The sequence below is a fragment of the Loxodonta africana genome, chromosome 20 (genome assembly GCF_030014295.1).
Source record: "Loxodonta africana isolate mLoxAfr1 chromosome 20, mLoxAfr1.hap2, whole genome shotgun sequence".
NCBI lineage: Eukaryota > Metazoa > Chordata > Mammalia > Proboscidea > Elephantidae > Loxodonta > Loxodonta africana.
The window spans coordinates 68570633-68642721 of NC_087361.1; the positions used below are offsets into that span (position 1 = coordinate 68570633).

At 42.3% G+C, this 72089-nt stretch overlaps 1 protein-coding gene across 1 annotated transcript; it reads left to right on the top strand.

Annotated features, from left to right (window-relative positions):
• The first annotated feature begins 2490 nt into the window (after positions 1-2490).
• Positions 2491-32890, top strand: NUCKS1 (nuclear casein kinase and cyclin dependent kinase substrate 1). The gene is made up of 7 exons (XM_064273299.1): positions 2491-2594; positions 21320-21369; positions 23749-23854; positions 26688-26743; positions 29059-29211; positions 30253-30402; positions 31764-32890. Exons 1-7 carry the CDS (start codon positions 2578-2580, stop codon positions 31961-31963), a joined length of 732 nt encoding a protein of 243 aa, XP_064129369.1. The 5' UTR covers positions 2491-2577; the 3' UTR covers positions 31964-32890.
• The last annotated feature ends 39199 nt before the right edge of the window (positions 32891-72089 follow it).

Sequence of the window (72089 nt, forward strand, 5' to 3'; positions counted from 1 at the left end):
AAAACGTTCCTCATTCCACTTCGGTGAGTGGCATCTGGAGTCTTAAAAGCTAGCAAGCTGCCATCTAAGATGCATCAATTGGTCCCAACTCACCTGGAGCAAAGAAGAATGAAGACCACCAAAGACACCAGGAAAATATGAGCCCAAGAGACAGAAAGGGCCACATAAACCAGAGACTCCATCAGCCTGGCACTGGAAGAAGTAGATGGTGCCTGGCTACCAGCTATGACTGTCCCGACAGGGCACACAACAGAGAGCAGAAGAAAAGTGGGGTGCAGAACTCAAATTCTAGTAAAAAGACCAGACTTGTCTGACTGGGACTGGAGGGATCCCAGAGAACATGGTCCCCAGACTCTCTGTTAGCTCAAAACTAAAACCATTCCGGAGGCCAACTCTTCAGACAAAGATTAGACTGGACTATAAGACATAAAATGATACTGGAGAGGAGTGTGCTTCTTAGTTTAAGTAGACACATGAGACTAAGTGGGCAGCGCCTGTCCAGAGGTGAGATGAGAAGGCAGAGGGGGACAGGAGTTGGTTGAATGGACATGGGAAAGACAGGGTGGAGAGGAGTGTGCTGTCACATTATAGGGAGAGCAACTGGGGCCACATAACAATGTGTCTTTAAGTTTTTGTATGAGAAATTAACTTGAATTGTAAGCTTTCACTTAAAGCACAATTAAAAAAAAAATTCCTCTGCCTTGTCACAGAATACCAAATAATGGTATTTGCTAAACTAATAGCAATTTGTCCTAATAATACAGCCTCCAACAAAAGCCGGTCCTTGCACCACCCTCTGCACTGGCATTCTGACAGTAATTTGGATGGTAATACGCTTAGTCAAAACATACTTGGGGAGAGGTGGAGTGACATGGAAGGGGCAAAAAATAATGCTTCACTAGTGGCATGTGCCCTTCTCTTCCCTTAGGGAAGGTGGATTTTACATGGGGAGACTTTCAGGAGACAGTTGGTTTTTTGTTCTTGTTTCGAGAGTATACCTTCCGGGGCAGGGATTGAAGTCTATTTACAAAGGTGGCTGTCCCCATACCCCTTGCAGTGGAGATGATTCTGACTCCCAGTGTCCCTACAGGACAGAGTAGAACTGCCCCATAGTGTCCCTACAGGACAGAGTAGAACTACCTCATAGGACTTCCAAGGTTGTAATGTTTACGGAAGGAGACTGCCACATCTTTCTCCCCAGGAGAGCAGCTGGTGGGTTCCAACCACAGACCTTTTGTTTAGCAGCCGAGTGCTTAACCAGTGTGCCACCAGGGCTCCATAAACTGATCCCATAGGGATCCAGAACTCTGCCTCTGAGAGATTAAGGCATCCAGCAAATGTTCATGGATTTAAATTGAAATATCTGAGTTATCCTCAGACTTGAAAGAGTCTGGAGCCAGGCCTCCCCCCCGCCCCCGCCAACAAAAGGATCATTTTTTAAAAATTGAATTTAACAAACATTTACATAGCCCTTACTGTAGGCCAGAGGCTATCCTAAAGGCCCTTCCTATATCAACTCATCTAATCCTAATAACCCTATTAAAAAAATATAAGGTAGGTACAATTACTTCCCATTTTACAGATGAGAAAATTGAGGCATAGAGAGGTACCTGGGATTGGAACTGAGACATCTTGTGGCCCCAGAGCTCACGCTCCTAAGCACTAGGCTCATGCCTCTCTTTCTTTGAAATAATAATGTCCAGTACTGGGACTTTAATGCCCCAGAAGTGAGTCTCAAGGTATAGAATGGAAAAGAACTGTGGAAATGGGGGATTAAATTATTATTTGATTATGAGCCTGCCTCTTGACTCCAGCAGCGTGGTTCGGCCCCTGAGGGGTAGCATAGAAGCCAGGCGGAGGGCTTGTAGCGTTAAGGTCAAATTTTTTGAACCTATGGAATTTCCCTCCAATTCAGAAGCAGCCCCTTAGTGACGAATCTGCTGTGTATATAACTGGTTCCGTTCTTAATGGAGTTTATAGATGATCAAGGCGGGCGAAATGAAACATAACTAAACTAATACTCGGCGATGCTGAACCCTATATAAATCTTCTTTTCTAGTTGTCCCAAGATGCGACGTAAGACGAATCTGCAACTCTGGAGTGGAAGCCAGGGGGCGGGCTGAGCAGCGACCATTTTTGTTTTGCGGCCGTGCGCTCTCAAAGCATCTTGACTTACAGGACCCCCACGGAGGAGGCGGAGCTGCCCGGGAAGGGGCGTGGCCAGAGAGACGTGATGATTCAAATTGACTAACGAGCTGGGCGCATCTGGCAGGAACCGCCAATGAGCGGGAGGGTTGGGGCGGAGCGCACAAGCCCTACTGGGTTTGGTTGCACGGTGGCTTTGGCGCATTTTCGGCTGGTTTGATTCATCCATTTTGAAGAGACGGGGGAGCGGGGGGCTCGTCTGATCAAGGGGCCCTGAAAGAAAGAGCGGCGGAGTTTGAGAAACCAGCAGCTCGGGGTTCAACGGCAGCCGTCTCATCGGCCGAAGTTCCGGGGGGGTGGGGCGCCGAGCGCGCGGGGTGGGGGGGGTCCTGGTCTTTGGCTTCTCGACTCGGTCCTGTTTCGACAGCGAACATGTCTCGGCCTGTCAGGTCAGTGCGGAGTCCGAGGCCTGGAGAGGGTGGGAGGGGGTTGGGGGCGAGAGGTGAAGGAGTAGAGGACAGAAGCCTAGAGTAGGCCCTCTTCGGTGCCACGCGCGGCCTCCACCCTTTCGGGGCCCGCGCGCGCCCTTGAGCGTGGGGGGCCTTGCGGGCGCGCGGGGCTGCGCGGGGGTGGCGGCCGCGCGCCCATGCGCGCTACCCCCGCCCTGCCGCAGGGCTCCGGGCTGCTCTGCTGCCTCCCCCACCCGCCGCACTGGGGCGGGCGGGGGTGTTCCCGAACTGCCAGCGGCCGGCGGGGGAGGGGTGTGAAGTCAGCGCCCCCAACCAGGCCCCACCTCCTCGGGGCCGGCCCCTTGGAGCCCGCGGCGGAGACTGTTGGACTGGTGCTCAGCGCCCAGCCCAAGTGGGGAAGGGCAGAGGCGTCCATCCTGCCGCTTCTCCCCTCGCCTTGCGTGGGGGTGGGGGGCACTCGGTCTCGGCGCTCGGGCGGACAGGGGTGTTCCACGTGAAGGGGGGGCGGCGCGGCCACACGCCCGCTGTCGTCCTCCTGGGTCGACGTAGGGCCCCGCCTTTCGGATAGGGCCGGCCGTGGGCGGGACGCGTTCTTTTCCCCGCGGGCAAAAGTAGGAGTTCGGGACTGGGCCCGGGAGGACAGTGGGCCGCTGCCTCTCCCCCAGCTCGTAGTTTTGAGAGATGTAACTCCAAAGTTCGCCCATTCCCTCCGACTCGAAATACCCTTCTTCGGGGACATGTCATTACCCTGGGAGGTGCGGGTTAACAAACCCAAACAGCGCGACCCAAATCCCGTGGGGTTCTCCTTCCCGTTACCCCTCTCCTCTCACCGGCCTACACGTGTCGGGATGTATCGTAGCCATCTCTTTCCCTCGAATAACTTTAATAAGAGAGGGTCTAGGGTCAGTTACCCTCAGACTTGATTCACGGAACGTTGACAAGTTTACCGTTCCACAGCGGAAGGTGGAATCGCCCTTTGCCATCCTCCTGGCCATTGTATGGAATGTGCCATTTATGGAGGGGTGTCGTTGAGTCCAATCTGTCGGAGCCTGTAAAACGGAGAGCTGTTGCAAATACATAGTAGTTCCTTGACCCTTTAAATATAAGAAAGTGGCCACTTTCCGTACTGTTTTCTAGGTGATTAGGTAGAGAGAGAGGTTTAAAACGTTTTAACAGTTGTAGCTTCCCCTTCTTCCTTCCCAGCTTGGTGGGAAACGGAAGTATCTTGACTTAGAGCTCTAGACCGAGGTTGGGGACCTGGAAGGGGTTTTGGTGCACCGGATTCTGTCCCATGACTAGATCATCGTCTCCAGCTGGTGGTGGTGTGTCGCTGCGTACTCCTGCTCTCGGGGTGGGGGCGGGAGCGGGAGCGGGAGCTGACTACCTGACTGCCTTTCTGCCTTCCATGTCAACCTCCATTTCTTTGGTAACACCACTGGCACCCTGAAAGTTGTGCTGGCTTTTGACAAGGGGTCTGAAAAGCCATTTTCATATTACAGTATGCGTACTTTTTTTTGCATATAAATTGATCAGTGTATGCCATTAACTCATGTAAAATATTTTCTTTAAGATCAGGTCAAATAGACAATTATTATAATAAAGGTCTGTCTCCTTGTGAGTACTGTGTGGTGAAATCGGGTGAATATTTTTCTGTACCTCTTAAACTTCAGTTCACTAAGTTTTGATGACTGCCTGTTTTATTGTAGTGAAGATCTTGTATTCATCTGCCTGGATTTGTGTTCCCACATTTAGATGTTGGAACTTTTTTTTTTTACTAAAAACAATTTTTTTACTCAAAAACTTGAATTTTAACATGGGGGTAAATATATTAAACACATTCTAACAGTTTTGGGGGGGGCATTGAGATTTCTGCAAAACTTTTTTGCTTAATATGTTTGTTCTAAGTAATTTTAACCTTGTTTGTCTCTGAGGAGTGAAATTAATATATGGACTTTTTTGATCACTTTCAAATTAATATTTTTCAAAACAACTTCTGATTATCCATATTTTAGTGATAAAATCTCTTGATGTAACTTTCTTGAAGAAATCTTTAATATATTCATGAGCCATAATAAACAAAGCAGAAATTAAACTTGAGTTCGGTGGTTTGTTAAATTTTAAATAAAATGTTGTCTTAGGGAAATGTTTGTCAGAGTGTAATTGAAGAATCTGAGTACCCTAGAGCATTTAACAAAAAATTAATGATGACATTGATCTGATTCCAGAATGATCAGCCTTACTTAAAAAAAAAAAGCACACAGAAAATATCTGTCCTTAAAACTCACGGCCAGGTTGATTCCCACTCCTAGTGCCCCTGTAGGTGAGAGTAGAACTGTCCCACAGGGTTTCTAAGGAGCTGCTGGTGGATTCAAACTTCTGACCTTTCAGTTAACAGCCTGAGCCCTTAATCACGGGGCCACCAGGGGTCCATTTCTGTCCTATATAATAATTTTGTGATTTTTCTGGTTTACATTTTTACTGTATTATATGTTAACCTAAGCATTTAAAGAGCAATTAGAAATGTAATAATGGTGCCTTGACACCAGTTTACCAATGAAGCCAGTGATGGATTGGTCAGCTATAGCCCATTTTTCTAAGACACAGGTCTAGCTCATTGTATTTAAGTAGCTTTGCTCTTGTAAGATTGCTACTTATTGTTTATAATGAGAGTTCAGATATTTTAGGCCTTGGATTCAGATTATAATATAAAATCTCACAGTCTTGAAGCTAGAATGAAATTTATGCCAACTCATTTTACCAGGGACCTAACTGGGACTGGAGAGGTGAAGTGCCCTGCATCACATGCTAGTGGAACCTAGATTTCTTAATTCCCAGTCCAGCTGGGTCCCCTCCCCCCATCCCTGTAATAATCACTATCTTCTGCCTGAAGAATGTTGATGCTGGTTAAAGAATATAGCTTGTGGCACTTTTAACTTTTTCATGACTTATCCTTGAGAGGAAGGATGGAAAATGCTGTTACTTCCTTGTAAATGATGAGAAAGAGAGCTCAGAGATTTACTGACTTGCCCAGACTAGAAACCAGTTTTCTTGAAATTCAGCTTAAAATACACATATTCTCCTTCCTTATTGAAAGTGATCCAAGTCACTGTTTGCCCCTGTCTTTGTCAGTTTACTCGATTTCTTCTTTTGCTTAATGCTTAAGGTTGTAAGGGGCTTTAACATGGGTGTGAAAGCATAGGCTCTTACAGGTTTATATCATTTTTTTACTTTTATTTTGTCATGTTTATAAATTACATTGAAAATGAACAGCTTTCCTAAAATTCCAGATTGCTTTCTTTTCAAAGGGAATTTTGTTTGGGATGTGTCTGGGTTCTAAAAATTAATACTCTTTCTTACCAGAAAATTAGTTTCATGAAGCCCTTATTTAAAAGGGAAACCTGAAAATGCAAGGTGAACCAAAAAGACCTAAACATGTTGCAGTCCAGTCTATTCCAACTCCTAGTGACCCTATAGGACACAGTAGAACTGCCCCCACAGAGTTTTTGAGGAGCAGCTGGTAGATTTGAACTGCCAACCTTTTGGTTAGCAGCCAGACTCTTAAGCACTGTGCCACGAGGGTTTGAAAATACAGGGTAGCTTGGAATTTATGATACCAAGTATGCACAGAAAGACAGTCAAGGTTTTAGCCCCCAGATTTAACATAGTATGGATTCTTAGAGGCTGACGGAAAGAGTCACATTTTAGCATCCTAGTAAATGCAGGTGAGCCTGGTTCCTTATAGCTCTTACTCTTCACTGCTTTCCCAGGTGTGTGTGTCAGAGGGAGAGAAGAAAAGTATGCTTTTATTAACCTTGAATCTGTACATTTTATTATTGCATGTCACCTTCCTCCAAAAAACATAATTCCTGCTGTAGACTTTACCTTCAAAGACATATCAGTGTCTACAAGAACACTAATTCAGTATTTTCCAACATTTGTGTATTTAATTAAACTGAAAATTATGATAATATTTAAAATGCCTAATTTCTGTGCTGGTTTTTAGAGTGTTTATTGAGAAAAAATGCATAGTCGGGCACTCTGCCAGAGGCTTTCACTTTACCTTGTTTTAGCCTCGCTACAACCTCGATGTATGTATTTCATTTTTTAGCCCCGTGTAACAGATGACAAAAAGGTTAAAGAATACACTCCTCAGAGTCATAATGGCAGAGACAAGATGGGAACCCAAATCTTCTGAATACAAAGCTAACATTCTTTCCATGATACCACTCTTTCCTTCCTAATATTTGGCATGAAGTTGGTCACATGTTTTTTATTTAATCTTTTTTTTTTTTTTCCCAGTGGTGAGTACATAGGTTTTTGGCTCTATATAGAAAATACTTCAGGGAAAGCATCGCCAAAATGTTTTAAATATAAGCAGTTGTGTTCAACTCGGTATTTAATGTAATTTTCAGAGGTTTTTTTTTTAAATAAAATTATTGAAGAGCTAGAAAGAACTTCAGAGATTTATTTAATTCCTCCAATTCACAGTGATGATTTTGAAGCCCAGTGAATTGAAGTGTGGAGGTAGTAATAGCAAAGCGAATTTAGACTTTCAAGAGTTTTGTTCATTCTTTCTAATAGATTTACATTTATTGTATTGATGCTACGCAGAATGTGTTAGGCCCATAATCCCTAGTCTGAAACCCTGGGGCCTATCTGTGTTTGGAAATTCAGAATTTTTCAGAAAAATTTAAGAGGATTTGGGGTACATACACTTAACATACCATCACAAGTAAATTTAGAGGAACACTAGAATCAAACTGTAGTGAACTCACAAATGATCACAATAAATAAAGGTTGTAATAAGCCTCACATGGTTCAGGTAAGTCAGGTTTTACTACAGTATCAGTTATGAAAAAGTTTTTGGTTTTCAGGACTTTTTGGATTCCTAAATTCGGATCAGGGATTGTGAACCTTTAACAGTAAATACTCCTTTCTCAGCCTTCAGGTTTAGAAATCACTCCAAACTTGTTAGAGCTATTACTGAGCAGGTCTCACGTGCCAGATATTCTGCCAGATACTTTATACATATTACTTCAAAAACTTGCAGCAAGTCTTCAAGCAAAGTTTGTATTACCGTTTGACGGGTGAGGCAGCTGAGGCTTAAATTAAGTAACTGGCCCAAGTTTACCTAACTGTTCCAGAGTCTGGCCAACCCAAAGCCTGCGTGATCTTTTTTGTGTGACTTACAGCTGCAGGGTGTTACTCTTGGGGTGATAGCACACTTTGTCTTTGGAAGGGGTTACAGTTCGTAATAGGACTTTTGTGAAGATTATTTCAAAAGTAAAGTGAACTTCAGGGAGGAAGGTGGAGAACTGAATAATTTTTTGGAAGAAATAGAATATGGGAATGAAGGGATTAAAGGAGGATATACCTGAATGGAGAGGAAAAAACAGTGAAGGTGGTTACTATGAGGTTTTTGGGGAAAGGTAATATGGATGTTAGGTATATTGTTTTAACTTTATAAAATCTGTAATGCAAGGGCATTGTCCCCTGACTAAAATGAATGAATGGATATCCAAAGCCTCCTAAAGGACAATACAAGAGAATTACAGGCTCATTTCACATAAAATTATGGTTGGCACAGTGCCAAACAGGATGTTAGGTAGCTGAACCCAGTGTGTATTAAAAATATGTCGTGATCAAGTAGGGTTTATCCCAGGAACAAAAAAAAAAAACCTATCACTGTAATTCATATTAAAAGATTAAAAGAGAAAATCATGGCATTTAAAAAAGTTCAACTATTATTAAACTCATTAAATAGTACATTAGGATTAGAAGGAAATTAAAATTGATTTCACTTGACAAAGGTTATGAACTAAGTGTTTGAATTTTTGGTGTGGTATCATTAGCAATAACAAAACTCCTGGGAGGTGGTAGCATGGCACAGCAAAAACCCTGAGAACCAAAACTTAGGTTCCTGCCTAACAATTGGAGATGTTGAACTGTTAGAATAATAGCACCTTGTGTTTATAAATCACAGGTTTCTCCCAGCTCTAATAATAGTACTGTTTATTATGAAGGAGAAAACCACTTTCAAATAAAGTTTAGTGCTTTGTTTTTGATCACTTTTCCCAAAAAATGTAAAATAGGCCAGAATACGGTGCAATTCCATGACACCATCTGCATTATAGACTCTAAATGGTTTCCCTCTGGAGTTGTGCAATTTACAGTTTGCATGGCCAGGTGGGTTGTTTTGGAAACTTTGGCTGCTTAAATTAAATACCATAAAGTTAGTGTACTGTGAATAGGTACTTCTATTTGCATGTAAAAAAAATTCTTAGCTGTAAAGATGGAAATAAATGTGACATGTTATTACTCCAGGTTCAGAAGTAGCTTCTTGGCATCTTGAGTTGTTGAGACTAGAGACAGCACCTAGGAGATGCCCATGTTGTGCACAATAGGAACAAATCTTTAAGTGTAGGACCACTTTGGTCAAACTGAGGCATCCCTTTGTTTTGTTCTGAATAGTGTATTACTATCTAGGTCTCCAGGTGGCACAAAAAGTTTGCTCTCCGCTACTAACCAAAAGGTTGGCAATTCAAATCTACCCAGTGATATCACAGAAGAAAGGCCTGGCAACCTACTTCCATAAGATTAACCTGATGCTGTCGAGTCGATGCCGACTCATAGCGACCCCATAGGGCAGAGTAGAACTGCCCCATAGAGTTTCCAAGGAGCACCTGGTGGATTTGAACTGCTGACCTTTTGCTAAACAGCTGTAGCACTTAACCACTGTACCACCAGGGTTTCCTCCAAAAGATAACCAAAAAAAACCAAACCCACTGCCATCAAGTTGATTCCGACTCATAGTGACCCCATAAGGCAGAGTACAACAGCCCCATAGAGTTTCCAAGGAGCACCTGGCGGATTTGAACTGCCAACCTCTTGGTTAGCAGCCTTAGCACTTAACCACTATGCCACCAGGGTTTGCTCCATAAGATCACAGCCGCTGAAAACCCTATGGAGTGTACTTGCACTCTGAAACACTTGGGGCACCCCTGAGTGGGAATCCACTTGGTAGCAACAGGTTTGTTTTGGTTTATCTAGATCTAGTGAGTGGAACCTATTGTTAACAGAATTGTATTGCCGTATTTTAAAATAAAACCCAAAATGCCAAGCCTGGTTCCCTCGAGTCGATTCCGACTTGTGGTGACCTCCTGTGTTACAGAGCAGAACCGCTCCATAGGGTTGTCTTGGCTGTAAACTGTGGAAGCAGATCGTTAGGCCTTTATTTCCTGGCAGGCAGCGTGGGCTCAAACCGCCAACCTTTAGGTTAGTATTGAAGCGCACACCATTGGCGCCACCTAGGGGCCTTATTTTTAAATAACTGCTATTGAAATAGCCATGGGAAACCCTGGTGGCGTAGTGGTTAAGTGCTACGGCTGCTAACCAAGAGGTCCGCAGTAAAAATCCACTAGGCGCTCTTTGGAAACTCTATGGGGCAGTTCTGCTTTGTCCTACAGGATTGCTATGAGTCAGAATCGACTGGACGGCAGTAGGTTTTGGTAAATAGCCACGTGACTCAGTGTCTTGAGTCTAAAATGTTACCATATTCCTGTTTTGAAATTGTCAGTCTTTGAAATACTTTACGTGAAGGAACCGCAGGCTGTCCAAGAGTGTTTCATCTGGATGTTGGGTATTTTTAATTGGATGTGATAACCTGAAACAGATCTGCCTGTTCAGCAAGGTCATCTTCAAAGCGTTTTCCTTCCCGTTGCCTTTGGTTGAAGTGCAGTATCCTTCATCTGTCAAGACCAGATTGCCCAGAAGACGAACTTATTGAGAAAGTAAAAGTCTGCCCTGCTATGCTTTAGGAATGAATAACAGGCACAGATAAAGACAGCTATCTTTATTTCAAGGACGGGCTGCATCTGTAGAGAGCCATAACAACCAAACACCCTTTGAGTGACTACTGATTTCTTACTGCTTCTCTAAAATCAGAGACTGTCATAAACATTGCTGTTTGAAATTATATCAGTAAAAATGAAATGTTGGACTTTTTTCGGGAAGATCTAACTCGTTTTGACACATAACTAGCCTTAATTTACCATTCAGGTGCAAAGCCTCAGATTAGAGGTTGCTGGGCCCAACGTTTCACACCAAACTTAACTCTTTTCCGTAGAACCGTAAGTCTGTTTCACAGTCCAGGCCTGATGCTGATGCCTTTTACATACAATCCTACTTTGCTTTGAGCCTATCAAGACATGACTTCATTTGATTTTCACTTAAACCATACCCTTCCCAAAACCTGCAGTCTCGTTTATTATGTATAACTTGTCAGTGAGCCTGTCAGACTGGAGGTTATCCTTAGTGATTGGGTTAAGACAATTTGGAAGCTTTGCAATGAGGTTTCTGAGACCCCCTTTGGAAACCGTGGTGGCATGGTGGTTAAGAGCTATGGCTGCTAACCAAAAGGCCGGCAGGTCAAATCCACCAGGCACTACTTGGAAACTCTATGGGGCAGTTCTACTCTGTCCTGTAGGGTTTGCTGTGAGTCGGAATCAACTCAACAGCAGTGTGTTTGGTTTGATTTTTGGTTTAGTCTCACCCACTTGAGGCCTCTCCCCATTTGCATATGTTGTGAAGAATCTAACCTAGCACACTTGGTATCTTAGTATACTCACTAAAATTTGTATTAAATTTTAAATATTTGAAAGGAAGTATTTTCTTATCTGGAGAGAATGTGGTGAAACTGAATATAACATTTGTAAATTGTAAAATAGTGAGTCGGGAATAAGCAGTACCATATGAGAGTTAAAATTTATTCATTTGGACATAACATTAGCAAGTTAATATTTAGTAAGGGATTGTAACAGCTGTCTAGTAAACAGATTTCCCTGGCTCATTCAGAAATCCTTTACCCTTCCCTTTTCTGCAAATAGAAACTTATTTTTTCTTTTTTACATTTTTGTTTCTTGTGACCTTGTTTTCTAATTCATACTTTAAATGTAAATAATAGAATGATATAAAATATATTCAAGGCAGTACCTATCTTAGGTACAAGGAACTTGAAGCTCAAGATAACTGAAGCAATTGTAAGAAATTACGTACCCTGAATTTAGTTTAGGGTATGTGGTTGGGAGGGCTTGGGTTGGAAAATTGGCTTTACCACTTAATGGCTTGTGACCTCCGGTTCTTGGGACTTCAGAGGGTCGCTATGAGTTGAAACAGAATCAGTGGCAACAAGTTTAGGTGTTTTTTTGTTTGTTTTGTTTTTTTATCCTAGCCTTGATGAACTAACATTCTTACATCCAGACAAAATTTGGCACATGAGATTTCATAACGGTAATCTTTGAGGAATAGAAGAGTGAGGAGAGGTAAATGTCCCAAATTTTTAAAGAGGAGGAACTAGCTGTATACAGAAATGGCATCAGTTCTGTAGAAAGGTTGGATTTGTGAATACTTAGGAAGGTTTGAGAGGTGGCATCAATAGTAACGTGTGGAGGTATATGGTAGGGTGGGCTTGGGTTGGAAAGTCAGTTTTGCCACTTAATGGCAGTAGTAGAAAGTTATTTAACCTTTCTGAGCATTAGTTACCTTATAAAATTAAAATGTTAATTAGCTCACTTTATGAAATTATTGTGAGAATTAAATGAGAATTTAGGTAAAGTATCTGGCATGTGGAAGCTGCTGTTATAATTATTATTTTTTTTTAAGTTGCCATCAAGTCAATTCTGACTCATAGCAACCCTATGGGAAAGAGTAGAACTGCTCCATACGGCTTCCAAGGAGCGTCTGATGGATTCGAACTGCTGACCTTTTGGTTATCAGCCATAGCTCTTAACCACTATGTCACCAGATTTCTGTAATTATCATAAACATTAACAAAAGGATGTGTTCACAAAAAACCTGTTGTGTAGGTCAGTAGTCTTCATAATGTTGGCATTAAAATATATCTCAGACATTGGATTCAAATTTAATCTTTATAGGTAATTTTAGAAATCAAAGTTAGGCAGGTGTCTTTAGTACAGAATTTTCAACGTTTTTAACATTGATATTCTTCATGAATGTTTAAACCACTAGTTGTCATTGAGTCCACTGCAATTCATGACAACCACATGTGTGTCAGTAGAAGTGTGCTTCATGGTGTTTCCGGTGGCTCTTCTTTCTTCTGAGGTGTTTCTGGATGGACTCAAACTGCCAGCCTTTCGGTTAGCAAGAAATGATAATATCCAGACTTATCTGATCAGGAAACCCATAGAAAATTTATTTGGATAGAACACAGAAAATTCTGTAGTGATGAATATTTTAAAAATTAGAAGTCATAAAACAAATTTATCCTCTTAAAAGTTCTGCATTTACTCTTACTTACCTGATTTATTTTGTAGTTCTTGGGAAGATTTTGTTTGCACAAAAAGGGCTTATTGCTAAAAAGTTTTAACAATCACTAATTTAATGAATTCATTTCCTTTTTAAAAAAACATATTGGGCAGAATACTGTAAAAATACTCGTTTCTTATTTTAACAAGGATTTCAACAAAGCTTCACATAAGGTGTCCTCGTGGGTCAAACCAAAAACCATTGCCGTTGAGTCAATTCCGACTCATAGCGACCCTATAGGACAGAGTAGAACTGCCCCATACGGTTTCCAAGGAGCACCTGGTGGATTTGAACTGCTGACCTTTTGGTTAGCAGCCGTAGCTCTTAATCACTATGCTACCAGGGTTTCCTCCTTGTGGATAAGATGGAGAAATGCAGGCAGAATGATAGTTCAGTGTGATGGATGTGTGCCTTAATACCCAGAGAGGACTGATTAATAGATTGTTGTCAACCTAGAAGAATATTTCCAGTGGTGCCTTAAAGGGCTTTGTTCTTGGCCTATCTTTTTATTAATGAATTAGATGAAGTCATTGATGGCATGGTGATTAAATTTGCAGATAATATGAAGTTGGGAAAGGTAAGTAATATGAAATGACTGTGTCAGGATAAAAAAAGGGTCTTAGATTTTAGAAAAGGAGGTTTTAGTTACTGGAATTGCAATATCAAGTCTACTAACAGCCCAAAAGGCAAACAGGATCTTGGATTGCATTAGTAAAAGTATAGAACAGTCAGAGGAAGGTCATAATCCTGATGTGCCCCCTCCTCCTTTTAACCATATTGTTAATGTTTTGTTCCAACACTACTTGATTTTAAAAACATTGCTGTCAAGTTAATTCCGATTATGGCAACTTCACGTTTCAGCAAGTCTGCTCTGGGTGGATTCGAACCTCCATCCTTATGATTAATAGCCAGGTGAAGGTTTGCACTACCCCAGGACCTGGCGACCTTTACAGAATTGGGTGTGGTATGGAGGAAAACATCTAAATTGAGAGGATGCTTGAAACATGTATTTACCAAAAAGACCAAACCCATTGCCGTAGAGTCGATTCCGACTCATAGCAGCCCCATAGGACAGAGTAGAACTACCCCATAGAGTTTCCAAGGAGTGCCTGGTAGATTCGAACTGCTGACCCTTATGATTAATAGCCATAGCACTTAACCACTACGCCACCAGGGTTTCCTGAAACATGTGTTCCCAAAACCAAACCCACTGTCGTCGAGTCGATTCTGACTCATAGCAACCCTATGGGACAGGGTAGAACTGCCCCATAGAGTTTCCAAGGAGTGCCTGGTGGATCTGAACTGCTGACCTCTTGGTCAGCAGCCGTAGCACTTAACCACTGCGCCACCAGGGTTTCCAGTGCATTGGGAGGTGTTAAATGAACCCAATACTGGGGTTCATTTATCCTGGATGAAATAGTGGAAACTGTCCTTTAAATTTGCTCTGTGGAGGAGGGATTAATTAGATTTAGACCATGATAATCCCCGAAGGTAGACCTGCAACCAATGAGGGATATTAGAGGCAGATTTCATCTCATTATGAGGAATTATTTAATTACTGGGGTTTTCTTAGAATGGGCTGCCTTGAGACATCATGAGAGGTTCTCAGCCATCCCCTGATTTGTTGACAGGATACAAAATTTGGATAAGATTATACGTAGGGTCACTCTGAGTTGGGAGCAACTCGACAGCACCTGACAACAAAGTCCAATATACTCCTTGTGCCCTCATTTCTCCCCTTTGCCCCACCACTCACCAAACTTACATAGTCCTTATGAGTGCTTAAGCTTAGCAAAAAAGTTTTTTTTTAATAAGAGATTAAAATGGGAAGAGATGTCATTCTTTTGTGGCCATGGGTCAATCAAATCATTTTTTATAAAAGTAAAGCCAAAAACTACTTAGGAGGGCTCTTTTTGCAGCCCACTTTTTATTCTAAAGCAGCGTCTCTCAAACTTTTCTGATGGGGCTCCATTAGGAAGTACATTTTACGTTGCAATTCTCTACCCACTTGAGCACGGACACCTGAAATGAGTGCTTTTTTTTTTCCCCCTCATATTATCTCTTTGCTTTTTGTTCTTTTAAAATGCTAATTATACACCAACAAATTGATTTCATGACCCAGTAATAGGGTGTGACTGAGAAAGGTTGTTCTACAAGACCTTCAGGATTCTGATGAACTGAGATGTTTACCACCTAGGTGATTAGTGAAAAGAGCTATGTTGTCTATTTTCGGTTTCTCAAAACTCAGATTGGAAATTGCATTTTAAGTATTTAATGAAAAACTTGTTAAATTCTACAAGTTAGCAAAGTTTTTTTTTTCTTCCTCACATTGGCCAAAACTATAATTTCTTCAAGGTAAAGGTGGAAGTATAGCCACCTTGATCGAGCTAAATAATGTAGTAGGTGGTCTAAAAGATTCCTGCATTTGACTTGAGAAAGTGATTTTGTGCTGTTTAGTATAAGTCTTAGGATGTCAGTAATTACCTGTGGGTTTGTGTTTGACAGTTCATTGTTCAGCCTTTCTCTTCTACCTGCAGCTTGCTTGAGATAGTTTATTTTTCCATATTCTGATGTGAAGAGTTGTTATAAAGTAGAGCTAGATTGTAGGGCCTCATCTGCTTTCTCATCTGTAGATTAAGGGTGGTAGATGAGATCATTTCAAAGCAAGGTAATTTTTATCTCCAAAATACTGTGACTCTTCAGGATGTTGATTTACATATCAAGAATATCATTGCTTGGATCTTAGATAGTTGCACTATCAGAAAAAGCATTCTTTGGGTATACTTGTCAGTAGAAAGAAGCTGATGATTAAGAGTGGAAGAAAAAATTCTGTTGCTTGTAAACTTCTTTATAGTGTGAGTTATCTACGTTTGGTGCCAAATAGATCTTTTAGGGTTCTTTGTCCAGTTTCCCACTTAACTTTTCACTTTTGCACCTTAAACAGATACAGAGGTGGGGGGCTTCCCATTTCAGAGCCCTCTGGGGATCATCCAGAAGTTAGTTCTTTATGAGGACCAAGGTATGTTCAGAACCCAGATAAGAGATGATATCAGCTTTTAAAGTAAAAGCAAGCACGGAACTGAAGTTTTTGTCTTCCTGTGTTTTGCATTTAAACATTTCCTTACTGGGTTACAGTAGTTCTCAACCTTTTAGGATTGTTAAGAACAAACTCCAGTTGATTTGAATGATGGAAATTGGTCTAACTTGCATGATGGCTGTAAAATAATTACTACTGCTACTTTCTCTGGCCAAAACAGTAACCTGAAAAGTTTACCATAAAGCTAAAAATAACGTTAACATAGAAGTAGGGAGGTTTTTTGGTATTACTTTTACATTTTGGAAACCCTGGTGGTGTAGTGGATAAGTGCTACGGCTGCTAACCAAAGGGTCAGCAGTTCAGATCCACCAGGTGCTCCTTGGAAACTCTATGGGGCAGTTCTACTCTGTCCTATAGGGTCTCTATGAGTTGGAATCGACTTGATGCCAGCTTTTTTTTTGTTTTGTTTTTAGTTACATTTCAGTGAAATAGCAAGAAAGCTTTTAAGTCAGTCGTTCTAGGAGGTGGTGATTGTTAGTTGCTGTCGAATTGATTCCAACTCATGGTGACTCTATGTTACAGAATAGATCTGCCCCATAGGTTTTTCTTGGCTGTAATCTTCACAGAAGCCGATCTCCAGACCTTTTTTTCATCTGCCACTGGGTAGGTTGCAGCCACCAACCTTTAGGTTAGCCGTCCGGGTACAAACGATTTGTGCCACCTAGTGGTTAAGTGCTACGACTGCTAACCAAAGGGTCAGCAGTTCGAATCCGCCAGGCGCTCCTTGGAAACTCTGTGGGGCAGTTCTGCCCTGTCCTATAGGGCCGCTGTAAGTCGGAACCGAATCGACAGCACTGGGTTTGGGTTTTTTTTTTTTTTGGGGGGTTTTAGGGACCTTAAGTGGTAGTCGAACCAGTAATTAAAGATGTGCATATTTAAAAACTGAGTCACTTAATCATCATATCTAAATAATTAAGAATGTTAATTGTGTATGTTCAAAACTGTAGTGGTATTCTGGGTGGAACAAGTTAGTTCCACACAGACAAGTAATGACAGCTGCTATTTACTACTTATTTTATGCTTGGCACTAAGTACGTATTATATATTGAGTACCTATTATTATCTCACTTATTCTGAACCATGAGAGATAGGTGTTGTTATTCCTATTTTACAGGTGAGGAAACTGAAGTTCAGGAGGAAGTAACTTGCTTAGGGACATACAGCTAATAAGTGGCAGAGCCATGATTTAAGCCCAATCCAAAAATCTATGTTTTTAACCTCTGTGCTGTATTGGAATTTTGTGTCGCCCTACAGATCTAGGTGTTGATACTCATTTTACACTGAAGAGTTAGTTTAGCTTTGGCGTTTAGTTTAAGTTATGGTATTTTGGGAAAGTAAGAATGTTTCCTTGCTTTCAACAAGAAGTAAACCTTGCATGCCCTTGGGTTTAAATAATTACCCTTAAGTGTTGTGTTTCCACCCTAAAATGTGTTTTGCATGTCCAGTGTACATAGGATCACACTCATCAGAATGAGCAAGTATGGCGAATCTTCAAGTAGTGGAAATAATGTACTGTTTTGAATACGCATCTTTAAAAGTTAGGGTATAGTTTGGGAAAGAAACCAAACTATTATTACAAGTCATTATAATGAGTTACTATGAATGACCCTCATTACCGTAGATCTTTTATCTATCTAAATTTTCTTTCTTTCTCCCCATTAGCATTTAAAGATGACCGCATTCATTCACTTACCGAACACATTTCTTGAATTTGGTGTTGCCAATGAAGAAGAGACAACCCCTGTCCTCAAGAAGCTCCCATTTAATGGGAAAAACAGACATTTAGTAGATTGCGTTAAGAAAACCAAACAAACCAAACCCATTTCCATCGAGTTGATTCCAACTCATAGCGACCCTATAGGACAGATTAGAACTGCCCCAAAGGGTTTCCAAGGAGCTAGTAGATTTGAACTGCTGACCTTTTGGTTCGCAGCTGTCGCACTTAACCACTATGCAACCAGGGTTTCCATAGATTGCATAGCAAGAGGTTGAGGATGATGAGAGGAGGTAAGATTGTATGTGATATGAGTGGGAGTGATATCAAGGCATTCCGGACCGTAGAGCAGCAGGATGGAGGTGTGAGAAACAACAGGATTGGAGGAGCTACAGACTTCCTGGGTTGCTTGGGAGATAAGTGGCAAGAGATGAGGTATGATCTTAGAAGACTTTAAGGAGATTGGATGTTACAAATTAGACTTCTGACATAGCTCTTTAAATTTAATCTTTTCCCCTTCCTATCTCTTGTTCCTTAGGCTGTATTGTTTTTTCCCTTAATTGTCTATATATTGTATGTCATGTGACAAAAATTTAGTTATCCCTGAACTCAGTTTGAGTCAAGTGTCAGACGTGGCTGCTAAATCTGGTTTAGTGGAAAGGACCCAGTGAATAGGCAGTTGGGTTTTTCTCATTCCCGCTTTTCAGTTTTTCGTGTAAGAGCAAAAAAGGTTCAGAAAAAATTTGAGTACCTACTTTTTACCTTGCGCTATACCAGAAATGGGCTGTGTGTGAAGATATATGTTAAAATGGGGAGTGTGCACGGGGGAGTTGACCATTTGTGATTGGAAAAATAATCTCTTATTAAAAACTTTAATAATTGTTGTTATTTAACTTTACAGAATTACTGACTTTTAGATCTGTCAGGCAACTTAGGTCATCAGTTCCAACACAAGAGGAACTGAGGCCCTGAGAAAGTAGTGACTTGCTTGGAAACTAGGACCAGAACCCAGGGTTCTTTTTGTTTACTGTTGTGTTGATTCTGACTCATTGACCTAGGACCGAGTAGAACTGTCCCATAGGGTTTCCAATGCTGTAATCTTTATGGGACTGATCACCAGGTCTTTCTCCCGTGGAGCCACTGGTCCGTTAGAACTGCTGATCTTTCAGTTAGCAGCCAAGCACTTCAACATTATACCACCAGAGCTCCTTATACAGTATTGTCCTGGGGTGTTTCTAAGGGTGGACTAAGAAAGTAACCATCATTAGCAGACTTAGAAGGTTCCATATGTAGAACTCACTCAATCTGGTTGCTAAGCAGGCTCATCTATTCCTTCAGAGCCTTAAGGAATTAACATCTGCCTTCCCTTTTGCCAGGTAGAAATTCCCATTTCATCCTCTTCTTCAAATGGCATATCCTTCATCATTCTAGTTGCCCTCCCTTACGTATTCTTGTATGATCTTTTTTTTTTGACATGTGGCACCCAGAAATAAATGATATTTTAGTTGTGATTCCACGAGTATGGAATAAGCGAGAATTATACTTGCAAGTTCAGAACCTGTATTTTAATTATTAGAAATTAAAATTAAACACTCCCTCTTCTGGAGGCTTTTCTTCTCTTGGTTCTGTGGTCGTAACACTGTTGTCCTGGCGATTGTCGTTAACGGTCAGTGTTCTGCCGGAGCACGGCATGCGTCTGCACACTAGCCCAACAAATACTAGGTTTTTAATAGTCATAATTTTGAAATTAAGTTTCCTAATATTATGGTATTCTTGATAATAGAAACTCATTTTCTTAAAACATGTAGTTAAGCTTATTTTATGGTTTTGCATTTTGACTTATTGAGAGAATAAAGTGAAAAGATAATTCTTAGTGATCTGCTAAAGAAAAAAAATACAAATGCTTGAGAGTCTTTTTCCTTTGGAAGCCCAATCTACCTCTACTTTCCTCTACATTTAGATCCCAATCGTGTTTTCAGGATTTACCCCACCCAAATCAGCTTTGCATGTTAAGACAGAAGAGGACTGGTGCCTGCATTCTGGCCATCGTGCCTTGGAATTTCAGCGGTGTTTTAGTCTACAACACAGGAACGTCCCTCTGCTCAGGGTTAAGTGTGATCGGTGGCATATTGATCTTGATCCTTTCAGAGTTCACTGCTCTGTATCCGTGGAGGCCTACAGTTACAGCGCATCTTTTATCTGTGGCTCTTTTGAGTGCCATGCTGTTTAGATATTAACATGGAAGTGTGTGTATGTGATATCAAGGAGAGGAATTTTAAACGTTTAGATTTGGAATGTGAAATAGGTAAACAGAAATTAAGATTTGTTGAGGATGGTTAAAGATGCTTTACCTAGCACGAAACCAAAAAACCAAACCTGTTGCCATCGAGTTGATTGCGACTCATAGCGACCCTATAGGACAGAATAGAACTGCCTCTTGGGGTTTTCCAAGGAGCGGCTGGTGGCTTCAAACTACCTACCTTTTGGTTAGCAGCCAGGCTCTTAACCACTGTGCCACCAGGGCCCCATTACCTAGTAGGAAGTACTTAAAATCATTTCGAGTCAAGTAGATACATAAATTTGTGAGGCTTTCATATTTTTTCATTTACAGATCCATTAATAAAAAGCATCTTTTGGGTGGATATATTGTGTTAATATTCTATTAATATACTTCCTTTCCCTTCTGCGTAAGTCTTAACTTACTGTCGTCATAAATCGTTTGTGCATCATAACCAGTTGCTCTTGAGTTGATTCTGATTCATGGTGATCCGATGTATGTGTCAGAGTAGAATCTGGCTCCGTAGAATTTTCAGTGGCTGGTTTTTCAGAAGTAGATTGTCAGGCCTCTCTTTTGTGGTGCCTCTGGGTGGACTGGAACCTCCAGCCTTTTGATTAGAAACTAAGTAGTTAACTGTTTGCAGGACCCAGGAACTCCTTGTGGATTATAATGTAACTGTATTCTATTAAGTTTTTGCTTTTGTCATGCAAACTTAGTCATAGTCTTATTGTGTGTGTGTGTAGACAGCAGTGAGAAATAGCATTTCGATTTTGACTTGTGCACATGTGATATCACTGTAAATATAATGAATGTATGTGTGATTTGACTCATTTTGCTGCTTTTTGTACTTGTGCTGTGGGAAATGAGAGGTGGTTTTGACGGTGAAAATGGGATTTGAGCTATCACCGAGATGAGCAACATAAGAATTGTAGCTTAAAATACCTTTGGTTTATTTCAAGTGGCACTTTGCCTTAACAAAATGATCGACGGTGTTCACAGGTCAGCTTTTTTCCGTGGTAGTGGAGTATGGGTTTACAGAGCCATGAAGAACTGTTTGCCATGTGGTCGATACGCTGCATCCTAAGTGATTTTCTGAAAAAACACGTTTTACTTTTACTGTCAGGTGAATCTCAGATGCCTAAAGAAGTATTTGGCTGGGTTGGGGGTGGCTGTTGAGAAACTGCTTTTTGGAGAGCTAGTTTGTTTATGAAATAGAAATGTATGTTTCTGATATCTTAGAAGTCCAACATTTTTATTTTTATCGTGATTAATTAGAGTTTCTCTTTCAACAGAAATAGGAAGGTCGTTGATTATTCACAGTTTCAGGAATCTGATGATGCTGGTAAGTTTTGTGATTTCAATTCATTGTGAGTTGGACAGACTAGTAGGAGAATCTCCAGCTTATATAACTTTCTTAAAAGTCATGCTTTTGGAATACATTTTATCTTAAAATTTTTATGTATGCAAATTATATCCAGATCTGTGTTAGGCAAAACAAAAGTTGAACTTGCATGGATTAACTTTACCTTGGTAAATCATTGAAAATAAATATTTCGATAATTTTTTCTTACCTAGTTTCAGAGTCCAAAGTTTAAATGTCCATGAATTCTGATACATTGTTTGTTACTTAAAATATCTCCTGCTATAATCCAAGTAAAGTTGTACCTTGTGTTGGTGGTTAAGTTCTTGCACAGTAAAGTAACTAAGGGGAGAGTCTGTTGTGTGAAACAACTTTGTGAACTCATTTATTACAGAGTGAGTAATATGTCTTAAAACCATAGGCATAAAGGGGTTTTTTGTGTTCTTAATCTCCTTACTATTTTTCAGATGCATAGACTCAAGGGGGGTTTTTAGTTTACTTTTTTATTTTCTGTCTTTATTTCTTTTAAATCTAACAACTTTATAAAAATATTGTGTGCTTTTTGAGAAAACTCAGAAAATGCAGAAAGATACAAAGAAGAGAAATATACAATCCTACCTCCTGAAAGTAATACTAACATTTATTAAATGCTTTGCTATGTGCCCGGAATTATTCTAAATCCTTATGGTTATTCATTTAATCCTTATAACAATCCTGTTGTAATGGTACATATTATTATTTCCATCTTACAGGTAAGGAAACAGGCAGAGGTATTACTCAAGGCCCTTTAGCCAGCAAATGGTCATTTAACCTTTTTGTTATTAACTGCTAGCCTTTTATCTTTTTCCTTTTAAAAATGTAGCTGAGATCTTTCTATAGCCTTTTGTATCGCCCACACACACACTTATAATATTTTTCTCATTTTATTAAAAATTATTTGAAAAATTCCTATTAATGGTTGTATAATATTGTACTGTGGAATTTATAAGGTACCCAGTCATTCCATTATTGCTAAATAGCCAGACTACTTCCAGCTTCTTATCCTTATACATAATAGTGCAATGAATATTTTTTGAAATATTCACCTGTTAGAGTAGGTAATTTTCTCTAGTTTTATAGGGCTTTTGAAATTGGTAGTAATTTTCCTTAAGTGCCAGGGTATGCTACATTTAAGACCTTAGATTAAATGCAATTTACTTGATAACAATAATTGTGTTAGGGTTGCAGAATTGTAGGTTCTTTCTAAAGTGTTTTAAATATAACTGTATTACTCTAAAAACTTTCAAATAAATGTAAGGATGTTGAAACAGGGAAGATCTTTAATAAATTAAAAAGGTATGTTCTGAAATGATAAGCGTTATTTGGCTATAGATATTGCATGGCAAGGATCAGCATGAATCCAATCCCCAAAATGTGGAGATTGATCCAGTCTATTTCTCCATCCTCTTCGCTAGCTGCTCCTGTAGCACTCTCGGACCCTAGCTACCCAGGTCAGAGCTTACAAGTTAAAAGGACACCATCCTTCAGACTGCCAAATAGGCAGACCCAGCCGCAAGTTTGGAGGGTCCACATGACACCCCAGCCTGCTGACCCGTGGCCACAAATGTGGGGCTGGTTTCCCACTACCCCTTTAGGATGCCAGCCGCAGGCTCCGGAGTCCACATTACACCCTTCCTTTCCGATCTGCGGGCTCCTACTACCCCTTTGAGTTTGATAATCCACTGTAACAACTCGCAGACCTCATGAGAGAGAGTATGCTATACTTAGCACTACAGATTCATTATAACCTAAAAGGATACAAACAAAGACATGCATAGGGCGAGGTCTGGGAAGGTTCCCAGCGGTTACCTTCCAAGTCCCAGGGTCGTTGCTACTCTACAGAGAACGGATGTTCTCTCTGAGCCTCTGTATTCAGGACTTTATCGACTAGTTCTGAATGATAGGCTAACTCATGCCTCCTGAGGCTAGTCTTTGCTGGTCCAGCGAGCCACCTCTTGCCAGCATAGATTTCTCAGGTCTGACTTGGAAGTCCCAGACCAAGGCACCCCAGTTACTCCAAGGGTCACTTCTCTGGAGCTAAGGACGAAGGCTGCCTACTTGGGGGTAAAACTAAGTCCTTTATCCCACAAATAAGTTAAAAATACGTACATGAGGACTAGATATACAAAAATGGAAATAGTTAAGGTGGTAGGACTGGGGTGGAAAAGAATTTAAAAATAAGAAAGAAAATTATTTGGGAAAACTTGCCCCTCTCACCACTTAAATAGCATGCAAGATAATCATCTCATAAGTGCAGTGGTGATTTTTACATGTAAAAATCATAATATAAAGTAAATTGAATTTGAAACATGATTGGTTTAGATGAAGATTATGGAAGAGATTCGGGCCCTCCAGCTAAGAAAATCCGATCATCTCCCCGAGAAGCTAAAAATAAGAGACGATCTGGAAAGAATTCACAGGAAGATAGGTAAGAGATACTGTTGTTCTATTCTTGCTTACACTGTTGCCGCTCTGAGATGAGGGCAGTCTCTGATCTCTAGGTTGGTGGAATCTCCACAGACTCTCGGGAAGTGCTCATTGCCACATAGCGTTGTTCTGCGTATTTCATGTGCTCTCGGGCAGTGCTTCTGAATCTAGATGGATAGCCTCCTTAAGGTCGTGAGGCTTACTGGGGCTCAGCCGTGAATCCGAGGTAGTCTCCAGGAATGCCTTGCTGCTGCTTTAAACCTCTGAACATAGGCAGAAAGGTTAAGTTATTTAAGTGTGTAATTTGTTACTTAGTGTTAGTGTTGACAACTTTATGGTGCTGATAGCAAAGAATAACTGGCCTATCTTATTCAGTCACAGATCCTTGGCAGAATCATAACTAAAGCTGGTAGAACCTAAATTGTATAGCCTGCTGAGGTTACTGTCTCATAATCAGTTCTCCTTTGTTTAAATAATTAAATCATTTCAGGGTAGTTTCCTTTCCCTCACTTTTACAAACGAGTTCATTAATTTTTAATAATTTTGCCTCATGGGACTGCTCTTAAAGGATACACACACAGAGACTCATACTCAGTGTAGCGTAACTTCAGGACTTGGTGGTGGTGGTGCTGATGATGATGATAGCCACCACCATTTAGGAATATTATGTGCCAGTCTCTAGTCTAACAACACCTCTACTAGAGTAGGTAATACTAACTTAGAGAGCTTCTGTGAGTTAACTGCGATTGCTCAGCAAATGGAGGAACAGCTTTTGAAACCATGTCTGTTGGATTCCAAAGTCGCTTTTTTAGTATTAGGCTACTATCAAACCCGTTGTTGTCGAGTCTGTTCCAACTCACAGTGACCCTAGAGGACAGAGTAGAACTGCCGCATAGGGTTTCCAAGTTGCTGCTCGTGGATTCAAACTGCCGACCTTTTGGTTAGCAGCCAAGTGCTCAACCACTGCACCACCAGGGCCCCTCATTAGGCTGTACTGCTTCCAAATAATACTATAACTAATCAAAGTTGACTGAGCTGTACAAGAACCAAAATAATATCTCTCGCTAGTTGTTCTAAAGTATTTCCCTTGGAGCACTAGAATCAGTAGAGTGACAGTGTAGCCCTAGGCAGAAGTCTTTCCATTGTGAGTTTACACGGTGCTGAGTCCTTAGAAATAATAATATTAAATACCTGCATTACCTGCTGTTTTTCTCTTTGTTTTTATCACTAACCTCAAATATTTTCTTTGCTGGAGAACTTCAGAAATGTACTTTTGAGAAAAAGTAAGAAAATTACACTGGGGGAAACAAGTCTTTTAATGCTTCATGGTACCGTATTTTTACGTAAATAATGCATGTGTTACACACTTTTTGCCAACTGCGCAACCCCGTTGTGCGTTACGTGTGCGTGCATTATTTGTCCAGCTTTAGATGGACTAGATTGTCTTTTGTTATAATATTCATTTACTGTATTTCTCCTAGGAATGGACTCCTTTGTGGCCTGTCACAATGTACCACCAGTGTAATTTTATCTAGCCTAAATTTTTTCTTGTTGCAATCATTTGGTTTTATTATTCTTTCCTAAGTATAAGTGATTATAATAAATTTGTTGCCATTTGTATTAAGTGCCTTAGATGTTTTAATTCCCTCAGACTAGTCCTGCGTGGATTTTTCTGTTTGTCTCCACCTAAAAGTTTAGCTGTTATTTAACTTTAATGGGGTTGAAGGATTTATCCAATTAATGTCAATAAACTCAATAATAAGAGAACTGTAGAAAATAATACAGTTCTTAGTCATTGTGGTAGACTTTTGAATTAAATGCTTATTTTGAACAACAACATTTATAACATTTATATAGAACAATCACAAGTTTCAGAATGATAAAGTGTCTTGGACTCATTTTTTAGTAAAGAAATTTGTTTGGTTTTTCTCATTGCTTAGGAATCTTGGGTTCGGTAGTTTGTCATTGGAAAAGGGATTTACGAGACCTGCTGTTTGAGAAGGGAAAGCTATGAATGCAGTTTTTATTTTTGAGTTCCCTTTTTTTGTTCATCAAAATTCTTGTGGAATCATAAAATTTTACCACTGAGGAGGAGCATTAGAACCCAGATTCCTGAGCTGAGATTTGTAAGGACATAGAGTTTCTATCTTTGTGACTTAAATTGCTTTAAAAAACTTCATGGAAACTTTGAAACCTCTTAACTTCTTTTACTTCTCAGAGTGGTCTTGAGTTCACTTTTATTTTCTCCATGATACAAGGCAATTGTGTGTTGATGTTTCTATGCATGGAAATGGCTAGAAGCAAGAAGTACCAGGAAATAATTACTTAATAGATTTATATTCATTTCATTTTAGATAAATTTTTCAGAATATTGTCGGTTACATAACTGAAATCCACTTCCCTTAAATGATTGTATTTAAGGTGCTTTTTGCATCAGCCCCATTTATTTGCCCAGTTTACTACCATCAACATATGCACTTTATGTAATTTATTTTTAGTATTCTTATGCTGTGTCTCTGTCCACAGAGGGTATCTTTTCTTATTAAATATTCTTGTGAACCAAGCCTTAGCCATGGGTGAGAGATTTGCAGCCTTTGTTGCCAGCCATTCTTTTTTTCTTTGGGCCCATTGGAAGCAGTGTTTTAGATTCTAAAGTAGATAAACTTGCTTATTCCAAGGTAGGGAAGTAAAGGAAGTGATTTCACTCCTCAGGATCTATTTGAACATTTAATACAGAAAAAGAAATACTCTTCAGTGTTCTCAAGTCAGTACCACAGATCTGTGTTCACTTAGACTTTGGGCTAAGAATAAGCGTTTGCTTTTTCTCCTTCTAGTGAGGATTCAGAAGAAAAAGATGTGAAGACCAAGAAGGATGACTCTCACTCAGCAGGTAGTACACTATTTTTAATGTAATAAGTGTAATTCTAGTCATATATTTATTCATTAGACATTTTAATAAGCAGGTTTTATTTACCAGATACTGTTAGAAACCCTGGTGGCATAGTGGTTAAGTGCTATGGCTGCTAACCAAATAGTCAGCTGTTCGAATCCACCAGGCGCTCTTTGGAAACTCTGTGGGACAGTTGTACTCTGTCCTATAGGGTCACTATGAGTTGGAATCAACTCGACGGCACTGGGTTTGGTTTTTTGGTTTTTGGTTAGAAATACTGAGATTACAGAGATACCCCATCTTCAAAGAGCTCACAGTGATTCTTATTCCTGATGGCTATTACAGTCACCTGTGAAGCTTTTTAAAAAAACGTGTCCTGCCCCAGGATTTCTGATTCAGTAAGTCTAGGTGGGACTTGGAGGCTTTGTTTTTTAAAAGCTTCTACAGATTATGCTGATGGATAGTCAAGATTGAAAACCACTAACATGAACAAATAAGAGATGTCAAGATAAATAGAATAATAGAAATATGTATCAGTTGTTGTGTGCCTCAAGTCAATTCTGACTTATAGAGACTTTACAGGATGGACTAGAACTGCCCCATTGGGTTTCCTAGGCTGAAATCTTTTACACCAGGAACCGCTGGTGGCTTTGAAGGATTGATCTTCCATTTAACAGCTGAGCAGTTAACCATTGCATCACCAGGGCTCCTTAGAAATACATATAAAACCAGTGCCGTCGAGTCGATTCCGACTCATAGCGACCCTATAGGACAGAGTAGAACTGCCTCCTAGTTTCCAAGGAGCGCCTGGCAGATTTGAACAGCTGACCTTTTGGTTAGCAGCCACAGCGCTTAACCACTACGCCACCAGGGTTTTCAGAAATACATATAAGCTAAAATAAAGTAAAAAAGCCAAACATGTTGCCGTCAATTGGGACTCATAGCGACCCTATAGGACAGAGTGGAACTGCCACATAGGATTTCCCAAGGAGCACCTGGTAGATTCAAACTGCCAACCTTTTGGATAGCAGCAGTAGCTCTTAACCACTAGGGCACCAGGGTTTTGGTATGAAAAAAAGGAAGTAATGGACTCTGGGATGAAAAGCAAACAAGTTAGTTTCAACCTCACTCTTAGACTTGGGAAGTAGTGCTTTGAAACAATGGCCACAGAGAGAGCTGTTCTCTAAGAATTTTAACTTAAAAGAATAAATATAAATTAATGAGAAATGCCATGACCAAATAAAAATGTTAAATTCTGATGACTTTACTTACTGTTGGTATTTATTTTTTAATTACCTCTTTTTAGAATTGAGAGTTTATTCCATACTGCTCACAGCCACTTAAGGTTTGGTTTGTTTATTTTGTGGGGGGGGGATGTTTTAGGTGAAAGTTCACAGCACGGATTAGTTTCTCTGATTCAAAAATTTATATACAAATTGTTTTTGTATGTAAATATTGGTTGCAATCCCAGCCACTTAAGTTTTGACCTACATTCTCCTGCTGTTGCGTTTTTGGATCACCTTTTAAACAAGAGTGCTGTTTAGCTAATGTGTAAAGGTAGACAAGGTTCCTCTAAATTTATTCCACTGAGCCGTTTGCGTTCCTTCCTATTCAAGTCTGCTGTCTGGCTGTATAAGTTGAAAATAAATTATATTAACCTGTTGTGCTATCTAGTGATCTTGTGATTGTATGATACACACTATTATTCATCTGCCTTATTGCCTCGTGGGCCCTAATTTGAAACTCTTATTGAGCACTACTAGGTGAGTTTAGTTTGGGGTCTGCCAAGGTCAGCTTCATTACCTGCCTCTGTTTGTTTCTAGATGAGGTTTTTGGAAGTGAAAGTGATGATTTGAGAACTGACTGTGGCAAGCATTTCCAGAAAAGCAACAGCTAACCCTTCACAATAAGGGAATCTGGAAGTCTAGGAAAAGGGCTGTAGGTAGAAACTAATACAAATAAACCATGATCTAGAGCCAGCAGGCAGTAGCTTGCCCTCTCATCAGATTCACTCACAAACATGACTGTGCTGAAACTTTTTTAATTAATAGACTGTACTCTGAAAGTAAATTGTTTTAATAAACTTGTACAAAGGTCTTTTAGCTAACTGGCCTAAATATGTGGTGTAAAGGTTTATCTCAGTTCTCTGAATTGAAATGGCCACACCTCATTCTTTGTAAAAGGCAGAATTTACCCTTTTGAATGAAATAAAACTGCAGATCATATCCCGTGGTGGCCACTGTGTGTTGGGGTTTCCACTCCTCAACCAAACACAGAACTCTACTGATTATGTCATGACGACTTTGATGTTGCAGAGGATAGTGAAGATGAAAAAGAAGACCATAAAAATGTGCGCCAGCAACGGCAGGCAGCATCAAAAGCAGCTTCTAAGCAGAGAGAGATGCTCATGGAAGACGTGGGCAGTGAGGAGGAACGAGAGGAGGAGGACGAGGCACCATTCCAGGAGAGTACGTGAGACTGGCTGGGGTACTTTGGTTGTGATGGTAGTATCTGGTCTTTGATCACTTTGGTATTTTTTAGGTTGCTAAATGTTACAGCCAGTCCCTTAAATTAGGTAGTTACTTCCAATTGGAAGAGATGACCGTTTTGATAGCCATTAGTATGTTAAAATATTTAAAAGGTTCTGAGAGTCTCATGATTACAATTGTCTATCATTGCTAATGGTTGTACTCTTTGTTCAGTGACTGGCACATCCATTTGTACTCAAATATTGAATGAACAATTTTTAGAGTAACAGTTACATGTATGGGTGTTAGGTTACGTGATTTCGATTTGTATTTTGGCCTGGGGGAAGGCATGTAGACAGCTCTCCTTTTCCCTAAAAACTGTTAGTTTAATGTTTCACAGGTTACTGAGATTAGTTAGATGTATGTATTTTTGTTTCGTGTGGTTTTCTTTTGCAGTTATTCATAGTTGCACCAAAAACACCAGGTCTGTTCAATTTCATTTCCCTAATCTCATCCGCACTACACGGCAATGATGCAACTACCAAAGGTTGTTGGATGGTTCGATTTTTATTCAGATACCCCTTTCTGTTTCTTAAACTTGTTGCTGTTGAGTTAATTCCAACTCATAGCGACCCTATAAGACAGAGCAGAACTGCCCCACAGGATTTCCAAAGTTGTGTTCTTTACAGAAGCAGACTGCCACGTCTTTCTGCCACAGGGTGCCTGGTGGGTTCAAGCTGCCAACCTTTCAGTTAGTAGCTGGGTGCTTAACCACTGCACCACCAGGGCTCCTTACCCCCTTCCTGTTTTTGATCTGTCCTTCAAATAAGTCATGTAACCCTTATGGTGAGGTGAATGCTAAACCAACTTTATAGGCGGGGCTAGTAACAACTCCAACCAAATTGGTAGTTTAGCTCCAAGTAGAATCTAAAAGCATTTGATTCCCAAAATCAGTCCTTCAGTCATTCTTAACACTCTTTCCCTTTGTTCACATGGAAGAAAGTGCACATTAAGTTGGATGTTAAAATTCTTTCCCCCTAGAAGATTCCGGCAGCGATGAAGATTTCCTAATGGAAGATGATGATGACAGTGACTATGGCAGTTCAAAAAAGAAAAACAAAAAGATGGTTAAGAAGTCCAAACCTGAGAAAAAAGAAAAAAAAATGCCCAAACCCAGGCTAAAGGCAACAGGTGAGTTGTGCAGAAGTGAGATTAAAACACTGCTGTAAGAGATTTCAAGAACCAATAAAACTTTCTGTACAGAAATTTTTTATTGTGTCTTGACATTTGCCAGGTACTTAGGAGGGATGCAAGACTTCCAAATGGATCGTGTCTTGTATACCTAGAAGTATCACTTAAAATAGATTCAGTAGGAGAAGGGTTATGATTTGTTACCAAATAAAACTGGTCTGGGTCCCCTTCAGCGGTTTTTTTTTTGTTTGTTTGTTTCAATGCCTAGGAAAGGCTGTTTAGGATAGGGCTTTATTAAAATAAGGACTCCGACCCCTTCAAGAGTCTGGTAGGCTGAACCCTGTTCTCCAACTACTGCTATACATACCCAAGATTTGGGAATGACCTGTTTATATCAGGCATGGTGGTAGAAACACTGTGTCAGCATAGCTATAAATGCCCCTTTTTCCTATCATTATCACAATCTCAAACCCCCAGCAGCTAGTGAATACTTGAAATTTTGAAAAATACACAGACCTACATGAATGCATTTAAGGTCTATGTTCCGACCCTCAACCTGTCCCCTCTGCTATCAGAATGAAACCGCTCTGGACAACATGGGTTCATTTTCTCTGTGCCCTTGTGGTTTCTGCCAGATATTCTCCTCGTCAGAACTAACTTGTAATTAAATCACAAGGCTGGATTGTTTTTTGTGCATAGAGATTTATTCAGGCTAATCGAACCAGTAATTTTTAAACCTTTTCTTCATCACTTCTTACTCTTGGGAATGATAGAACTACGAAAAGTGATCATCAACAACTTGGATCAGAAAGGCTGTGTTTCACAAGGCACTGAGGTTGTTGTGGCTCCTGTAGCCTCCTGTTTCTCTATTACAAGCATTAAACCCGTTGTCATCGAGTCATTGCCAACTTGTGGCAACCCTGTGTGTGCCAGCGTGAAACTGTACTTATAGGGTTTTCAATGACTGATTTTTCAGAGGTAGAAGATCATTAGGCCTTTCTTCCAAGGAGTCTCTGGGTGAACTCGAGCCTTCAGCCTTTTGGTTAGCAGCCACGTGCGTTAACCGCTTAACTTGCATCACCAGGGACTCCCGTCACAAGGATTATTGCTGGTATAACATGACAGTTTTGGAAAAAGTGATTGAAAACCACTAGAGCATACTGCAACAATTTATCCTGACAGGTTTGGAATCTGAGAGAGATTTATAGGGGTATATGTGTACCTCGGTGCCCATCTTTGTTTTTAGTAAGTTGGAGTTTTGTCTTTATAGATTTTGTTCTTACAGGTTGTTTTATAGCTGATTTTTATTAAAAACAATTTTTTCTCTTCCGTTTCCCAATTTGGTATTTTTCTTCTTTCAGTGACACCAAGTCCAGTGAAAGGCAAAGGGAAAGTGGGTCGTCCCACAGCTTCAAAAGCATCAAAGGAAAAGACTCCTTCCCCCAAAGAGGACGACGATGAGCCTGAAAGCCCTCCAGAAAAGAAAACGTCTGCCAGCCCTCCACCTGAAAAGTCTGGGGACGAAGGATCTGAGGATGAAGCCCAGTCTGGGGAGGATTAAAAGTGATGATGGTCTGGGGAGAGATTTTATTAAAAAAAAAAAAAGAGAGAGAAAGAAAAAAAGAACCTACTTAAGATAAACATGGTTTTGGCTATGGCTTGACTCGTGGGCTTTGAATGCTTTTTTCCATTTGTTGAAAATAACATTTTCCCTTCTTCTTCTTTTTTTTTTTAAGAAAACCATTGTATGTTTAAGTTGCCTTTTTGTATGTTGGTCCTCTCTTTGCCACCCTCCCCTACCCCCAATCCCCAATGAAAGCCATGTCAAATTAATCACTGGATTGACTGCTTCATCTTTTTATTTTAGTGGACAGTATACCACAGCTGTAAAGCAGTAAGATTTGAGATGAACACTATAAAAATCTTGCTTTTTGCTAAATGATAGCAAGTTGAACAGTAATCAAAAAGTGTAGAGGAATTTTAGTTAAAAATGATTGCTTCTTTCCCTACCTGCACTTTTTAAAAAAATCAGTTGTCTCTAATATGAGCTTTTATTATCTGTATACATGAGTATCGAATAGACGTCTTTAAAGAAAATCATGACTTTAAACTTCCACTGATGAGGCAGGTAGGAGGTCAAGATAAATTCTGACTTATTGCTAAAAGTATTCATATTTTTTATCTTGGCGGTGGGAGGGTATGGGGAATGGGGTTACCTGACCTTGTTTGAGGGCGTGGATTTTTTGTTTTGTTTTTCATTTTATCTCAAAGAGACTCAGAGCCAGTGATCCTTTATCCTGCGACAGTCTTTAAGAAGTTAAAAAAAAAAAAAAAAAGGCAGGGGCCACCAAAACTGAAATCACTCTTGATTTCAGATCTCATTCTCTAATGGTTCATGTTTTTAAAATATATGTGTATCTATTGTTTCTTGGGTAAAATTTTACCAAGGATTCCACCCCTCAAAAAAAAAAAAACCCTAGAATTTAAATGGCAAGACCAATCTATATATCACACTGAATTTCTTCTCCAGTTGACAATGTTGTCTAGGTTTTAAGCAAATAAAGTACCAGTCAATGTGAAACTCAGTCACAAAGAGTTGAGCTTTTTTCTTTATGAGAACAGAGAGTTGATACTCTCATGCCATAGATGTACTTTCAGATCCCATGACCCATGCTGGTTTGGAGGACAATGTTTTCCTTGCCATACCCTGTCTTTCCATTTCTCTGTAGGAACGTGCTGTAGAACGTATCTCAGCTTCCTGCTACTACATAGGGACACCACTGCCCTCTCCACCCCAGTGTCTGCCAGGTCTGTTGTAAGACACTAGTGTTCCCATCTCTAGTCTTTATTTTCCTCACGCCCTTCCCTGGCCGGGAGTATGATAACACCACCCTCACACCAGGCCCTTTGCTCTTGTCCTTTTACCTGGCTCCCCTGGCTACTGCTCACGCTGCTTCAAGCGAGTGTTGGGGCTCTGCAGGCCTGGAGGAACCATGTGTTCCAGAACCCGACATGGAGGTCTTAGGAAAGCAGTCGTGAGATAGATCTGTAGGTTTGAAATTGTGAAATGAAACCGCTGTCTCTTTGCTGCCTTTTTATCTGGCTTCGCTTCCTTAGTGTCCTGCTTTTGCAGTTTTCTTTCTGTCTCAGACAACATGGCTTTCTTGCAGGTGTTCCTAAGGCAAGAGGCTATGCAAAGAGCATTTTTACTCTGATGTTTTTAAAACACCCAGCGGCTGAGAGTCATTTCACCATTGCACTATGTGTGTTAAGAATGAGTTTGGAGTTTTCAGCACAAGGCCAAAAATGCAAGACTTGAACATAAGCAGGGGTTGGATTGTTATCTCTCATGATGGATAAATTTATTGTGGTGAACTTTATAATGAGGGTGTTAAAAATGATTTGCTTTAGTGGGTTTGTTCAATTATCCATTTTTAACAGAAGGTTTGTGTTCATTTAGTAGAAGACCCATCAGTGTTTCCACCATGTGCCTGTGTTTTTAGGGCTTTATAACTTAAGTCTTATATTCCTAGAAAATTTGGGCTTTTCTTGGATTATGTTTCTTGAAGTTGTCTTTTAAAACTTCAACCTGGGATACTTTGTGTAACACACGTTCTCTTCAGTGTGTTCATCTATACTAACATCTCTGATGTGACACACACATCCTTTAGAGGTAATCGTGTCTTGATCATGTCTTCTAGGTTAGTTGTGTGCATTCTGTTGGGTTTTTTTTGTATGGGGTCCCTTTTTTAAAAAAAAAAAATCATTAGATTGAAAATGTATTATGTATTTCTCATAGACTGGACAAAAGGATCTGTGTCCCCAAGTGGGGCAGGCTCTGAATGACTTTTGTTTCCCCTACTTTTTATTGATGGTTTAAAGCACTCTAGTCTCCCCTGAAACCATTGCATGCAGATAGGAGCACCGTAGTGGTGACTCAGCTGGAATAGGTGCTCAGCAGTCAGGCTTGATAGTGACGTTGGTGTGCGTTACAGACTAGCTGATAGGGACTGGCCTTTAGCGCCCTCCGTGGCTAAACCTTTTTCTTTCTAGTGTGCCTATGGTGAAACGGCTATAGCATTCACTGTCTTATTTTGCAGTGCTCAGGAAACGGGACACGGACTTCGAAGGTGCTTGTTTGTGTTATCCAAATTCTCTGTGTTAGCTCTGTTAGGTTTACCTCTCTAACAGATCCATCAGCTATGCTGACTGACACTACATTCAGTTCTAAGACACCCCTGCCCAGATTCCCTCAGCGTGCTGGAACGGGTGGCTCCCATCTTACTAAATGTATCTGTACCTTGCTGCTCCGTTAGCCCTCCCCACCTCAGATTGGAGTCGGTGTGGGCCCAAGGGATAGTAAATTTTAATTTTAGAAATGTAGATTGTCCTGCCTTCTAAAACATCCCCCCTTTCATAGCTTCACTCCATATTGATCCCATACAGGAAAACTGGTGGGTGTTTCCTCCTTTAGGGAGGTGTGATGAGTGAAAATCTTTTAATAGTATAGTTGATTTCCCATGAAGGAGATTTGATACTGATTTTTCACAATAACTTTGATTTGCCTCAGTTGAGTACTTAATTTGGCTGGGTTTTGGTAGCATTTTCTTACAGACAACTAATCAGGAATGGGATTTGAGGTTATAATCCAGTAAGGATTTTTGATACTCTTGTTGACATGGTCAGCTGAACTGAACTTGAGACATATTTTTTTACGGTCCTATTTTTTCTGCGAGCATTCAAGTAACAAATGGATTTTAGAGTTTAAGATACGCCTAAGAGTGTTAGGAAGACAAGAGCAGAATTTCATACCAGGAGGGGCGGGGAGAGGTTGTGTGGCCTTGGCTGCTGTTCTGGAGAAGGAGCGTAGGTAGCTTTGAACCATTCCTTCTGAGCCTGCATCCCCGTAGACGTGCTGAGAAGGAAGAGCTGTCACCGTAGGAGTTTGGAAACAGAAGAAACCTAGGCTCTGGTCTTCATGACATTCAGACAGAGATACTTAGACTGAGTAATAGACATTTTCTGCTGAGAGGTAGGGAAAATACAGCAAGCCGGTTGCTCTTGAGGTGTTGAAAATTGTCCTATTCTCTGTGGATGAAGCTGGGTTTACTTGAAAACAGGGAGTTAATTTATTGTTTGACTCTTGGGACGCCAAGCTATCTATACCAGGTTTCAATTTGCAACCCGTTTCTGTTTGTTTTGGAATAAATTTGGTAGAACGTGATTCCTTTTGAATCCCAAATCCGGAAGTTAACACTTCTCTTTGTTTTCAAAGCCAGATTCACAAAATTCACGGCGGTGCTGTGTGTTAACCACTATTGGGAAAAGTCCCATAAAGCTGCCTGTTGCCATGCCAACGGAATGATTGAACCGGTGACACCTGTTTGAGCGTGCTTTGTGTGGCTGGTGGAATGCCACCACTGTGCATACACTTTGTACATCAGGGGTAAAAGGGAGGGTTTTCTAGATTCAGGGGGGAGGGGGAGGTTGGGATTTTTTTTGTTTTTTCCTTTTTTTTTTTTTTTTTGTTGGGGTAGGGTTATAGTACTCAGCTTATGCCCTAAATAACATATATAAAACCCCCTGAAGTATTGTGTGTATGTGTGTGTGTGTGTGTGTGTGTATGTATATGTCTGGCAATTAAAACTTTGTCTTTTGGAAATTAGTGAATTCTTTTTTTTCCTCCAGAAGTATTTGTTACAAAATTTGTAAATAAGAGCTCTACTTAGTTTGTTTACCATGAACATGTTGTGGCAAACCTTCTTACACCTAACTCCCATAAGATACAAGGAGAGACGTTTACGACTTGCAAGGTTAAGCAGCAGCCAAGTTCTCAGTCATTGTTTGCCTTGAGAATTCACATTTCAGACTTCAATTTGCCAGTTCTAAAACTCCCAGTTGTCTTTGATTTTCCTTTTAAGCTTTTACGTTCTGAGCAGGAAGGGTAAAAGGACCTGCTCACGTGTACTAATGGTCCCTGCGGCATCCCTGTCTTCACACTGCAATGTTGCTAGGTAACGCCATCGGATACCAGAGGGTTGGGCATTCTTGCAATACCTTAACAGTGCTGGAGTCTGCAGCATGGTACTAAGGAAGTTAAAGTTTGAATGTAACCACTTTATTTAAAAGTCTTTTTGTTTTTTGTTTTTAATTTAAATGAAATGGGGTTGAAGTGAACATGATTTTGTTGACCATGTTCGTGAATTATAGATGCAACATGCATTGGTAAAAGTGTGTGACGGTCCTTTGTGATACTTAATTTTCACATATCCCAGTCTCTGTACGTACCAGCATAGACAAAAGAAAATACAAACTCCTGCATTGCTTTGATTGAAGGGTTTCCAGGACTGCGTGTCTGCTCTTGAGCTCTGTTTTAAGTATGTGTATCCTTTGCTTGTATTTTGTATTAAAAAAAATAAGAAAAAGAACCCTTTACTGTTGAGCATGTTGGCATTGTCCCTTTATTTTTTTTCTCTTTTTGGGACATACGAAGCAAGTTATTCTTTTTCTGTATCTTTTTTCTTTTGTAAACTTTTTTTTGTTTTGTTTAAAAATGGCTTTATAAAAGGGCTTTTATAACCCAGCTGTGTGCTCTGTGTACTTTTTATGTGATTTAAGCAAATGCATTGACGGGTGGGGGAGCAGCCCATTCACTAATCAGTCCTTTAGAACAGTGACCGTCACTGTTGCTGGTCACAAGAACAGCATATCTTAGAAGTCAACAGGAGTGATTAATGCTTATGTCAGAGCGTGGAATCAAGAGGTAGTGAATTCACTGATGTTTTTATTAGCGGAGCAGTGGACTGCATGATGAAGATCCCTAATTAGCGGTTTTTAGATCCCTAATTAGCATTTTCCTACCTGCATATCCAAGGTTATAAAGCATTGTGGAGGACAGGGTTCATTTTATGAATTATATATAATAAAGGATAATGTTTACAGTTACGGAGCATGGAAATTGGCAATTTCATATCCCATCGGGACTTCACTAAACTACCTTGCTGTTTAGAATGAAATATTACTTCTTAGATGGAGAACCTGGCATAGATCCCTCTTGAGAACTGTGCTGATTTGTGGCCACTAGGACTTTTTGTCAGCCCTTCTCCGTGTTTACATACTTTGCTTATCCGTGAAACATTGTAATTGAAATGCAAACTTGGCTTTGAAATTAAATGCTTTATTTCCTGCTGTTAGCCCTCAGTTACTAGCTAACTTTGCACTTGTTTTCTTAATAGCTTGTCCCAGATCAAAGTTTACTTTGGAAGAATGTTCGTGTTTCTCATCATCTGTAGGTGTTTTTTGATTAACATACTAAGTTTTCTGTTTCAGTACAGTACTGAAAATTCTAAAAATTCTGGTTTAAAGAAATTCAATAAACATCAAATGGATGAACATCCGATAGACAGAGATGGGGTTTGGTAAATACCTTTGGAGCTACCTCCACTCCTCTCCATGAACGGTGAGTATACGATTTAACACTAGTTGTACACACTTCACAGTTTATAAAGAGCCTTTATTTACGTATTACTTCGTTCAGTTTTTCCAACAGCTGAGATTGGCAAGGTGTTCATTGTTGCTCCAACTTTGTAGAAAAGTAAGTAGGATTTAATTGGACATGGCTGTGGGGCAGTTCTACTCTCCCACAGGGTTGCTGTGAGTTGGAATTGACGGCAACAGGTTTGGGGTTTTTTTGGTTTAGTGTGGTACAAGGAGAATTTGAATCAGGTCACTAGTTCTGTGTGCTTTAAGTTAAATCACTGCTGCTAGTTGTAATGCAGCTGCCGTTACTGTATGGATAATGAACGTCCTTCCTGGCATGACCCTTGGGACGTTTCCCTGTTCTTTAGCAGCTCCGAGTAACAGCAATGCTCGAACCAGTCCAACGAGTTACATCCAAGATTTAATGAAAAAATTCTGAAGCTTTTCAATGATATACAAAAGTGCCTCAGGAAATCATTCAACTTGCTTGAAAATCCCTATCCCCCCTAGATACAAAGTTTCCAGTTTTTAAAAAGCTTTATTTTCTGATAATGCCTTGAGAAAGATCACCTTGACTACGTAGCAGTTTTCTTCTGCCAGTAGAGGGCAGTGTTTGTCCTCCCTGTTCTCGGTGGTAGGCTTGCTCTCCTCTCCTTTTGTTCAGGTACTGCTCTCTGGGCTCTGTCCTGTGTGAAGACACCCTGCTGCCTACTTTGTTCTGTGATTGGTGTGCCCGCTTAACATCCTAGTACATCAGCAGTCTTATCTGGATTTTAAATACTGATTGAACACATCTGTCCTTGTGTCATTCCGTTTTTTACAGTTTGGGGATGAATAACATCCCAAAATGAAAGCGTATGTGGAGATTTCAAAGTGCAGCTGTGAACTGTTGGCCCTGTTTTCAAACAGGTGTTAAACCGCCCTCCAGCTCAAAAACCTGTGTCTTGCACAAGCAGCACTGATTTGGTCACACGCAGGAAATTCCGAGACTTGTTTTCAAGGTGATTAGGGTACCTGGTGTTCCTTTCTCTTGATGGCATGCTTCTCTTTCCCTCCATTAGCTTAGCAGAATGGACAGGTACCCATCTGGGCATGCCTCAGCTGGGCCACCACCAGGAGAAGTCAGCACTACGCATGGGTGTGCCCCCTATTTCAATAGTAAAGTCCTGGACAAATATTGTGAAATAAATGCTGTGTTCATTCCGGAGGCAGGGAATGAGAGGCTGCAGGCAGAGTTTCCATCCTGCTTATGCAAATAATTGCTTAAAAATATGATAACAAAATGTTAGAGGTAATAGTTTGCCCTGATTTGGCTTGAAGCTAAATCCCAGATAGGATTTGTTTAGAAATCTAACTGTAAGAAACCTAGATGAAGGAGGAGTATACATGTATATTACTGTTCCTAATAACATTGTAGTTTTAAGTAGAGGGGTGGGTGTGCACACACACACACCCAGCTAGTAACAGCATTTTGAAACCTGAATGCTGTAGCGCTTTTATTAGAATGTATAAGGCCGCCTTGGCTGATGTGGAATGTAATTTGTCTAATAGTTAGACATTTTCCATCGTGGGGCAGAACATGAATGTGTAGTTTAGGGGCTCTCCTGCCTGCAAGATTAGAGGGGTTGGGTTAGGTAAGGCTCTCAGGAGGTAGAAAGTCATTGATCCTAGAAAAATGGTGGCCTAAGTTTTAGGATAACTGCCAGTCTGGTAACCCTCGTTGACTGGTTTTGTGGTTTAAGAAGTGATTCTCATCTAAAATGAACTGAACCTGTAGTGGTAGAACTGACAGGAAGTAGACTGAAGCAATGGTCTTTACCAAAAAATGTGTAGAAACAGTGACATACACTGGATCCTCACCTTGTGGCTGTAAATTGCTTCTCTTGCAGGTCACTAATTCAGCCGAAGGGAATAAAATACTAAGCATTGTTTTAAAATACAGTTTTATTTTTAAAATAATTAAGAGTGATGATGTAGCAAATCTCTTTTATAAGACACAAAATGTCATTAAGAGTCAAGGGAGACTCAGTTGGCTTTCTGCTTAGATGCTGGAGCGTCACTTGGGCCTTCAGTAGCCTGACTTCCTATCTAATGCAGGCCGCGTCTCAGTTACAAACTCCGGGCTGCCCTCAGTTTGTCCTTCCCCCTGCCTCTGACCCAGTTTACCACTCTCTCTCTTCCTTCTTTTGTTTTTGTGAATGAACAGTTGGTTTCCATTGCATTAGTATTTTTGAGGGAAATAACGTTGTTTTTACATGAACCAGGTAGCCCTGGAGGTGGGTGAGAAACCAGCTTTCCTGTAGAAAGCCGCACAGTTGGCCCGAGTACAAAATAAATAGCATTTTCTAGTAAACGTGGAACAATGCAGAGCTTAGATCCCAAAGCTCTATTGTAGGGAACTGCTGGTATAACTTCAGGTATAGGGATACACACAGTGTCTAGTTAAAGAGGGTGATGGTTGTCCTAGACCTTGCACAGTGGACCAGTCTTGAGCCAAAAGCAAGGCAGTTCTTTTCTTCTGTCCTGCCTCCCCTCATTCTCCTCCCACGATCTCTAGTGAACCAATGAGGCCTGATATTTGGCTCATAGACCACTCATTCTCTTCTGGAAGTCAACTCCACTGAGCAGTGACTGAGGAGATTGAAGTCTAGCTAGAGACACGTTAATAATGCCAGACCAGGGGAATAGGAGTTCTCAGAACATGTGTTCACCTCTGAATTAGCCAGCGATATTTATAGACAATTAGAAGTATGAGAACTGTATTCCAAACCAAAAATTGGGACCTGTGATATAATGAAGAGTTTTTGTCTTCTTCTAAGATATCATTTAAATCTCTGAATATTGACATTTCTGGGGTAGCTTATGGTTTAAAGAAATAAAGCAAGAAATATTTAAAAATGTGTTACTCCAGGGAATTTATCTGAATGGTGTAAGAAGGCGTTCAGAGTTGAGAGCCATTCACTAGAGCTTGAGCAGTCCTTGGCTTTTCTCAAACTCCCAATCACGTTTCCTCACCTGGCCACCTGCTTTGGAGAGAGAGGCTTTGTAGCTGGTTGCCGACAAAGTCAAGAGATCTTTTTATAGGATGATCTTGGACAAGTCATCTACCACCTCCCCGCTCCCGGCCTGCTTTTCCTTTTCATACAATGGGGTTAATAAGGGATCGATTCTCCTCTACCTCAAAGGGACATTGCGAAAGTGAGTGAGGCTGTATGCACCCAACACCCAACGCCTGAGAAACAGGCCTCCTCTGCACTTGAGTGGCTGTTGGCTTTGTAGATCAACCGGCCTGGAACAAAAGCAGCCACGTACCTCCAAGCAAAGGCACTGCACGGCGAAATCCTCACTCCTCACACCTGAAATCCTTTTAGCTTTGTTGTCTCTGACTTACAAAATGAGTTATTTATTAGTAAGAACACTCTTGCAAAAAGATAAACTTTAACCAGCCCACAATATAGAGTGGTTTAAAGGGGACGGGGAAGGGGGGGTGACAGTAACTCCCAAGTCACCTGTACTATTAAAAGTTCTGGGGTTTGTTTTTTTTTTTTTTTTCTTAATGAAAGTATGCAGAACTGTTGGTTGGAGTTTGACTGTTTCTTCAGCTTCTCATAAGAAAAAGCATTGACCCAGCGGTCACCAACTGTATTCTTAGTTGTTGGGTGCCGTTGAGCTGATTTGCAACTCAGAGCGATCCCATGCAGGGTAGGACTGCTCCAAAGGGTTTTCTAGACTGTAATCCTTACAGAAGCAGATTGCCAGGTCTTTCTCCCACCCACATAGCCACGGGGTGGGTTCCAACCGCCAACCTTTTGGTTAGCAGCTGAGTACTTCTAGGGCATGTATTTCAAGTGAGTGAGCGCTCCTTTGGACTGGAATGATGATCGGAAATACTTGTTAGGAACATTCTTTTGGTATGTAAAATCACCCATATTTTTGTGTCCTTGGTATTTCAAGTTTAATATCAGAAAGGAAACCACAAAACTACCTGTTGGCACTATTATCAGGGACAGAACAAGGGGCCCAGCTGGAGGTCCTGTGTTCCCACCCTCCAGGAGGGTGTTTCAGGGAGAGGGAGGACTAGCATGAGACCCTTTTATAGATGAATAGCATTTTGGCCACTGGACCTGGGGACAAGCTGCAAGATGGGCTCTCCCTGCCACCCCCTACAAATTTTCTTTAACCTTCAGGGAAGAAAGACCCAATTTCAACAGATAGCGAGGAGGCCTTTAAAAAAAAAGCTTGATTTATGTAAGTTGAGTAACGGTCAGAGTGTATAGATACTGACATTTTGGTCAGGAGCCTGTTATCTTGTGATACTCTCTTCCTTGAGATTTTTAATAACATCATTTGTGCTTCTTGGAGAGATAAGATAGCTCCGTGAAGTCGAAAGTCCCTCTTGTCATGTTATCTTGCTCAAAGAGATAGAGCTGGGTGTCTTGGCCTTAGTAAAATGTTCGCTTTTCTCAGCTCAGTATCACTGAGTCTCTATTAATGTTTATGACTCAGACTTCCCCCTTGTTAGGCACTTTGGACAAGTGTCAGCATTTAAGAGCATGAGAACTAGGTTTTTGTTCCCTCTTAAGGGTATTTTTTCTAATATTAAGGAAACTTAGCTGAAAACTAGGGTGGCGTGCTTCACCCAGGGCTTAGCTCCCACCATTCTGGAAGAGTCAGAACTCTAGCGTGGTCAGGGATTGGCACAGCAGACAGATGCTACGATAATCGAATAATCAGATGATGGGGAAAGAGTGAGGTGAGGAGTAGCAGCCCTCTTCTTCAGACCCCTGCCCCCTTCTCTGCTCACGTGACAGACTAAGTCAGTTCTTTATGTCAGTCGGATTCTGTTTTTTGTTTTGTTTTGCCTCTTTTCTGTTTTCATCATAAAATTCTTAACTGAGAATCCACATCTTCATTCTAATAGGCAAATTAACTAATAACAAAAAGCAACTGTCAGGTGTATTGGAAAGCAAGGTATTAAGGGTTCTGCAATTTGATACTTTCTGGCAGCACATAGAAAAGTGTTTTAAACCAGTGATTCTCAAAGTGTGGTCCCTGGGCCACCAGCCTCAGCATGAGCTGAGAACTTGTTAAAAATACAAAATCGTGGGCTCCACCCCAGACCTACTGAATCAGGTCTTTGGAGCTCAGCAGTTTGGTTATGACAAGCGCTCTGTGTGATTCTGATGCACAGTAGAGTTTAAGACCCGCTACTAGCTGAAATTATGCCAAAAGTTCCCTTTACCAAATCCTTGCACTTCTCTTACTGGACAAGGCAACTTGGCCTGACTGATGTTACTGACATAGCCCAATTATTGCCCCACCTGGCTTGGTTTAGGAGCACCAACTAAATCCCGTGGTTGCACCTTCATTTGTCATTCCTGGAAATATTTGTCTTCAGTCTTGGATGCGTCGTCCCTGGGTGGGAGTCATCAGAGATAGAACTGACCCTGTCTCTTCAATGAAACCCCACTGCCATATACCTCCACTGGCATTTCTGCTTTTTATTCTTTGACTTAAGGATCCTGCCTGCTCTTGGACTTCCCACAGATTCAGGCCTTGGCTTTGAGTTTTTTTTTTTTAAAAATACCCCTTCTGGAAAGACAACTGGACTCTGAGAATGTCTTTTACAAACCACGGATGTTCATGGGCAAGGGTGGGGCAAAGAGAACGTGCTTAGGAATGTGCTTTAATAATCTACAGCTCAGCCTGGAAAACTCATTTTGGCTGTTACTTTGTACTTCTTCCACCACTAAACCTTAATGGTATCAGTAACTCCCATTTTACTGAGCGCTTCCTGTGCTCAAGGCATCGTCATGAGCACTTACTATGCCTTCTACCACTGAGTCCTCACAACAGTCCCATGAGGTGCAAGAAATGCTGCTATTGTTATTTGCCATCTAGTCAGTTTCGATTCATGGTGTAAAAATGGCAGTGGCATCTGACCTCCTCCGATGTCATGAGGAGGAAGGAGAATCAAGATCGACAGCCCAAGGCTGATTCCTCTGAAGCGAAGGTCAGACGTGCCTCCTCTCTCCTCCATCTTTACCAATTCTGACACAGCAGTCCCTCCCATGGCACTTCCTACTTCTCTGCTGGATTTGAGAATTCATTGCAGTGCCACACAGGGTTTATTAGGGAAGTAACAAGTTACAGTTCAGGTTGGGGAACACTCAGGATACAGTTTTTCCATCAGGACAGCCTCTTCTCTGTTGTGTCTGCAAGCATGCCTCTCTGGTCCCTTGTGCTTCTGTCCTGCTCAGGCAAGTGTTACAAAGCTCTTTGAGCTGTGCACATAAGTTCCCTGAGGCACCCCCCCATCTACCAGTAAGCCTTGGCCCCAAAGGTGCTCAGCTCTAGCACTGTGTGTCAGTAAACCTAGCTCCACCAAGTGCCTGGAGGCACCTTACTCTGCCAGCAAGCCTCCTGACAAAGTCACTCAACTTTCTCGCTCTTTCTCATCCCTTGCTGCTGGCCTCTGCTGCCAGTCTCTGCTGTTGCTATTTCTCTGGCACCGCTTCTTGCCATCTTCAGTGTTACAGCTTTCTCTCTCTCTCTCTCTCTCTCTTTCACAGTTTCTTGGTTCTAGGAGCTTCTCAGTGCGGGAATCCTGGGTCCAAAGAACACGGTCTGCTCTTGGTCCTTCTTCCTTGGTGGCGATGACATCCTCCCTCTGCTCTGGAATTGGCTCTCTTTTAAGCCTAGCAGGATGACAAAACTGACCAAGCTCCTTGGTGGGCCACAGTTACCTTATTTGCGCAGTCCCACCCAATGACTTTCTGTTTTACATAGGGTTGCTATGAGTTGGAACCAACTGAACGGCACCTAACAACAACAACAACCCAATCACTCAGATGGGAGTTACAAGACCATGGCAAGAAAGGCCACACAAAAGTAATCCATCGCACTGCCCATGGTGACCCCATGTCTGCAGAATAGAACTGCTTCAAAGGGTTTTCAAGGGTGTGATCTTTCAGAAGCAGATCACGAGGCCTGTCTTTCAAGGTGCCTGGGGATGCATTTAAACCACCAACATTCTGGCTAGTAGTCGAGCCCTTAACCATTGTGCCACCAGGAACGCTACAAGTCATGTTCCAACCAACCAACCAGTTGAGTAGAACTGCCCCATAGGGTTTCCAAGGAGTGGCTGGTGAATTGGAACTGCTGATCTTTTGGTTAGCAGCCATAGCTCTTAACCACTGTACCACCAGGGCTCCAGAAGTAATATCACTGTCTCCAAATTGCAGAGGAAGAAACTGAGGTCTAGAGACAGTTAAACAATGTGCCCCAGGTCACCTAGCCTGACAACCACTATGCTCTGTAGCCTTTTTATTGACTCAAGTCAAAACTGATCAATTGCATTTTGGTTCCTTTCACTTGCTTGCCAGAATATCCAGCTTCTAGCAGAAGCATCAGGGAGCAGGAAACTGACTAAAATTAGACGAAAAGAGAGAGATGGTGGGAAAAAAAGCAAACAAAAAAAAAAAGTCTAGACAGAAAGGGCTCTGGCCTGCCACTCACCGATTGCGTCCTTAGCAATACACTCCTCTCCCTGCTTCTCAGTTGCTCAGCCGTTAACAAAGCCAATAACATCTACTTCTCAAGGTTGCTGTGAGGGTCATCAATGAAACTGCCCAGCCAAAGGCAGTTCAGAAGTCAATACTGCATCAAGGACATGAGCAAGGAGAAGTCTCGATTGCTAAACCACAGTGCCTTTCGTTCCTGCTGCAGAGGGATGGTACCTTTCTCTGACAGTGTTTTCTCTGAAGGGTGGGATGATTGTGTGATCTAGGTAAACAACGGGAAGGGAGGGAAGCTTGGCAATGGACCTGATACAGCCAACATGTCCCAGCACCCCTGGGTGCCTTGTTTCAAGCGCTATCTGTTTGTTTATACTTGTCTCCTAAAATATCTGGCTAACAGCATGCTTCTTATGTACGTTTTGATCCTCGTGGATGGAGCCAGACAGGAGTCTCTGCTGGAACACCCTACCATTCAGGAAAGGCAGAGACCAGGCCTGCCTTCAGAACGACGTGCTGGTCAGATCTCCCTGGTCAGGGGATAGGGAGCGGTGCGGGATAGGAAGATAAGTAGCTAGTGTCCCCATGAAACAGTCCAGCTCAGCTTAGGAATAAACCAGAAACCACTTGCCATCAAGTCAATTCTGACTCAGGGCAAGCCCGTGTGTTTCAGAGTAGAACTGTGCTCCATAGGGTTTTCAGTGGCCGATGTTTCAGTAGTGCTTTGGTAGACCTTTCTTCCTACGCACCTCTGGTTAGGCTCGAACTTCCAAACTTTCGGTTAGCAGTAGACTGCATTAACTGTTTGCACCACCCAGGGACTCCTGCTTAGGAAATAGATTGATGATAATGAGGGTATGTGTATCGTGGGGAGGGGGTTGAGAGGTGTGCGTGCCCACTTAGCCCTCTTTCTCTTTCTCTGCAGTGGTGGCCTCTCTAAAGAGGAAGGAGGTGGTGGGTACTAGGATGCAGAATATATCCCTACCATCTCTGGTTCCTTCTCCCTTCGTCCTTGGGAGCAGAGGACTTGAGCCTCAGAGAAAGGAACCCATAGAAGACTACAACTAAAGTAGTTCCCATCCGTCCAACTGTTAGCTGGCCTCTCCTCCCTGAAAAGCCTTTCAGCAGAGTGGGATTGGGTGGCCTAGTGGACAGACTCCAATTGGGAGCCTAGTATGGATCTATGGGGTCTCGGTCTTGGGGGTAGGGAAGAGCTGATGGAGAGTGGAAAGGGAACATGAAACTAGAAGTCGGAAGAAAAGGCCCACTAGGCAACTACCTCCTCTAGGAACTCCAGCTGCTCAGGGCTGGGGGAGTCCTGCATGTGCTGTTCTGAAGGGCAGTGGTGCAGCAGAAGTTCAACTCCAGGCTGACGGAGGCCCCACGCCCAGGCTGCTGGGCCTAGAGACTCTCCCGTTCAGCCCAACTGCTCTGGCTTACTATGTGCATAGTGCAAACTTTCAGAATAAACAGTGAGGAACTCTTGGTGACCCAGTAAACAGGGCTGTGCTCTACTTTCAGGAAATATCATTTTACTATTTGGCTGTATTTTTTCCTTCTTTCTTCAATGTGCTGCTATGGAAGGGGAAGAAAACCAATGTGCCAGCAACTTTGAGGACAAAATTCATGGTAGTGGGAGTTTTTGTTTTCATATTTTTCTTTGAGAGAAGAATAATTGACCCAGAGTGATCGGGAAGTGATATTTTGTTAAGGAGGCAGTTTCGTGTGTGGGTTTCCCCCCTTGGGGATGGGGATAGAAGGAGAGCATTTAACCTTAAACAGTCAGACAAGTATGGGTTGGTCCACAATCATGGTTTTGGACCTTTGGCTCTATTGGCATTGTGGCTGGATAAGTCTTTGTTGGGGAGGGGGTGTCCTGTGCATTGTGATGGGATAAACCTTTGCTGGAGGGGCTGACCTGTGCATTGTGGCTGGATGGGGGGCTGTCTTGTGCATTGTGGCCAGATAAGTCTTTGCTGAGGGTGGTGGTTATCCTGTGCATTGTAGCTAGATAAGTGGGGGCTGTCCTGTGCATTGTGGATGTTTGGCAGCATCCTTGACCTCTACCCGCTAGATGCCAATAGCACCCCCACAGTCATGGCAAACAAAATGTCTCCAGACATTGTCAAGCTGTCCTGCTTGAGAACTGCTCATCTGAAGGTTTCTTACTGATTTTCCCCTAGTGATTTGCTTGTGTTCCATGGGGCTCATCTGAAAGCCAGGAAGCAAAGCTGCCTTCATCTGAAGGAACCCAACACTTGGCCCCCTTTTCCTGCCTGGCTAAGAGGAATTCTGAGAAAGCGCCCTGCTTTTTCATCTGGACCGCTGTCACCCACTGAGCTCTCCAGCCTGAGACCAGAAGTCAGGAGGGACGACCACCAGGCAGACAAGCCACTCTAGTAAGTCCAGGTACCAGGGATATTTATGTGTCTGCCTCCTACCACCAGAGCAGGCTGCTAAGTCAACGAGATTTTAAGGCTATTTCACCTATTCCAGGGCAGTTAGTGCTTTCTTGAGTGCGGCGTGTGTGTGTGTGTGTGTGTGTGTGTAGGAGAGACGCACAGAGACAGAGTATCAGGTGTCTGTGTCTTGAGTGGTGGGAGGCCGGAAGGGGTCATCTCATGTCTCTGGAGCCCCTCTCCCATCAATGTGTTCACTCAGGCTAATTACACGCCTCTTTAATGAAAGGAAATAGCTTCCCAGCTGAGCTGGGAAACCCAAGTCCCTGGTGCCCCCTCATCGTGGGTATCCTGGGAAGGACCAGGAAGGAAGCAGCTGCTCCTGCTCCTTGCTGGAGAGCGCAGCTCAGCATGGAGGTGGGAATGTTTCCTTCCTGCCCTGTGTACCTGGTCATCACCAGAACCCTTGACAGGAGCCAAACCTGCCACTCAGCATGGCCAGGACGTGGATGCTTGGAGAACACCCAAGCAAAGGGCGACATGATGGCGTGGGTGCACACTATATGCTAGGAAGCCCTGAGGAATTTAAGTTTTTCATTCACAGCTCCTCAGCTGCTGCCTGGGTTTGAGAAGGAGTGTGGCTGTCCCCCACCCCTGCTGTGTACAGCTGCTGAGGACATAGCGGCTGCCTCAGGCTTGGCTAGTGGGGAGGGAAGAGGACTCAGTCAGGAGGCAGCGGGAGACTGGCTGAGAGCCCAGCTCAGCGCTGCAAGATCTTTCCCCCCAGGGCCTCCCTCATCAGCACAGTCCCTGGGAGGTGGGTTTAGAAAATAGTCCCACATAGGACTATAGGTGAGGGGGCTGGGGGACAGTTATGGAGGCAGGAAACAGCTGGGCTGCTGCTTCCCTGGAGAGGTTACTCATGAAGCAGATCCAGGATGTAAGGGCTACGGGTACCTTTCCTCTTTCCACTAGTGGAGGGAGAGAGAGGAGAGAACATCCCACCGCGGTTCCATGGTGAGACGGGGCCATGACACCACACAGGAGAAGATCTCTCTGGCCTCTTCCCTTTCACCTGTCTCTGACCCCTGATCTCAGGGCTACCCCAAAACTTCTAAGTGCCTCCCTCTACCCTACCCCACCCCCAAATCCTCCTATTAAAAAAAAAAAAAAGCCAAATTTGAGGAGACTGGATTATGGCCATCAAGAAGAGTGAAAGTTAACCTGAATTTATGGTCCTTCACTCACTGTCTGGCAATTTTTTCCCTGACAAGAATCAGGCCACTCATTTATTATGCATCAACTATAATCAGCCTGGAGCTAGATAAAGAGAGAAAAGAAATAGGAGACACAGCGAAGACTGTAAATCCCTTGGAGGCAGATTTTTCAAGTTTCTATTTTTTTAATTGGAACTTTTGTCGAGTCCATTGTAGATTCACACTCAGATATAAGCAGTAACACGGAGAGCCCTGTACCTTTTACTTAGCTTTTCCTGGTGACGCCATCTTGCGAAGCTGTAGTACAGTACCACAGCCAGGATACTGATCTTTTCAAAATGTCCCCAGTTTTGAGTTACTGCTTAAGGAACGCTCGGTTTCTCTTTGGGGTGATAAAATTTTTTGGAAATGGATAGAAGTAACAGTTGTGACAGATGTGATTAATGTCACTGAATTGTACGCTGAAGACTGGTTGAAACAGCACCTTTTTTGTGACATATATTTCGTGTTTGTTGTTAGGTGCCATCAAGTCAGTTCCAACTTATAGTGACCTTATGTGTAACAGAACAACACGTTGCCCAGTCCTGAGCCATCCTCACAATTGCTGCTACGTCTGATATATATTTTAAACAATAAAAAAAGTAATAAAAAACATTTCCCCAGTATACTTGTACTTGTGTGTTGCTGTGTATGTGTGTATTTAGTTCTATAGAATTTTTACACCTCTGTAGGCTCATGTATCCACTGCCACAGTCAAGGTAATAAACAGTTTTTGCACCATGAAAGGAGTCCTGGTAGCCCAAAAGTTAAGTGCTTGGCTGCTATCTGAAAGGTAGGCTGTTCAAACATACCCAGCAACTCTGCAGGAGAAAGACCTGACAATCTGGTCCCACAAAAAATTACAGCCTGGAAAACCCTATGGAGCAGTTCTACTCTGTCATAGGGGGTCTCTACAAGTTGGAATCAACTCAATGGCACACAAAATGGTGCGTTCTTGCAGCCACTATGTCAATCCATCTCATCGAGGATCTTCCTCTTTTTCGATACTCTCCAGGGACTGGTCCTCCTGATAACATGTCCAAAGCACGTAAGACAAAGTCTGGCCATCCTCGCTTACAAGGAGCATTCTGGCTGTACTTCTTCCGAGACAAACTTGTTCGTTCTTCTGGCAGCCCATGGTATATTCAATACTCTTCGTCAGCACCATAATTCAAAGGCATCAATTCTTCTTCGGTCTTCCTTATTCATTGTCCAGCTTTTGCAGGCATATGAGGTGACTGAAAATACCATAGCTTGGGTCAGGCATACCTTAGTCCTCAAAGTGACATGTCTGCTTTTTAACACTTTAAAGAGGTCTTTTGCAGGAGATTTGCCCAATGCAATGCATCTTTTGATTTCTTGAGTGCTGCTTCCATGGCTGTTGATTGTGGATCCAAGTAAAATGAAATCCTTGACAACTCAATCTTATCTCCGTTTATCATGATGTCGGTTATTGGTTCAGTTGTGAGGATTTTTGTTTTCTTTACATTGAGGTGTAATCCATACCGGAGGCTGTAGTCTTTGATTTTTCTTCATCAGTAAATGCTTCAAGTCCTCTTCACTTTCATCAAGCAAGGCTGTGTGTTCTGATATCAAAGGTTGTTAATGAGTCTTCCTCCAACTCTGATGCCACGTTGTTCATATAGTACAGCTTCTCAGATTATTTGTGCAGTATAAAGTTTGAATAAGTACGGTGAATGAATACAACCCTGATACACACCTTTCCTGATTTTAAACCACGCAGTATCCGCTTGTTCTGTATGTGCAGGTTCCTTGGGAGCACAATTAAGTGTTCTGGAATTCTCATTCGTTGAAATTTTAACCATAATTTGTTATGATCCACACAGTTGAATGCCTCTGCATAGTCAATAAAACAATATCTTTCTGGTATTCTCTTCTTTCAACCAAGATCCATCTGACATCAGCAATGATGTCCCTCGTTCCATGTCCTCTTCTGAATCCAACTTGAGTTTTGGGCATTTCCCCATTGATATACTGCTGCAACTGTTTTTGAATTTTCTTCAGCAAAATTTTACTTGTGTGATATTTTAATGATAATGTTCGATAATTTCCACATTCCATTGGATTACCTTTCTTTGGGATGGACACGTATATGGATCTTTTTCATTTGCTTGGCCAGGTAGCTGTCTTCTAAATTTCTTGGCATAGATGAGTGATTGCTTCCAGTACTGCATCCATTTGTTGAAACATTTTAACTGGTATTTTGTCAATTCCTGGAGCCTTGTTTTTTGCCAATGCCTTCAGTGCAGCTTGGACATCTTCCTTCAATACCACCAATTCTTGATCATATGCTCCCCCTTGAAATGACTGAACATTGACCAATTCTTTTTGGTGCAGTGACTCTGTATATTTCTTTCTTTCTTTTTTTTTTTATTGTGTTTTTAGATGAAGATTTACAGAACAAACTAGTTTCTCATTAAACAGTTAGTACACATATTGTTTTATGACATTGGTTAACAACCCCACGACATGTCAACACTCTCCCTTCTCGAACTTGAGTTCCCTATTAGCAGTTTTCCTGTCCCCTCCTGCCCTCTAGTCCTTGCCTCTGGACTGTTGTGCCCCTTTAGTCTTGTTTTGTTTTATGGTCCTGTCTAATCTTTGGCTAAAGGGGGAACCTCAGGAGTGACTTCATCACTGAGCTAAAAGGGTGTCCAGGAGCCATACTTTCTGGGTTTCTCCAGTCTCTGTCAGACCAGTAAGTCTAATCTTTTTTTGAGTTGGAATTTTGTTCTACATCTTTTTTCCGGCTCTGACCGGGATGCTCTATTGTGATCCCGGTCAGAGCAGTCAGTGGTAGTAGCCAGGCACAATCTAGTTGTACTGGACTCAGTCTGGTTGAGGCCATGGTAGTTGTGGCCCATTAGTCCTTTGGACAAATCTTTCCCTTGGGTCTTCAGTGTTCGTCATTCTTCCTTGCTCCGGAAGGGGTGAGACCAGTGGAGTATCTTGGATGGCTGCTCATAGGCTTTTAAGACCCCAGACACTACTCACCAAAGTAGAATGTAGAGCATGTTCTCTATAAACTATGTTATGCCAATTGAGCTAGATGTTCCCCAAGACCATGCTTCCCACGGCCCTCAGCCCAGCAACTTGGTCCCTCAGGGTTAATCCCAGTTTTGCCATAAAGCGGCTCTGCAACCACAGACAAGTTGCCTTACCTCTTGGAATTTAATTTTACTTATCTGTAAAAATGAGAGCGCTACCACTTGGCTTTATAAGATTGTGGTAAGGATGAGAAAATTACGTGAAAGTACAAAATAGATACAGAATAAGCACTGGTTTTAAAATAAATCCACAAGGCTGTCCAAAGACAGTAAACAAGAGCCTGTGTGCTGTCACACACTCATCTCCTCTCCATTCCTTTAATCAACTTTAGATCAGTGGTTGCCAGGGGCTGAGGATGGGGTGAATAGGTGGTACCTAAAGGATTTTTAGAGCAGAGAAATGAGTCTGCATGATAACGTGATGGTGGACACATGACATTATGCATTTGGCAAAACCCATAGGACTGTACAACACAAAGAGTAAACCCTAATGTCAACTGTGAGTCTTAATTAATCAATATTGACTCTTTAATCATAACAAACATACCACGCTAATGCAAGATGTTAAAAATAGGAGACACATGAGATATCTAGGATGGGGAAGTGTATAGAGAGGCAAGGGAAAAGGGGTACTCACTGCTTAGGGGACCCTGAGCTGCTGTTAAGGGGGATGGAAAAATCTGGAAAAAGATAATGGTTGAACAACATGGTAAACAACTAATGTAAAAATATATATAGTGCATGCCTGTGATGGAACATTACGCGGAAATAATAAACTAGATGTTCACATCAGAGTATGCTGGATGTTAGTTTTTTTTAAGTAAGAAATAGAAAAAATAAGGAAAACTGTTGGGGGGGGTGTTAGCACTTAAATTGTGTCCCCCGAAAACATATGTTGAAGTCCTAACCCCAGTACCTGTGAATGTGATCATATTCGGAAACAGGGTCTTTGAAGATGTTATCAATTAGATTAACATGAGAGTAGGGTGGGTTCTAAACCTATGTGATTGGTGGCCTTATAAAGAGCAGAATTTACACAGTGACAGGGAAACAGAGGAAAGATGCCATTCAACATTGCAGCTACAAGCCAAGGACACCTGGAGCTACCAGAGACTAGCAGAGACATGGAGCAGGTTCTCCCTCAAAGCCTCAGAAGGAATCAAGACCACCAACACCCTGATCTCAGACTCTGGGCTTCTGAAGCTGTGAGACAACCCATTTCTGTTCTGATACGCCACCCAGCCTGTGGTGTTTTGTTAGGGCAGCATTAGGAGATCCGTGCATGAGGGCATAAGAGAGCTCTCTGTACTATCTGCTCACTTTTTCTGCAAATCTGAAACTGTTCTGAAAAATGAAGCCTATTAAAATAAAATAAATCCTCTGGTTTTCCAAAGATATTTAAAAAAGAGCTTGGGTGCTGTTACTCCATTCCTTTAATCAACTTTATCATGCTTTCTATTTAAAACGGCTGAGACAGGAGGCAGCCCTGAATGATGGATACACAGAAAATCCGACCCCTTCCTTCACCCATCCCACCCTGCCACCAGGTCACCGACTGTCCTGGGGTCAGGTCAAATGTAGGCCACTGCCTCTTTTCGTGCAGCCCCGGGTTGAAGAATGGCTTGTACATATTTAGGGGGTTGAAAAAAGTCAAAAGAAGAACATTTTGTGATACGTGAAATACATGAAATTCAAATTTCAGTTCCTATAAAGTTTTATTAGAACACAGCTGTAAGTCAGAATCCACTCCAGGGCAAGGGGTTTTTTTAGAACACAGCCATGCCCATTTATTTATGTATTATCTATGGCTATTTTTGTGTTATGCCACACAGTGGAGTGATTGTGACAGAGGCCATGAGACCCTTAAAATATTTACTATCTGGCCCTTTATAGAAAAAAATATATGGACCCCTGTCTGATTCTAAAGAGTAAAAGGTTTGTCTACATCAGAATACCAGCTACGTGGCTGCAAGGAGACGGACAAAACTGCGTCCGGAGGCTGTCCCCTCCTCTTCAGGAGCCCCTGCTGCATGCTTTCGAAGACCCTGTTTCACCTCTGGCCACAGAGGCAGCCCAACCTCCTGGGGCCCCGGGGGAGCCCGAGGGGCACTGCCCACCCCTAAGCCTAGTGAGGCAGGAGCCCCTAGCCCTGTTGCAGCTCCTCTGACTTCCCTTTTCTCTGGGCTTAGTTTTCTCTCTAGAAGGTAGGGAGGTGGGATGGTTAGAGTGGCTTGGCCTCTGGGGACTCAGTTCTCAAAGACAAAGGAGAGAAACCCAGGGGTGGAGCCCTAGGCCCCCTCTTCTCCCAGCGGCTGTTCCCACGTCTTCCCCGCAGTCCTGGTGGAGGAGGGAGGTCTGCAGAGCCCTCTTAAGAAAAACAGGAGAGCTAGCCGCTCGCTTCACGGAGGTGGCAGCCTGCTCCTAATGACAGGCCTCTCTCTGGGGAGCTTATAATCACATTGGGAGGCTCCCGCTTCACGTGGCAGAGACGCTGGGGCTGATAGAGCCCACGACATCTTGGGAGGCTGCTGGGTGGCCTTGGGGGTAAGGATGTGTGTGCCCATTCGGGGCTACGCGGAAGGCAGGGACAGGAATTAAAATGCGAATACAAAGGCTCTGCCCTTACAGAAGTCAGGGGTGCTGGAGATGGATGGGAAGCTGGATCAGGAGGCGCCCCTGGCTGCCGGCCTGAGTGCAGTGCTCCTGCGCAATCTCCGGGCCTCTAAAATACCTCTTTCCTTCTCCTAGTCCTTCCCCGTGATCTCTGGGGAGTCCAGGAGGCAGAGGCCAAGAGCCCACCTCTAAGGGTTAAAAGGTCTGTTTTCCCAAAGACATTTCTGGGAGCAGAGATCCGTTGTCCTGTCCAACCTGTCCATGGTCCTGAGCGCCCAGCAGCCTCTGCCCCCTCAGGTCATCTTTCTTCAAAGTGGACATGGTCAGAGGGCTAGAGGTCAAGGCCAGGCTCAACACTTGGCGTCACTTACTACATCGTTAACTTTAAACGTCCCCCCTTTCATAACACATGCGCCCCAGGGTCATTGTGAGGACCAGGTAACATATTGCACATACCACTTTGAAAACCAATAAAGAGAACTAAGGAATATTCATGGGGACAGGCCAAGACCTTGGCGCCTACACCACCCTGATGGAACTAGTCAGCCTGTCTCTACACTAAGGAAGCAGGCCAGAGTGGCTGAGTGACTTCTCAATAACCTGAGCACACAGAGCCTGAGGGGATCCAGGCCTCTAGACACTGTGATGTCACTCACCATCTCTGAGTGGTGAGAGTGGGAGGAAGGCCTGCCCCAGAGCTGGAGGCCTTGAAGATGCTATCACAGCTTCCTGTACTTCTTCACATCTCAGGCAGCCCTGCTTGTGGTCTGATCTCAGCCTCTCTGATAGGCCTTCTTCCTGCTTCAGACCTGACAGTTAGAATAACACAGGGGTCCGCTTCCGGCCAAGACTCATCCTGCAGCTTCTCTTGATACCCCCCTCTGCTGCTGAGTTGCTGGGAGTGGGTGGAAAGAGAGGTTTTGAATGTCTAGGCTCCAGGTGGCACCTGCCTCTCCCGTCTTTTATCCTTGAAGGAGTTGGCAAAGTTATAGACATTCCCACGTGACCTCTGGGGAAGCCCAAGACTAAGGAGAGTGAGCCCTGAGTTCTAGCCCAGCTCTGCTACTTTGCAGCCATATAACCCTTGATAAGTCACTGTCTTAGTCATCTAGTGCTGCTGTAACAGAAATACCACAAGTGGATGGCTCAGCAAACAGTAGTTTATTCTCTCACAGTCTAGGAGGCTAGAAGTCCAAATTCAGGGCATCTGCTTCAAGGGAAGGCTTTCTCACTCTGTCGGCTCTGAGGGAAAGTCCTTGTCATCAATCTTCCCCTTGCTGAAGAACTTCTCAGGGCAGGGACCCCGGGGTTCAAGGGATGCGCCGGTCTCCTGGCTCTTGTTTCTGGGAGATTTGAGGTACCCTCCCCCTCTGTTCACTTCTTTCTTGTATCTCAAGAGATTGATTTAAAACACAACATAATCTTGTAGATTGAGTCCTGCCGCATCAACATAACTACCTCTAATCCTGCCTTATTAACATCATAGAGGTAGGATTTACAACACATAGGAAAATCACATCAGATGACAAAATGGTGGACAATCACACAATACCGGGAATCATGGCCTAGCCAAGTTGACACATATTTTGGGGGACACACAATTGAATCCATGACGCTCACTTTCTTACCAGTGCTGTACCCCTGTCCTATAAAGCAGAGAATTAGTGCTTTTCCTGTCCACCTCTCAGAGCAGTGAGGAGCAGATGGGGGGCATTTGTGAAAATGCTTTGAAAATGGTGCCATTTACATGTAACCAGTAAAACCCGGTTACCATCGTGTCAGTTCTGACTCACGGAGACCCCAAGTGTGTCAAGAGTAGAGCTGTGCTCTGTAGAGTTTTCAGTGGCTGATTTTTAAAAAGTAGATGTCCAGGCCTTTCTTCTGAGGCATCTCTGGGTAGACTAGAACTTCCATTAGCAGTCCAGCACATTAACTGTTTGCACCATCCAGGGGCTCCATTTACATGCAAGGAATTGCTATTTTTTGGGAATAGGGACTAGGGAAGCAGACACAGACCGGGCAGGAAGATGGGACCAGGACCACACAATGGCCCTGAGCCAGGGGTAGAAGAGAAAGGGGGAAAGGGGCCAGGGAAGGGATGATTTAGTGCTCTGTGTCAGGAATCATATTAAGTGCTCCCAGATCCACCCACAGCCCCCTAAGATGGGTATTATAGTCCCCATTTTTACCGAGGGAGTAACCTAGGCTTCGTCGAGTTAAGTCCTCTGCCCAAAGTTTACAGCTAGGAAAAGCAGAGATGGCCAGCAAGCCCAAGTCTGTCTGACTCTGAAGTCCAAGATCGTTGCACCCACCAAGTGCCTACAGAACCTATCCTGGGTATGGGCATAAGGTTAAAATGGGGGGAGAGGTGAGAGACAGGAGGTACCCCTAAGCGCCTTGTACAGTGCCTGGCCCACAGGAGGTGCCAGGGCCACTGCTGGCTCCCACAGCACTTTCATGCAAATTGTAAAAAATGTAGATGCAGCAAGTAAGTGTCTTGCCTAGTTGCCCTTACAGAGTGGAGAACATGCGCAACTGTACCTGGCGGCCCTGGGAAGGGCTCTGAAATTAATGAATGAATTAAAGAAAAAACCTAGCTGCTGTCAGTTCCAACTCATGGCGACCCTACGTGTTACAGGGTAGAACTGCTCCATAGGATTTTCTTGGCTGCAATCTTCCCTTTTTTAGACAGCTTGAATTTTTTTTTTTTTGTACTTTAGATGAAGATTTACAGAACAAACTAGTTTCTCATTAAACAGTACACATATTGTTTTATGACATTGGTTAATAACTGCACGACATGTCAACACTCCCTTCTCGAATCTGGGTTCCTTATTACCAGCTTTCCTGTCCCCTCCTGCCCTCTAATCCTTGCCCCTGGACTGGCGTGCCCCTTGAGTCTCGTTTTGTTTGGTACGTCTGTCTAATCTTTGGCCGAAGGGTGAACCTTGGGAGTAACTTCATTACTGAGCTGAAAGGGTGTCCGGCAGCCATATTCTTGGGGTTTCTCCAGTCTCTGTCAGGCCAGTAAGTCTGATCTTTTTTTGTGAGTTAGGATTTTGTTCCACGTTTTTCACCAGCTCTGTCTGGAACCCTCTGTTGTGATCCCTGTCAGAGCAGTCAGTGGTAGTAGCCAGGGACAATCTAGTTGTACTGGACTCAGTCTGGTGGAGGCTGTAGTAGATGTGGTCCATTAGTCCTTTGGACAAATCTCTGCCTTGTATCTTTAGTTTTCTTCATTCTCCCTTGTTCCCAAAGGAGAGAGACTAATGGAATATCTTAGATGGCCGCTCACAGGCTTTTAAGACCCCAGACGCTACTCACCAGAGTAGAATGTAGAACATTCTCTTTATAAACTATGTTATGCCAATTGAGCAAGATGTTCCCAAAGACCATGGTCCCCACAGCCCTCAGCCCAGCACTTTGGTCCCTCAGGGAGTCTGGATGTGTCTATGGAGCTTCCATGACCTTGCCTTGTACACGTTATGCTGGCTTCCCCAGTATTGTGTACTAGACAGCTTGAATTTTTTTTTTTTTACTTCTTTAAAAAAATTTTTGCTTTAAGTGAAAGTTTACAATTCAAGTCAGTTTCTCATATAAAAACTTATACACACATTCTTATGTGAACCCAGTTGCTCTCCCTACCATGTGACAGCATACTCCTTCTCCCACCCTGTAGTTCCTGTGTTCATTCAACCAGCTTCTTTCCCCCTCTGCCTTCTCATCTCACCTCCAGACAGGAGCTGCCCACATGTGTCTGCTTGAGCTAAGAAGCACACTCCTTACCAGTATCATTTTATATCTTATAGTCCAGTTTAATCTTTGTCAGAAGAGTTTGCTTCGGGAATGGTTATAGTTTTGGGCTAACAGAGAGTCTGGGGGCCTTGACCTCTGGGGTTCCTCCAGTTTCAGTCAGACCATTAAGCCTGGTCTTTTTACTAGAATTTGAGATCTGCATCCCACTTTTCTCCTGCTCCATCAGGGATTCTCTGTTGTATTCCCTATCAGGGCAGTCACTGGTGGTAGCCAGGCACCATCTAGTTCCACTGGTCTCACTCAGGCTTTTGGAGTCTCTGGTTTATGTGGCCCTTTCTGTCTCCTGGGCTCATCTTTACCATAAGTCCTTGGTGTTCTTCATTCTCCTTTGCTCCAGGTGGATTGAGACCAATTGATGCATCTTAGATGGCTGCTTGCTAGCTTTTAAGACTCCAGACACCACTCACCAAAGTGAGATGCAGAACGTTTTAATACACTTTGTTATGCTGGTTGACCTAGAGGGCCCCTGAAACCGTGGTCCCCAGAACCCTGCCCCTGTACTCTGTCCCTTGAAGTGTTTGATTGTATTCAGAAAACTTCTTAGTTTTTGGTTTAGTCCAGTTGAGCCAACTCCCCCTTTATTGTGTGTTGTCCTTCCGTTTGCCTAAAATAATTCTTATCTACTATCCCCTCTCCCTCGTCCCCACCCTCGTAACCATCAAAGAATGTTTTCTTTTGTGTTTAAACCTTTTCTTGAGTTCTTATAGTAGTGGTCTCATACAAAATTTGCCCTTTTGTGACTGACAAATTTTACTCAGCATGATGCCTTCCAGATTCCTCCATGTTATGAGATGTTTTATGGATTCATCGTTGTTCTTTATGGTTGCCCAGTTTTCCATTGTGTGAATATACCATAATTGGTTTATCCATTCATCCACTGATGGTTGCATTGTATCCATTGATGCTGTTGTAAACAGTGCTGCAATGAACATGGGTATGCATATGTCTATTCGTGTGAGGGCTCTGATTTCTCTGGGATATATTCCAAGGAGCGGGATTGCTGGATCATATGGTAGTTCTATTTCTAATTTTAAGGAAATGCCAAATCAATTTTCAAAGTGGTTGTACCATTTTACATTCCCCCCAGGAATGTATAAGTCTTCCAGTCTCTCCACAACTTCTCCAACATTTATTATTTTCTGTTTTTTGGATTAATGCCAGCATCATTGGAATGAGATGGTATCTCATTTTAGTTTTGATTTGCATTTCTCTAATGGCTGATGATCGTGAGCATTTCCTCTGTATCTGTTAGCCTCCTGAATGTCTTCTTTGGTGAAGTGCCTGTTCATATCCTTTGCCCATTTTTAATTGGTTATTTGTCTTTTTGTTGTTGAGGTTTTGCAGTATCTTGTAGGTTTTAGAGATTAGACTCTGATCAGATTTGTCGAAGCCAAATTTTTTTTTTCCCAGTCTGTAGGTTGTCTTTTTAGTCTTTTGGTGAAGTCTTTGGATGAGCATAAGTGTTTTATTTTTAGGAGCTCCCAGTTATCTATTTTCTATTCTGGTGTTTGTGTATTGTTAGTAATGTTTCGTATACTGTTTATGCCATGCATTAGGGCTCCTAGCGTTGTCCCCATTCTTTCTTCTATGAACTTCATCGTTTTAGATTTTATATTTATGTCTTTGACCTATTTTGAGTTAGTTTTTGTGCATGATGTGGGGTATGGGTCTTATTTCATTTTTTTGCAGATGGATATCCAGTTATGCCAGCACCATTTGTTAAAGAGACTGTCTTTTCCCCATTTAATAGACTTTGGGCCTTTGTCAAATATCAGCTGCTCATAGGTGGATAGATTTATGTCTGGATTCTTATTTCTGTTCCATTGGTCTATGTATCTGTTGTTGTACCAGTACCAGGTTGTTTTGCCTACTATGGCAGTATAATAGGTTCTAAAATCAGGTAATGTGAGGCCTCCCATTTTGTCTTTCTTTTTCAGTAATGTTTTACTCATCTGGGGCCTCTTCCCTTTCCATATGAAGTTGATGATTTGTTTCTCCATCTCATTAAAAAATACCATTGGAATTTGGATCGGAATTGCATTGTATCTATAGATGGCTTCGAGTAGAATAGATATTTTCACAATGTTAAGTGTTCTTATCCATGAGCAAGGTATGTTTTTCCACTTATGTAGGTCTCTTTGGTTTCTTGCAGTAGTTTCTTGTAGTTTTCTTTGTGTAGATCTTTTATGTCTCTGGTTAGATTTATTCCTAACTATTTTATCTTCTTGGGGGCCATTGTAAATGGTGTTGGTTTGCTGATTTCCTCTTCAACGTTCACTTTGTTGATATAGAGGGATCCAACTGATTCTTGTATGTTTATCTTATATCCTGATACTTTGCTGAACTCTTCTATTAGTTCCAGTTGTTTTCTTGTGGATTCTTTAGGGTTTTCTGTGTATAAGATCATATCGTCTGCAAATAGAGATACTTTTACTTCTTCCTTACCAATTTGGATGCACTTTATTTCTTTATCTAGTCTAATTGCTCTGGCTAGGACCTCCAGCACAATGTTGAATAAGAGCAGTGATAAAGGGCATCCTTGTCTAGTTCCCCTTCTCAAGGGGAATGCTTTCAGACCCTTTCCATTTAGGATGATGTTGGCTGTTAGCTTTGCATAAATGCCCTTTATTATTTTGAGGAATTTCCCTTCTATTCCTATTTTGCTGAGAGTTTTTATCATAAATGGGTGTGGACTTTTTCAAATGCCTTTTCTGCAGCAATGGATAAGATCCTGTGGTGGTTGTCTTTTGTTTTATTTATGTGATGGGCTACATTGTTTTTCTAATGTTAAACCATCCCAGTATACCTGGTATGAATCCTACTACTTGGTCATAGTGAATTATTTTTTTGATATGTTGTTGAATTCTATTAACTAGAATTTTGTTGAGGATTTTTATGTCTAAGTTCATGAAGGATATTGGTCTGGTTTTTTTGTGTGTGTGTCTTTACCTGGTTTTGGTATCAGCATTATGCTGGCTTCACAGAAGGATTTTGGGAGTATTCCATCCTTTTCTATGCTCTGAAATGCCTTTAGTAGTAGTAGTTTCAACTCTTGTCTGAAAGTTTGGTAGAATTCTCCAGTGAAGCCATCAGGGCTAGGGCTCTTTTTGGTTGGGATTTTTTTTTTATTACTTTTTCCACGTCTTCTTTTGTTATAGGTTTATTTAGTTGTTCTATCTCTGTCCGTGTTAGTTTAGGTATGTATGTGTTTCTAGAAATTTGTCCATTTCCTCTAGGTTTTCAAATTTGTTAAAGTACAATTTTTCATAGTATTCTATTGTGATTCTTTCAATTTCAGTTGGATCTATTGTGATATCGCCCATCTCATTTCTTATTTGGGTTATTTGCTTCCCCTCCTGTTTTTCTTTTGTCATTTTGGCCAATAGTTTATCGATTTTGTTGATCTTTTCAAAGAACCAGATTTTGGTCTTGTTAACTCTTTCAATTGTTTTTCTGTTTTGTATTTCATTTAATTCTGCTCTGATTTTTATTATTTGCTTTCTTCTGGTGCACAAGGGCTTCTTTTGCTGCACTCCTTCTATTTGTTCAAGTTGTAGGGATAATTCTTTGATTTTGGCCCTTTCTTCTTTTTGGATGTGTGCATTTACTGCTATAAATTGACCTCTGAGCACTGTGTTAGCTGTGTCCTAAAGATTCTGGTAGGAAGCGTTTTCATTCTTACTTGATTCTATGAATTTCCATATTCCGTCCTTCATTTCTTCAATTAGCCGGTAGTTTTTTAGCAAGGTGTTGTTCATTTTCCATGTGTTTGATTTTTTTCCCTTGGTTTCACTGTAATTGATTTCCACTTTTATGGCTTTATGGTCAGAAAATATGCTTTGTAATATTTTAATGTTTTGGATTCTGCTAAGGCTTGCTTTATGACCTAATATGTGCTCTATTCTGAAGAATGTTCCATGTGCATTGGAAAAGAACATATACTTTGCTGCTGTTGGGTGGAGTGTTCTGTATATGTCTATCAGGTCAAGTTGGTTGATTGTGACATTTAGATGTTCCATGTCTTTTTATTGAGCTTCTTTCTGGATGTTCTGTCCTTCACCGAAAGTGGTGTGTTGAAGTCTCCAGCTATTATTGTGGAGCTGTCTGTTTCTCTTTTCAACCCTGCTAGAGTTTGTTTTATGTATTTTGGAGCCCTGTCATTGGGTGTGTAAATATTTGTTATGGTTACATCTTCCTGGTGTATTGACCCTTTAATCATTATGTAGTGTCCTTCCTTATGCTTTGTGGTGGATTTTACTTTAAAGTTTATTTTGTCAGAAAGTAATATTGCCACTGCTGCTCTTTTTTGATTGTCGTTTCCTTGATATATTTTTTTTCCATCCTTTGAGTTTTAGTTTGTTTGTGTCTTTAAGGCTAAGGTGTGTCTCCTGTAGGTAGCATACAGACGGATCATGTGCCACTCTCTGTCTCTTTATTGGTGCATTTAGTCCATTTACGTTCAGCATAATTATTGATAGGTATAAGTTTAGTGCTGTCACTTTGATGTCTTTTTTTGCAAGTGTTGTTGACAGTTTCTTTTTTCCACTTAATTTTCTGTGCTGAGTACTTTTTCTTTATATATTTTCTTTTTCTCTTTTTCATTGTTGTTACTCTTGTATTTTCTGAGTCTTTTTGTTTTTTATTTTGATGTGTAGGACTGTTAGTTTCCTTTGTGGTTAATATTTACCCTTGTTTTTCTAAGTTTAAAGGAAATTTTATTTCTTTACATCAGTTTGACTTCCTCTCCATATGAAAGATCTAGGACTACATTTTTTAGTCCCTCTTTTTTGATTTAACGTTGTCATCTTTTACATAATGACCTCTCTGTTTCCCTGTTTGCAGTGTTTTAGCTTTGATTTATTTCTGTGATTTCCCTATCTGGGTTGGTATCTGGTTGCTCTGTCCTGTGTTCTAGTCTTGGGTTGTTATCTGACGTTATTGATTTTCTAACTGGAAGACTCCCTTTTATATTTCTTGTAATTTTGGTTTGGTTTTTGCAAATTCCCTAAGCTTCTTTTTATCTGGAAATGCCCTAATTTCACCTTCATATTTGAGAGATAGTTTTGCTGGATATATAATTCTTGGCTGGCAATTTTTTTCCTTCAGGGCTTTATATATGTCATCCCGTTGCCTTCTTGCCTGCATGATTTCTGCTGAGTAGTCTGAGCTTACTGTTATTGACTGTAGTTTCTAGGTGACTTTTTGTTTATCTCTAGCCACTCTTAAAATTCTCTATTTTTGGTTTTGGCAAATTTGGTTGTAATACGTCTTGGTGACTTTCTTTTGAGGTCTACCATGTGTGGGGTTCGAAGAGCATCTTGGATAGATATCTTCTCATCTTTCACAATGTCAGGGAAGTTTTCTGCCAACAAATTTTTGACAATTCTCTCTGTATTTTCTGTTCCCACCCCTCACCCCGCTCTGGTACTCCAGTCACTTGTAGGTTATTTCTCTCGATAGAGTCCCGTGTAACTCTTACAGTTTCTTCATTTTTTAAAATTCTTTTATCTGATTTTTCCTCAAATATGTTGGTGTCAAGTGCTTTACCTTCAATCTCACTAATTCTGACTTCTATTTCCTCAGTTCTGCTCCTATGACTTTCTAGTGAGTTGTCCAATTCTGAAATTTTATTGTTAATCTTCTGAATTTCTGTTTGCTGTCTCTCTATGATTCTTGCAGCCTATTAAATTTGTCATTAAGCTTTTTTCTAATCTTCTTAAGTTCCTCTAATGCTATGTCTGTGCATTCCTTGGCTTATTCTACATTTTGCCTGATCTCCTCCCTGATCTCTTGAAAAGTTCTGTATGTTAATCTTTTGTATTCTACCTCTGGTAGCTCCAGGAAGCTCTCCTCATCTGGAAGATTCCCTGAGTTTTTGTTTTGGGAGCTTCCTGAAGCCATCATGGTCTGTCTCTTTATGTGATTTGATATTGACTATTGTCTCTGAGCCATCAAAATATTATTGTATTTATTTATTTCATGTTTGCTTACTGTGTCCTAGCTTCTTGTTTTGATATGCCCAAATAGGCTGCTTGAGTGATCTCGTTTGATTATTTGTGCCTTTGAAGCTCTAACATCCTGTCACCAGGTGGTTAGGGCTGTTACTAGGTATATGAGCCCAGGGGTCTGTTTACTTTTCTTGTATGGATTCAGCTCAGGTGTCCAGGTAGTCAGTCAACAAGTGTGTGGTGCAGGCTCTCACCTACAGTCTCAGATGACTAAGGGTGATTGATATAGGCACAGGTATCTGGCTGCAGAAGGGGATCATGCACTGAGCAAGGCAGGGAAATGACTACTGCCCCTGAGTGTCTATGAGGAAAGCATGTCCCTGTTTCCTAGGGCACCTAGGTGGGTGGGTTTTGCAGCCAGACTATGGGCACCCAATGCTGATGCCTGTAAGGCCTGGGAGGTATCACTTCTTCTTGGACCCCTGTCAAGGGTGGCTAAGTCGTGTGGGTGGAACCACCAGTCCTCAGGTCCCTCATGTAGGTAGGTGAGGACCCAGCTTAATAGACATAGCGGTGTCAAACATCACAAACCTGCCTCTCCACCATATAGCTGAGACAGTTGAAGTTAGACTTCAGGTATATACCCTGTTGTACTGTGCTAATGAGGCCCTATGCTGTTGAAATGGGTCTACACAGGACTATGCAGGGGTGAAAGGCATTCAAAGTCTGTGGACTGCTTATCCCTGTGCCTAGGCAAAAGAGCTGTTTCTGCCCTGAGTTCCCAGCTTAGGGGAGCCAGCAGGTTATTTTTTCCCCGTTTGTTCATTTGTTCCTTCTCCAAGGTCAGGAGGATGGCTCAGAGTATGTGACAGATCTTACTTCCAGCCCAGGGAAAGCAGCTATCACTGAAACCAGCTTGGGACCCAGTGCAGAGTGGGGAGAGGACGGTTAAATGGGAGACAGTTTTTTCAAAGGGGTGTTTTTTTGGTCCTCGTGGTAGATTAGACACAAGTATTTATGTTTGTGCCGAGAACGCCACTTTTTGCTGCTTCTGGAGGTGTGAGTGAACTCTTTACCGCTTGGTCTCTCCCGATGTGGAACATGCACCCTGAATGCCACTGCTTGCCTCACCACACTCGTGCCAGCAGATCCGGCCTGTGGGGTGCCTGTTCCTGCCGGGTCAGGTCTGGCAAATCCTCACTGCTTCTGAACTGTCTTTCCCTCCCCCTGCTACTCAGTCTGATACCTCAACTTTGTATTTGATGTCCAGGGCTCTTAGATTGTCATATATAACTGGTTCAGTTGTTTTTTCGGGTCTTTGTTGTAAGAGGGACCACTAGAAGCTTCTGACTACTCTGCCACCTTAGCCCCGCCCAACTGGCTGCAATCTTTACAGAAGTAGATTGCCAGGCCTTTCTTCCACAGTGCTGCTGGGTGGGTTTGGATTGCCAACCCTTAGGTTAATGGCTGAAAGCAAATCATTTGTGCCATTTGGGGACCTTAAAAGAAGTAAATAAAAATCAAAATCCATTCAGGAAGAGATGGAGTTAAACAACAAAAAGTAACTGGGGATGGGGAAGAAGAAGGAATAATGTGGGGGAACAATACTATTTTTTAATTTTGTTGTCGTTGTTGAGAATATACACAGCAAAACATACACCAATTCAGCCATTTCTCCATGTACAATTCAGTGACATTGATTACATTCTACGAATTGTGTAATCATTCTCACCCTCCTTTCCTGAGTTGTTCCTCCCCCGTTAACATAAACTCACTGCCCCTTAAGGTTCCTGTCTAATCTTCCCAGTTGCTGTTGTCAGTTTGATCCCATATAGATAGTCCCTAAAAGAGCATAGTGTTCAAGGCAGACATTCTTTTACTAGTTAAGCAAAACTACTGTATGGTTTTAAGAAGATGTCAGAATATTTTTGGTTTAAGGTTTAAAGATTATCTCAGGGCAATAGTTCCAGGGGTTCATCCAGACTCCATGGTGGGAAACAATACTGAAATGGGAGGAGTGTCAAAGGGTGTATCGTACTAAGAGGGGAGGCAGAGAGACAGCTTTCCCTGACACCTCCAGATCAGGGGCCCTTTGGTGTGTCCTCTGTCTCTATACCCCTCTCTCAGGGCACCTGGTAAGCACATTTGAGTGTAATTGCTTGCTCACTTGCTGTTTCACCTGCTGGACCATCACCTCTGGGCGGGCAGGGGATGGTTACCCTAGCGTTCTGCCTCTTCGCTTCTCACTGGACAAAAGAGGTATCTTTGGCCAGGATGGCTGGATAGTGCTCAGCTCCTCCCTGTGGCTATCCCCCTCCCTTTCCTAACCCAGAACGTGGAGGGGCCTCTCCCACCAATTCCTTCCAATCCTCTGGAGTTCCACTGTATGGGGGCTGGTGTCTCCTGCCCAGACACCTGGGCTCAGGCCAGTGGATGAGTTGTGCAAAAGTAGTACCACATCCTGAGGCAAGAGGTTAGTTCACAATCTAGTTATTAATTACTCACTTGCTTATTATCTTGAGCATTGCATCAGGACCGTGAGAATGGCTTTATAGCAACTTAAATTAGTATCAGCTCCCCCCTTCCCCAACCCAGACACACACAACCACACAACACAAATTCAAGTCTGGTAGTCAATCCGGCCAAAAGCCATCCATTCACAGGCTATCCCCCACAACTCCTAGCACATTCAGGCCATCCCTTCCAGAATGGGAAAAGCTTCCCAGCCAGCTTAGGCTGGGAGGACACTTGGGGGAGAAAGGTTAGAGATTTTACACCTTGCCTCAGACACCTAGGGAAGTCCCTCCTCTGGTCTGACTTCATCACTCTTGCTGCAGTCCTAGTGTTTTCCCCCTGGTTTGGCATCCCTTACCACTGTCTGAGTAAATACTGGGAGAGCACTTAATGGTGGGAGTAGCAGACTCCTCCTCCGATTATCTCTACCTCACAAGTCAGAGAGTCAGCCCTGCAGGGGAGAAAGGCAGCAAGACCTCCTGGTGTCTCCTCTTGCGCCCTCCTGCCCCTCACTTGACCCCTCTACTTTCCCCACTCTGAAGACTGTGGAGGCACAGCCCAGCAGCCAAATCCCCTTTGAGCTCCCCAGCCTCCTGATCTGGGCTCTGTCCAGGCCTCCCGCTGCTGTGGCTGCTGCGCGGGAACACGCTGCTGAGGTCCGGAACTGAACGTAGCCAGAGCCAAGCCCTCCCTCTGTTGCCAGGTGTGTGGAGAAGGCAGGGCTCTGAGTACACCCAGGTGATGGGGCTTGGGACTTGCACTTGCTTCAGCTCTGGCACCTTGGGCAAATTACTTGACCTTAGTCTCCCCATCTGTAAAAGGAGTTGGCACCTGCCCACCTTAGAGGTAGTTGTGACAATCAAACCAGCTGATGCCTGTGAATGTGCTTTGTAAGCCCGTCAGTACAGCGCGGAAAAAAGTAATTCCCATTCACCACCACCAACGTGGCTGTCGCTAGCTGTTGTCAAGGTGATTCGGACTCATGGCAGGGTAGAACTGTTCCACAGGGTTTTTAAGGCTGTGACCTTTCCGAAGCAGATCTCCAGGCCTGTCTTCCAAGGCCTGTCTGGGTGGGTTCGAACTGCCAACCTTTCATACTGGTCTCAGAACTCAGTTCAGAACTTCCCTGCTCTCCCCAACTTCCCTGGATTTATTCCCACTCGACTCAGATAATTTTTGATCCCTGAAGTTGGTTTGTGGCCTCGAGATTTTTGCACTTGCTGACATGCTGCTGAGTCACATTTTTGCACCACTTTTTATTTCCTGTAGAAGACAGTGACCTCCACAAAGGCAGACTGTAACTTGTATGTCCTCCGTCTGCCCACAGCATCACATTTAGAATTCTGTCCATAAGACAGAACGATGGCAGGCACTGAGGTCCTCTTCCAAGTACGCTCTCTGTCCAATAGCCTGCCTTCTTCCCAACAAGCTTTCTACATAAAGCTGGAGGCTCAAAGGTAAGACGGCTTCTTTGCAGGCATAAAGCTACGAGATCTTAGCCCCATGCCTGCTACATAATTGTGACTTAATAAATGTTTGCTGGAATAGCACATGAATGATCGGATGCATAGTACATGGACTTGAGTCTGATTCCAGAGCCCACACTTTCTCTGCTCTAGCACACAGCCCTTCTGCAACTAGCCAGGGAGCTATGTTCGTGAGGGTGTGGAACTGGGGGAGCTCTGTCGTCTCTGGCTGTCCTGCTCATTCTCCAACCCCACCCTGGTAGTCAGTCCCTCAGGCTCTCTGAACCCCAGAGTAGAATCCCTGGCATTCACAGTGACGTAATCAACTAGTTGCTCCAGCCGTTTCAGAATCCAGGCCTCAAAACTAAGTGTCCTTCCCTCTAGAGACTTATAGGGAGGTTGGCTGGTTCCCTCCTGAAGCCCTCAGGGGGAAGCAGGTAGCATCCCCTGTTATGCCTCTGATGCAGCACCCTGAACGAGTTCCATCAAGTGTCTAACCTCAATCCCGATTAGTCCTGGTGCTCTGGTTTCTAAAATTGAGCCTTTGTAGCTGCTGTTGCAGAGTGCCCTGACTTCCTAAGCATTTTGCTGATGTCTCTAAAATGTGGGAGGCTAAAGGACCCAGGTCTGGCCTTTGAGAGGGGACTGGCACTGGTTTCACTAGATCTCAGGCCTGGAAAGTGTCACCCCTTATCAGATGCCTGAAAGCCTTACAACATCCTCAAAATGCTTGTTGTCATTTGCTGTGTTTGAGTCGGTTCCCGACTATCTTAGGCTGCGTTCTCTAGAGAAGCAAAACCAGTAAAGCATGTGTGTGTGTGTGTGTATATATATATATATATATATATATATATATATATGGAGAGACAGAGGAAATGGCTCAGGCATTGTGGAGGCTGGCAAGTCTGAAATCCGGGGGTCAGGTGTCATGCTGGAGGCTTCTTCTGACTTACATGGTTTTGGAGGTTGACGAACCCATAATCAGTAGGTCAGATGGCAGGCTGCTGGCCCATGGGGCTGTGAAAGCTGGTGAATCCCAGTATCAGCAGGTCAGGCTGCTGGCTTGAGGGCTGTGGAAGCTGGTAGGTGAGATGGCAGGCTGTTGGCTCAAGTCCCAAGAACCAGAGGTCAGATGATGACGAGCCAGATGAAGGATCCACCACAAGAGCAAGCTTTGCCAGCGTGTTCATATGTAGTGGATGTAGGTCACAATCTTAAGGAAACAAACTCCCCTTACATCAGACACTTGAGTAGGGCTGTGACTTGAGTAGGGCAGTGACTTGAGTAGGACTGTGGTTCGAGTAAGGCTGTGGCTTGAGTAAGGCTGTGACTTGAGTAGGGCAGTGACTTGAGTAAGGCTGTGGCTTGAGTAAGGCTGTGACTTGAGTAAGGGTGTGTCTTGAGTAATGCTGTGACTTGAGTAAGGCAGTGACTTCAGTAAGGCTGTGACTTGGGTAGGGCTGTGACTTGAGTAAGGCTGTGACCGAGTCACGCCCTTTAATAATGGTGTGACTCAAGATAACCAAAAAAACCAAACCCAGTGCCGTCGAGTCGATTCTGACTCATAGTGACCCTATAGGACAGGGTAGAACTGCCCCACAGAGTTTCCAAGGAGTGCCTGGTAGATTCGAACTGCCGACCTTTCGGTTAGCAGCCGTAGCACTTAACCACTATGCCACCAGGGTTTCCTGACTCAAGATACACCCCACTAATCCTGCCTTATTAACATACGGAGGTTTAGGATTTATAACACATAAAATGGAGGATAATTACACCATACCACAAAATGGAGGACAATTACATCAGATCACGAAATGGAAGATAGTTACAGAATACTGGGAATCATGGCCTAGCCAAGTTGACACATAAAATTAACCATCACACGACTCATGGCAACCCTATTCTGCAGGGGCCATGCACAATCGGATTGGATGGTTGTGATCCATAGTGTTCTCATTGGCTAATTGTTCAGAAGTTGCTGATCCTAGTTTCTCTGTTGGCAGCACACAAGCCTCCAACGTCAGATAGTTGGTGGCTGCTCAAGAGGTGCCTTGGCTGGGAATCAAACCTGGGCCTCCCACATGGAAGGTGAGAATTCTACCACTGAACTGCCAATGCCCGATGAGAAGGCTAGAATTGGCAAAAGTACAAAGACAAATGTAGATTAGTGGTTTGCCATGGGGAGGAAGAACGGGGAGTTATTGCTTAATGGGCACTGAGTTTCTGTTTGGGGTGATGAAAAAGTTCTGGAATAGATAGTTGTGATGGTTGCACAACATCACGAATGTAATTCATGTCACTGAGTTGTACACTGAAAAATAGTTGAAATGGCAAGTTTTATGTTTTTATACATAGAGAGAGACAAAGGCCCTGGGTGGTGCAAATATTTAATGTGCTCAGCTGCTAACCAAAAGGTTGGAGGTTCGAGTTCGCCCAGAGGTTCCTGAGAAGAAAGACTTGGCAAACCTACTTCATATATATATATATATATATATATATATATATATATATATATATATATATATATATATATATATATATATATATGGTCCCTATGAGCCGGAATTGACTCAACAGCGGTGAGTTTTATATATATATATAATATTAAATACATATTAAAAACCCACTTCTGTTGAGACAATTCCAACTCATAGGGACCCTATAGGACAGAGTAGAACTGCCCCATAAAGTTTCCAAGGAGCGCCTGGTGGAACTGCCAACCCCTTAGTTAGCAGCTATAGCACTTAACCACTACGTCACCAGGGTTCCATATATATATATATTTGCACGATAGAAAAAAAAATTTAAACCTTCCCTGCATGGGGTGCCACTCCAGAGCAGTGCTCCCACCTGCCTCTTGTGTCTGTGCCTCCGCTGTGCAGTGAGGGGCTGTATTCCCTAGCAACTCTAGAGCTCCGCCATCTTAGCAATGGCAGTCAGGGTGGGGGCACAGGGGACCTCAAGAAATGAAGGTCATGCTCATTCCCAAACTTTGGCCTTATGGGGGAAGATGCAGCGGTCCAGCTCTTCTTTTGGTGGTTTAAATTTCCTCCTCTACCGTCCCCACAAAATATCCCAAAGCTCAGACTGTTTGATGATTGTGGAAACACAGTTCAGGTTAAGGGGAGTGTGGATATATCCGCTCCAGTTTCTTTCTTCACCCTTTTCGAACTCTGCTCCATCTTACTTCTTCTTCACCCAAAAGGTCTTAATCCTTTCAGCTAAGGACTCCCCAGGGGTTGGGTCTCCACTCAGGTCTCTCCTCCACCCACCCCTTTGAACAGCAACAGTGTGTGGGATTCCACAGAGGTGGGCAGACTCAGTGGTAGTTATTCCTTTCTTTGAGAAAATAATATTTATAGATTCTTTTCTATTTACAAAAGTAATTTATGAACCATATAGAATACTCGAAATTACAGAAAAGATCTCTCCCCTGCAAAAAATAAAAATAAAAATCACCCTTCCCACTTTGAGAAAACCAGTATTAGCTTTTTGGTTATGTCTTCCTTATCATTTATATTCTATAGATATATACCAAATTTCTTTTAACTTTTTATTTTGGTACAATTTTAGACTTACAGAATCTCAATAATGCAGAGAGTTTCTTACAT

What these genes read in the sequence shown, in the direction of transcription:
- NUCKS1 (XM_064273299.1), top strand. An exon ending in AAGAATTCACAGGAAGATAG is followed by an intron (nt 23,855 to 26,687) that starts GTAAGAGATACT and finishes TTCTCCTTCTAG; the next exon opens with TGAGGATTCAGAAGAAAAAG. An exon ending in GGATGACTCTCACTCAGCAG is followed by an intron (nt 26,744 to 29,058) that starts GTAGTACACTAT and finishes TTGATGTTGCAG; the next exon opens with AGGATAGTGAAGATGAAAAA.